The 71,669-nt window shown below is 39.3% G+C and overlaps 1 protein-coding gene and 2 long non-coding RNA genes across 4 annotated transcripts; all 3 read right to left on the bottom strand.

Annotated features, from left to right (window-relative positions):
- Positions 1-21,233: 21,233 nt before the first annotated feature.
- LOC121639922 lies at positions 21,234-21,910 on the bottom strand. The gene is made up of 2 exons (XR_006010267.1): positions 21,819-21,910; positions 21,234-21,723 (listed from the first exon to the last, which is right to left on the bottom strand). It is a non-coding gene; the product is annotated as an uncharacterized LOC121639922 (long non-coding RNA).
- A 299-nt stretch (positions 21,911-22,209) lies between these two features.
- On the bottom strand, positions 22,210-23,740 carry LOC121639924. Of its 2 annotated transcripts, none has more exons than XR_006010269.1 (3): positions 23,414-23,740; positions 23,198-23,296; positions 22,210-22,404 (listed from the first exon to the last, which is right to left on the bottom strand). It is a non-coding gene; the product is annotated as an uncharacterized LOC121639924 (long non-coding RNA). The 2 variants fall into 2 exon arrangements; XR_006010270.1 differs by having other exon boundaries at positions 23,489-23,740.
- Positions 23,741-27,068: 3,328 nt separating this feature from the next.
- On the bottom strand, positions 27,069-37,334 carry LOC121639316. Its single transcript, XM_041984477.1, has 6 exons — positions 36,145-37,334; positions 35,026-35,064; positions 34,145-34,183; positions 29,674-32,581; positions 27,314-27,969; positions 27,069-27,077 (listed from the first exon to the last, which is right to left on the bottom strand). The coding sequence occupies exons 4-6, from the start codon at positions 30,725-30,727 to the stop codon at positions 27,069-27,071; spliced, it is 1,719 nt and encodes a 572-aa protein (XP_041840411.1). The 5' UTR covers positions 30,728-32,581; positions 34,145-34,183; positions 35,026-35,064; positions 36,145-37,334.
- Positions 37,335-71,669: the final 34,335 nt, after the last annotated feature.

Genomic DNA, 71,669 nt, shown 5'->3' with positions numbered 1-71,669 from the left:
AGCAGGAATGTCCTGAACGAGCTGAACGTTTTGATACCAAAATTGTTGAAATAGCACAAAAAATGCGGAAGGAGGAAGGTGCCTAAAAACGGCGGAAGAATAATAATAATAACTAGAAAAAGCTGTTATTGCATAACAGCATGTGTGAATGCTGTCATGCTGAATGATTGAAATAAAATGCTGAAAAATGGCTGAAGATGGTTAAAAAAGGCTGAAATGTCTTTGTTGAAGAAATATTTATTAAGCTGAAGTGAAAAGTTGAAGGATTTAAAGCTCAAACTGGAGTTAAAAGGTGCTGAAAGGGTGAAAGGTTGAAGTGAAATGATTGCTGAAGATGGCTGAAAAGGGCTGAAATATGGTTGTTAAAGAAATATAAAGCTGAAATGAAGAGTTTAACAATTTAAAGCACAAATTGGTGTTTAAATGTAGTTAAAATGGTGTAAAGCTGAACTGAAATGTGCTTATGATAGTCAAACATGGCTGTAACTGGCTGAAGTGTGCTTGCTAAAGCATCAGCTGAAGTAATCATGAAGGTGAAGTAATTGGAAAAAACTAAAATGCTGAAAAGATGGCTGGAGATAGTGAAAGATAGCTGAAATGGGACTTTTGAAAAGTATTTATTAAGCTGAAGTGAGAAGTTGAAGGATGTAAAGCTCAAACTGGACTTTAAAGGTGCTGAAAGGATGAAAGGTTGAAGCGCAAACTGTGCTGCTGTCCGTGGTGCTGTCAGGAGGTGTGTGGACACCCACAACAGACTAATGAAAGCTCAAAGTGGAGTTAAAAGGTGCTGAAAGATTGCTGAAGATGGCTGAAAAATGGTTGTTGAAGAAGTATATATGAAGCTGAAATGAAGAGTTCAACCATTTAAAGCACAAATTGGTGTTTAAATGTAGTTAAAATGGTGGAAAGTTGAACTGAAATGTGCTTAAGATAGTGAAACATGGCTGAAAATGGCTGAAGTCTGCTTGCTGAAGCACCAGCCGAAGTAATCATGAAGCTGAAGTCAATAGTTAAAGGATTTACAGCTGAAAGTGAATATTAAAGGTGCTGAACTGGTTGAATGTAGAGCAAATGATTGTAAAAGGCAGAAAGAGCTGAAAAAGAGGTGAATTGGCAGCTGAAACACAGTCAATCATATAAGTGAGCAGCAAAGGACATGATGAGAGGACAGACAGAGGAGGAGAGATAGAGGAGGACATGTGGCCTCAAGGACAAGGAGGAGACAGGAGAAAGAGGACAGAGACATATGCTGGACTCATTAGGAGGACAAAACCAGGTGAGAAATCCATAATCTGGATCAATAAGACTGAATGTATGAGGTCAAAGGTCAGCTGGCTCCTAACAGCTGAGAGCAGCTCAGTGAGTTGTCATGACGACGGCCCCCACCTCAGCTGATAGGCACACAGAGTAAGAGACCAGAGCTGCACTGTTCTCATCACTCTGCGCACCTCCCGAACAATTGTTCATTAAAAGAAAACTATAAGAGTTATCCAGATAATTTTTTCACCGTGAGCGCCAGGAGGGTCTGGGGAACGCAGGGATGTAATTTATTTTACTGTAATGCGAACAGAATTTAAATGGTGATGGGTTGAAAACACAGGAGAAATGCACTTTGGGCCCAGAGTCCAGAAGGCCTTTAGAATGGAGTTCAATGGAGGGCGTAGGTAGACTTTAGAGCAGCGTAGCTCAAAATCCGTAGCTCCCAGCTCCATTATCATCCAGGGTTCATTTGTAGCCAAGAAGATTTCCTCCGTTTTGATATATAATTTGTGTCTGTACGATAAACGGTGTAGGAGTTATGAGAGTTTGTTTGAGGAGTGAAAAAAGCTGAAAAATCAGAGTGTGAAACAGATATCCAAGTTTTAGTGATTTTTAACCTGGCATATCTCATAAACCATAAAAGATATCAAAATTCTGAATAGAAGATTTATAGCCCAGTCCCTTGTGATCGATTTAAACTTTGAATGGAGTCTCTAGCCCAAAGTATGCAGGAGAAGAAAGGTTTCAAAGGAGACCATGTTTTTGGAGGCTCTGCCAAGATTCCCCATTCATTCCTATGGAAAAATGGTGGGTCGAACAACCCTCGATATCTTAAAAAGTTTAATAGATACAGACAACAGGAGTCATAGCAGACATCTACAGGCCGAGCCGATCGATTTGATGTATGAACGGAGTCTGTGGGCCGAACGCTGCGAGAGGAGTAGGCGGACGACCGATGTTCACACCCCAGAGAAGAGGGAAAAACAATTCTATCACTAGAAAAAGCTGTTATTGCATAACAGCATGTGTGAATGCTGTCATGCTGAATGATTGAAATAAAATGCTGAAAAGTGGCTGAAGATGGTTAAAAAAGGCTGAAATGTCTGTTGAATAAGAATTTATTAAGCTGAAGTGAAAAGTTGAAGGATTTAAAGCTCAAAGTGGAATTAAAAGGTGCTGAAAGGCTGAAAGGTTGAACTGAAATGTGCTTAAGTTTGCTGAAGATGGCTGAAAAGGGCTGAAATATGGTTGTTGAAGCAGTATATATAAAGCTTAAGTCAAGTGTTGGAAGGATTTAAAGCACAAGCAGGTGTTTAAATGTACTTAAAAAGGTGGAAAGCTGAACTGAAATGTGCTTAAGATAGTTCAACATGGCTGAAAAGGGCTGAATTATGGTTGTTGAAGCAGTATATATGAAGCTGAAGTCAATAGTTGGAAGGATTTAAAGCACAATCAGGTGTTTAAATGTAGTTAAAAAGGTGGAAAGCTGAACTGAAATGTGCTTAAGATAGTTCAACATGGCTGAAAAGGGCTGAATTATGGTTGTTGAAGAGGTATATATGAAGCTTAAGTCAATAGTTAGAAGGATCTAAAGCACAAGCAGGTGTTTAAATGTGGTTAAAAAGGTGGAAAGCTGAACTGAAATGTGCCTAAGACAGTTGAACATGGCTGAAAAGGGCTGAATTATGGTTGTTGAAGAGGTATATATGAAGCTTAAGTCAATAGTTGGAAGGATTTAAAGCACAAGCAGGTGTTTAAATGTAGTTAAAATGGTGGAAAGCTGAACTGAAATGTGCTGAAGATCGCTGAAGATGGCTGAAAAGGGCTGAATTATGGTTGTTGAAGAAGTATATATGAAGCTGAAGTCAGTAGTTGGAAGGATTTAAAGCACAAGCAGGTGTTTAAATGTAGTTAAAATGGTGGAAAGTTGAACTGAAATGTGCTTAAGATAGTTCAACATGGCTGAAATGGCTGAAGTCTCCTTGCTGAAGCACCAGCTGAAGTAATCATGTAGCTGAAGTCAATAGTTAAAGGATTTAAAGCTGAAAGTGAATGTTAAAGATGCTGAACTGGTTTAATGTAGAATAAATCATTGTAAAAGGCAGAAAGAGCTGAACCAGAGTTGAATTGGCAGCTGAAACACAGTCCATCATGTAAGTGAGCAGCAAAGGACATGATGAGAGGACAGACAGAGGAGGAGAGATAGGAGGAGGACATGTGGCCTGTTGTAATGAGAAGGCCAAGGAAGAGACAGGAGAAGAGGACAGAGGGACATGCCTGGACTGAATAGGAGGCCAAAACCAGGTGAGAAGTCCATGATCTGGATCAATAAAGCTGAATGAATTAGGTCAAAGGTCAGCTGGCTGCTCACAGCTGAGAGCAGTCAGTGAGTCGTCATGACAACAGCCCCCTCACTTAACTGACAAGCAGAGAGCAGAACTGCACTGTTCCAATCACTTTGCGCACCTCCCGAACAACTGCTTCATTAAAAGAAAACTATGAAAGTTATCCAAATAATTTTTTCACCGTGAGCGCCAGGAGGGTCTGGGGAACGCAGGGATGTGGTTTATTTTACTGTAATGTGAACAGAATTTAAATGGTGACAAGTTAAAAACACATGAGAAATGCATTTTCCTCTTAGAATCCAGATTTGAATGGAAGTCTATGGGAGCAAAAGTAGACTTTTCCTCGCTTGGAGAGGCATAGCTCGAGATCTGTAAATCCCAGCTCTGTCATTCTTGGTTCTCTTCGAAGCCAACTAAAATTCCTCCGTTTTGATGTATAATTTATGTCTCTACGACGAAAGTTGTAGGAGTTATGAGAATTTGTTTGGAGTAGTGGAACAGGCTGAAAGGTTAGAGTGAGACCTAGAGTGGGAGAGAGTGGAGTGAACATTCTAAAAGTTATTGATTTTTAAACTGCCATAAATCAATAACGCTGAAAGATATCAAAAAGTTGAATACAAGTTTAATAGCCCAATCCCTTGTGAGTTGTTTAAAGTTTGAATGGTGTTTCTAGCTGAAAGTATGTAGAAGTAGTAGGAGTTGAAAGAGGTGGAAGTTTTGAAGCAGTTGAAGGCTGAAGAGCTGAAATGCCATTCATTTCAATGGGAGCAAAAAATCAATAAATGATCAATAACTTGAAAAGTTGAACAGATATCAAAAAGTTGAATACAAGCAGGAATCTCCTGAACGAGCTGAACGTTTTGATACCAAAATTGTTGAAATAGGCTGAAGCTAGCTGAAGTTATAGCGTGACGAAAAAACGGCGGAAGAATAATAAGAATAATAAATAAAAACAGGAAAACTATAGTGTGAATGCTTAAAAGCATTCACACAACTAGAAAATGCTGTTATTAGCATAACAGCAAGTGTGAATGCTGTCATGCTGAATGATTGAAATAAAATGCTGAAAAGTGGCTGAAGATGGTTAAAAAAGGCTGAAATGTCTGTTGAATAAGAATTTATTAAGCTGAAGTGAAAAGTTGAAGGATTTAAAGCTCAAAGTGGAATTAAAAGGTGCTGAAAGGCTGAAAGGTTGAACTGAAATGTGCTTAAGTTTGCTGAAGATGGCTGAAAAGGGCTGAAATATGGTTGTTGAAGCAGTATATATAAAGCTTAAGTCAAGTGTTGGAAGGATTTAAAGCACAAGCAGGTGTTTAAATGTACTTAAAAAGGTGGAAAGCTGAACTGAAATGTGCTTAAGATAGTTCAACATGGCTGAAAAGGGCTAAAATATGGTTGTTGAAGAAGTATATGAAGGTGAAATGAAGAGTTCAACAATATAAAGCACAAATTGGTGTTTAAATGTAGTTAAAAAGGTGGAAAGCTGAACTTAAATGTGCTGAAGACAGTTCAACATGGCTGAAAATGGCTGAAGTCTGGGTGTTGAAGCCTCAGTTGAAGTAATCATGAAGCTGAAGTCAATAGTTAAAGTATTTAAAGCTGAATGATTGTACTGAAATGCTGAAAAGATGGCTGAAGATAGTGAAAGATAGCTGAAATGTGACTTTTGAAGAAGTATTTATTAAGCTGAAGTGAAAAGTTTAAGTATTTAAAGCTCAAAGGGGAGTTAAAAGGTGCTGAAAGGGTGAAAGGTTAAAGTGAAATGTGCTTAAGATTGCTGAAGATGGCTGAAAAGAGCTGAGATATGGTTGATGACGCAGTATATATGAAGTTGAAATGAAGAGTTCAACAATTTAAAGCACAAATTGCTGTTTAAATGTAGTTAAAATGGTGGAAAGTTGAACTGAAATGTGCTTAAGATAGTCAAACATAGCTGTAAATGGCTGAAGTCTGCTTGCTGAAGCACCAGCTGAAGTAATCATGAAGCTGAAGTCAACAGTTAAAGGATTTAAAGCTGAAAGTGAATGTTAAAGGTGCTGTACTGGTTGAATGTAGAAGAAATGATTGTAAAAGGCAGAAAGAGCTGAAACAGAGTTGAATTGGCAGCTGAACCACAGTCCATCATGTAAGTGAGCAGCAAAGGACATGATGAGAGGACAGACAGAGGAGGAGAGATAGAGGAGGACATGTGGCCTGTTGTAATGTGAAGGACAAGGAGGAGACAGGAGAAGAGGACAGAGGGACATGCCTGGACTCAATAGGAGGCCAAAACCAGGTGAGAAGTCCATGATCTGGATCAATAAAACTGAATGAATTAGGTGAAAGGTCAGCTGGCTGCTCACAGCTGAGAGCAGTCAGTGAGTCGTCATGACAACGGCCCCTCACTTAGCTGACAAGCAGAGAGCAGAGCTGCACTGTTCCAATCACTTTGCGCACCTCCTGAACAACTGTTCATTAAAAGAAAACTATAAGAGTTATCCAAATAATTTTTTCACCGTGAGCGCCAGGAGGGTCTGGGGAACGCAGGGATGTGGTTTATTTTACTGTAATGTGAACAGAATTTAAATGGTGACAAGTTAAAAACACATGAGAAATGCATTTTCCTCTTAGAATCCAGATTTTAATGGAAGTCTATGGGAGCAAAAGTAGACTTTTCCTCGCTTGGAGAGGCATAGCTAAAAATCTGTAAATCCCAGCTCTGTCATTCTTGGTTCTATTCGAAGCCAACTAAAATTCCTCCGTTTTGATGTATAATTTATGTCTCTACGACGAAAGTTGTAGGAGTTATGAGAATTTGTTTGGAGTAGTGGAACATGCTGAAAGGTTAGAGTGAGGGCTAGAGTGGGAGAGAGTGGAGTGAACATTCTAAAAGTTATTGATTTTGAAACTGCCACAAATCAATAATGCTAAAAGATATCAATAAGTTGAATACAAGTTTAATAGCCCAATCCCTTGTGAGTTGTTTAAAGTTTGAATGGTGTTTCTAGCTGAAAGTATGTAGAAGTAGTAGGAGTTGAAAGAGGTGGAAGTTTTGAAGCAGTTGAAGGCTGAAGAGCTGAAATGCCATTCATTTCAATGGGAGCAGAAAATCAATAAATGATCAATAACTTGAAAAGTTGAACAGATATCAAAAAGTTGAATACAAGCACCCCTCTCCTGAACGAGCTGAACGTTTTGATACCAAAATTGTTGAAATTGGCTGAAGCTAGCTGAAGTTATAGCGTGCCGAAAAACGGCGGAAGAATAATAATAATAAAGAAAAACAGGAAAACTATAGTGTGAATGCTTAAAAGCATTCACACAACTAGAAACAGCTGTTATTAGCATAACAGCATGTGTGAATGCTGTCATGCTGAATGATTGGAATAAAATGCTGAAAAGTGGCTGAAGATGGTTGAAAAAGGCTGAAATGTCTTTGTTGAAGAAGGATTTATTAAGCTGAAGTGAAAAGTTGAAGGACCTAAAGCTCAAAGTGGAGTGAAAAGGTGCTGAAAGGCTGAAAGGTTGAAAGGTTGACCTGAAATGTGCTTAAGATTGCTGAAGATGGCTGAAAAGGGCTGAAATATGGTTGTTGAAGAAGTGTATATGAAGCTTAAGTCAATAGTTGGAAGGAATTAAAGCTCAAACTGGTGTTTAAATGTAGTTTAAATGGTAGAAAGCTGAAGTGAAATGTGCTTAAGATAGTTCAACAAGGCTGAAAATGGATGAAGTCTGGGTGTTGAAGCATCAGCTGAAGTAATCATGAAGCTGAAGTCAAAAGTTAAAGTATTTAAAGTTCAAACAGAATATTAAAGGTGCTGAACCGGTTGAATGCAGAAGAAGTCATTGTAAAAGGCAGAAAGAGCTGAAACAGAGTTGAATTGGCAGCTTAAACACAGTCCATCATGTAAGTGAGCAGCAAAGGACATGATGGGAGGACAGACAGAGGAGGAGAGATAGAGGAGGACATGTGGCCTGTTGTAATGTGAAGGACAAGGAGGAGACAGGAGAAGAGGACAGAGGGACATGCCTGGACTCAATAGGAGGCCAAAACCAAGTGAGAAGTCCATGATCTGGATCAATAAAACTGAATGAATTAGGTGAAAGGTCAGCTGGCTGCTCACAGCTGAGAGCAGTCAGTGAGTCGTCATACAACGGCCCCTCACTTAACTGACAAGCAGAGAGCAGAGCTGCACTGTTCTCATCACTCTGCGCACCTCCCGAACAACTGTTCATTAAAAGAAAACTATAAGAGTTATCCAGAATAATTTTTACACCGTGAGTGCCAGGAGGGTCTGGGGAACGCAGGGATGTGGTTTATTTTACTGTAATGTGAACAGAATTTAAATGGTGACAAGTTAAAAACACATGAGAAATGCATTTTCCTCTTAGAATCCAGATTTGAATGGAAGTCTATGGGAGCAAAAGTAGACTTTTCCTCGCTTGGAGAGGCATAGCTCGAGATCTGTAAATCCCAGCTCTGTCATTCTTGGTTCTGCTTCGAAGCCAACTTAAATTCCTCCGTTTTGATGTATAATTTATGTCTCTACGACGAAAGTTGTAGGAGTTATGAGAATTTGTTTGGAGTAGTGGAACAGGCTGAAAGGTTAGAGTGAGACCTAGAGTGGGAGAGAGTGGAGTGAACATTCTAAAAGTTATTGATTTTTAAACTGCCATAAATCAATAACGCTAAAAGATATCAATAAGTTGAATACAAGTTTAATAGCCCAATCCCTTGTGAGTTGTTTAAAGTTTGAATGGTGTTTCTAGCTGAAAGTATGCTGAAGTTATAAGAGCTGAAAGAGCTGAAATTTTTGAAGCAGTTGAAGGCTGAACAGCTGAAGTGCCATTCATTTCAATGGGAGCTGAAGATCAATAAATGATCAATAACTTGAAAAGTTGAACAGATGTCAAAAATTTGAATAGAAGCAGGAATCTCCTGAACGAGCTGAACATTTTGATACCAAAATTGTTGAAATCGGCTGAAGCTAGCTCAAGTTATAACGTGCCGAAAAACGGCGGAAGAATAATAATAATAAAGAGAAACAGGAAAACTATAGTGTGAATGCTTGAAAGCATTCACACAACTAGAAAATGCTGTTATTGCATAACAGCAAGTGTGAATGCCTTTCATGCTGAACGATCGGACTGAAATGCTCAAAGATGGTCAAAGAAGGTTAAAAAAGGCTGAAATGTCTTTTTTGAAGAAGTATTTATCAAGCTGAAGTGAGAAGTTGAAGGATTTAAAGGTCAAAGTGGAGTTAAAAGGTGGTGAAAGGGTGAAAGGTTTAAGTGAAATGCGCTTAAGATTGCTGAAGATGGCTGAAAAGGGATGAAATATTGTTGTTGAAGAAATATATATGAAGCCCAAGTCAATAGATGGAAGGATTTAAAGCTCAAACTGGTGTTTAAATGTCGTTAAAATGGTGTAAAGTTGAAGTAAAAAGTGCTTAAGATAGTTCAACATAGCTGAAAATGGCTGAAGTCTGCTTGCTGAAGCATCAACTGAAGTAATCAGGAAGCTGAAGTCAATAGTTAAAGTATTTAAAGCTTAAACTGAATATTAAAGGCGCTGAACAGGTTGAATGTAGAGCAAATCACAGTAAAAGGCAGAAAGAGCTGAAACAGAGTTGAAGTGGCAGCTTAAACACAGTCCATCATGTAAGTGAGCAGCAAAGGACATGATGAGAGGACAGACAGAGGAGGAGAGATAGAGGAGGACATGTGGCCTGTTGTAATGAGATGGACAAGGAGGAGACAGGAGAAGAGGACAGAGGGACATGCCTGGACTCAATAGGAGGCCAAAACCAGGTGAGAAGTCCATGATCTGGATCAATAAAACTGAATGGAATTAGGGCAAAGGTCAGCTGGCTCCTAACAGCTGAGAGCAGTCAGTGAGTTGTCATGACGACGGCCCCCACCTCAGCTGATAGGCACACATAGAAGAGACCAGAGCTGCACTGTTCTCATCACTCTGCGCACCTCCCGAACAACTGTTCATTAAAAGAAAACTATAAGAGTTATCCAAATAATTTTTTCACCGTGAGCGCCAGGAGGGTCTGGGGAACGCAGGGATGTGGTTTATTTTACTGTAATGCGAACAGAATTTAAATGGTGGCAAGTTGAAAACACATGAGAAATGCACTTTGGGCCCAGAGTCCAAGAGGCCTTTAGAATGGAGTTCAATGGAGGGCGCAGGTAGACTTTAGAGCAGCGTAGCTCAAAATCCGTAGCTCCCAGCTCCATTATCATCCAGGGTTCATTTGTAGCCAAGAAGATTTCCTCCGTTTTGATATATAATTTGTGTCTGTACGATAAACGGTGTAGGAGTTATGAGAGTTTGTTTGAGGAGTGAAAAAAGCTGAAAAATCAGAGTGTGAAACAGATATCCAAGTTTTAGTGATTTTTAACCTGGCATATCTCATAAACCATAAAAGATATCAAAATTCTGAATAGAAGATTTATAGCCCAGTCCCTTGTGATCGATTTAAACTTTGAATGGAGTCTCTAGCCCAAAGTATGCAGGAGAAGAAAGGTTTCAAAGGAGACCATGTTTTTGGAGGCTCTGCCAAGATTCCCCATTCATTCCTATGGAGAAATGGTGGGTCGAACAACCCTCGATATCTTAAAAAGTTTAATAGATACAGACAACAGGAGTCATAGCAGACATCTACAGGCCGAGCCGATCGATTTGATGTATGAACGGAGTCTGTGGCCCGAACGCTGCGAGAGGAGTAGGCGGACGACCGATGTTCACACCCCAGAGAAGAGGAGAAAATCCAATTCTATCACTAGAAAAAGCTGTTATTGCATAACAGCAAGTGTGAATGCTGTCATGCTGAATGATTGAAATAAAATGCTGAAAAGTGGCTGAAGATGGTTAAAAAAGGCTGAAATGTCTTTGTTGAATAAGTATTTATTAAGCTGAAGTGAAAAGTTGAAGGATTTAAAGCTCAAAGTGGAGTTAAAGGGTGCTGAAAGTCTGAAAGGTTGAACTGAAATGTGCTTAAGATTGCTGAAGATGGTTGAAAAGAGCTGAAACATGGTTGTTGAAGAAGTATATATGAAGGTGAAATGAAGAGTTCAACAATTTAAAGCACAAATTGCTGTTTAAATGTAGTTAAAATGGTGGAAAGTTGAACTGAAATGTGCTTAAGATTACTGAAGATGGCTGAAAAGGGCTGAAATATGGTTGTTGAAGCAGTATATATGAAGCTTAAGTCAATAGTTGGAAGGATTTAAAGCACAAGCAGGTGTTTAAATGTAGTTGAAAAGGTGGAAAGCTGAACTGAAATGTGCTTAAGATCCCTGAAGATGACTGAAATATGGTTGTTGAAGAAGTATATATGAAGCTTAAGTCAGTAGTTGGAAGGATTTAAAGCTCAAACTGGTGTTTAAATGTAGTTAAAATGGTGGAAAGTTGAACTGAAATGTGCTTAAGATTACTGAAGATGGCTGAAAAGGGCTGAAATATGGTTGTTGAAGAAGTATATATGAAGCTTAAGTCAATAGTTGGAAGGATTTAAAGCACAAGCAGGTGTTTAAATGTAGTTAAAAAGGTGGAAAGCTGAACTGAAATGTGCTTAAGATCGCTGAAGATGGCTGAAATATGGTTGTTGAAGAAGTATATATGAAGCTTAAGTCAATAGTTGGAAGGATTTAAAGCACAAGCAGGTGTTTAAATGTAGTTAAAAAGGTGGAAAGCTGAACTGAAATGTGCTTAAGATCGCTGAAGATGGCTGAAAAGGGCTGAAATATGGTTGTTGAAGAAGTATATATGAAGCTTAAGTCAGTAGTTGGAAGGATTTAAAGCTCAAACTGGTGTTTAAATGTAGTTAAAATGGTGGAAAGTTTAACTTAAATGTGCTTAAGACAGTTCAACATGGCTGAAAATGGCCTGAAGTCTGCTTCCTTAAGCACCAGCTGCAGTAATCATGAAGCTGAAGTAAATAGTTAAAGGATTTACAGCTGAAAGTGAATATTAAAGGTGCTGAACTGGTTGAATGTAGAAGTAATGATTGTAAAAGGCAGAAAGAGCTGAAAAAGAGGTGAATTGGCAGCTTAAACACAGTCCATCATGTAAGTGAGCAGCAAAGGACATGATGGAAGGACAGACAGAGGAGGAGAGATAGGGGAGGACATGTGGCCTGTTGTAATGAGATGGACAAGGAGGAGACAGGAGAAGAGGACAGAGGGACATGCCTGGACTCAATAGGAGGCCAAAACCAGGTGAGAAGTCCATGATCTGGATCAATAAAACTGAATGGATTAGGGCAAAGGTCAGCTGGTTCCTAACAGCTGAGAGCAGTCAGTGAGTTGTCATGACGACGGCCCCCACCTCAGCTGATAGGCACACAGAGAAGAGACCAGAGCTGCACTGTTCTCATCACTCTGCGCACCTCCCGAACAACTGTTCATTAAAAGAAAACTATAAGAGTTATCCAGATAATTTTTTCACCGTGAGCGCCAGGAGGGTCTGGGGAACGCAGGGATGTAATTTATTTTACTGTAATGCGAACAGAATTTAAATGGTGATGGGTTGAAAACACAGGAGAAATGCACTTTGGGCCCAGAGTCCAGAAGGCCTTTAGAATGGAGTTCAATGGAGGGCGTAGGTAGACTTTAGAGCAGCGTAGCTCAAAATCCGTAGCTCCCAGCTCCATTATCATCCAGGGTTCATTTGTAGCCAAGAAGATTTCCTCCGTTTTGATATATAATTTGTGTCTGTACGATAAACGGTGTAGGAGTTATGAGAGTTTGTTTGAGGAGTGAAAAAAGCTGAAAAATCAGAGTGTGAAACAGATATCCAAGTTTTAGTGATTTTTAACCTGGCATATCTCATAAACCATAAAAGATATCAAAATTCTGAATAGAAGATTTATAGCCCAGTCCCTTGTGATCGATTTAAACTTTGAATGGAGTCTCTAGCCCAAAGTATGCAGGAGAAGAAAGGTTTCAAAGGAGACCATGTTTTTGGAGGCTCTGCCAAGATTCCCCATTCATTCCTATGGAAAAATGGTGGGTCGAACAACCCTCGATATCTTAAAAAGTTTAATAGATACAGACAACAGGAGTCATAGCAGACATCTACAGGCCGAGCCGATCGATTTGATGTATGAACGGAGTCTGTGGGCCGAACGCTGCGAGAGGAGTAGGCGGACGACCGATGTTCACACCCCAGAGAAGAGGGAAAAACAATTCTATCACTAGAAACAGCTGTTATTAGCATAACAGCATGTGTGAATGCTGTCATGCTGAATGATTGGAATAAAATGCTGAAAAGTGGCTGAAGATGGTTGAAAAAGGCTGAAATGTCTTTGTTGAAGAAGGATTTATTAAGCTGAAGTGAAAAGTTGAAGGACCTAAAGCTCAAAGTGGAGTGAAAAGGTGCTGAAAGGCTGAAAGGTTGACCTGAAATGTGCTTAAGATTGCTGAAGATGGCTGAAAAGGGCTGAAATATGGTTGTTGAAGAAGTGTATATGAAGCTTAAGTCAATAGTTGGAAGGAATTAAAGCTCAAACTGGTGTTTAAATGTAGTTTAAATGGTAGAAAGCTGAAGTGAAATGTGCTTAAGATAGTTCAACAAGGCTGAAAATGGATGAAGTCTGGGTGTTGAAGCATCAGCTGAAGTAATCATGAAGCTGAAGTCAAAAGTTAAAGTATTTAAAGTTCAAACAGAATATTAAAGGTGCTGAACCGGTTGAATGCAGAAGAAGTCATTGTAAAAGGCAGAAAGAGCTGAAACAGAGTTGAATTGGCAGCTGAACCACAGTCCATCATGTAAGTGAGCAGCAAAGGACATGATGGGAGGACAGACAGAGGAGGAGAGATAGAGGAGGACATGTGGCCTGATGTAATGAGAAGGACAAGGAGGAGACAGGAGAAGAAGACAGAGACATACGTGGAATCAATAGGAGGCCAAAACCAGGTGAAAAGTCCATAATCTGGATCAATAAAACTGAATGAATTAGGTGAAAGGTCAGCTGGCTGCTCACAGCTGAGAGCACTCAGTGAGTTGTCATGACAACGGCCCCCCACTTAACTGACAAGCAGAACTGCACTGTTCCAATCACTCTGCGCACCTCCCGAACAACTCTTGTTTAAGAGAAAACTATGAGCGTTATCCGAATAATTTTTTCACCGTGAGCGCCAGGAGGGTCTGGGGAACGCAGGGTTGTGGTTTATTTTACTGTAATGTGGACAGAATTTAAATGGTGACGAGTTAAAAACACATGAGAAATGCATTTTCCTCTTAGAATCCAGATTTGAATGGAAGTCTATGGGAGCAAAAGTAGACATTTCCTCGCTTGGAGAGGCATAGCTCGAGATCTGTAAATCCCAGCTCTGTCATTCTTGGTTCTGCTCGAAGCCAACTTAAATTCCTCCGTTTTGATGTATAATTTATGTCTCTACGATGAAAGTTGTGGGAGTTATGAGAATTTGTTTGGAGTAGTGGAACAGGCTGAAAGGTTAGAGTGGGGGCTAGAGTGGGAGAGAGTGGAATGAACATTCTAAAAGTTATTGATTTTGAAACTGCCATAAATCAATAATGCTAAAAGATATCAAAAAGTTGAATAGAAGTTTTATAGCCCAATCCCTTGTGAGTTGTTTAAAGTTTGAATGGTGTTTCTAGCTGAAAGTATGCTGAAGTTCTAAGAGCTGAAAGAGCTGAAAGTTTTGAAGGAGTTGAAGGCTGAAGTGCTGAAATCCTATTGATTTCAATGGGAGCTGAAGATCAATAAATTGATCAATAATTTGAAAAGTTGAACAGATATCAAAAAGTTGAATAGAAGCAGGAATCTCCTGAACGAGCTGAACGTTTTGATACCAAAATTGTTGAAATCGGCTGAAGCTAGCTCAAGATGTGGAACGACTAAAAACAGCGGAAGAATAATAATAATAATAATAATAAGAATAATAAAGAAAAACAGGAAAACTATAGTGTGAATGCTTAACAGCATTCACACAACTAGAAAAAGCTGTTATTGCATAACAGCATGTGTGAATGCTGTCATGCTGAATGATTGAAATAAAATGCTGAAAAATGGCTGAAGATGGTTAAAAAAGGCTGAAATGTCTTTGTTGAAGAAATATTTATTAAGCTGAAGTGAAAAGTTGAAGGATTTAAAGCTCAAACTGGAGTTAAAAGGTGCTGAAAGGGTGAAAGGTTGAAGTGAAATGATTGCTGAAGATGGCTGAAAAGGGCTGAAATATGGTTGTTAAAGAAATATAAAGCTGAAATGAAGAGTTTAACAATTTAAAGCACAAATTGGTGTTTAAATGTAGTTAAAATGGTGTAAAGCTGAACTGAAATGTGCTTATGATAGTCAAACATGGCTGTAACTGGCTGAAGTGTGCTTGCTAAAGCATCAGCTGAAGTAATCATGAAGGTGAAGTAATTGGAAAAAACTAAAATGCTGAAAAGATGGCTGGAGATAGTGAAAGATAGCTGAAATGGGACTTTTGAAAAGTATTTATTAAGCTGAAGTGAGAAGTTGAAGGATGTAAAGCTCAAACTGGACTTTAAAGGTGCTGAAAGGATGAAAGGTTGAAGCGCAAACTGTGCTGCTGTCCGTGGTGCTGTCAGGAGGTGTGTGGACACCCACAACAGACTAATGAAAGCTCAAAGTGGAGTTAAAAGGTGCTGAAAGATTGCTGAAGATGGCTGAAAAATGGTTGTTGAAGAAGTATATATGAAGCTGAAATGAAGAGTTCAACCATTTAAAGCACAAATTGGTGTTTAAATGTAGTTAAAATGGTGGAAAGTTGAACTGAAATGTGCTTAAGATAGTGAAACATGGCTGAAAATGGCTGAAGTCTGCTTGCTGAAGCACCAGCCGAAGTAATCATGAAGCTGAAGTCAATAGTTAAAGGATTTACAGCTGAAAGTGAATATTAAAGGTGCTGAACTGGTTGAATGTAGAGCAAATGATTGTAAAAGGCAGAAAGAGCTGAAAAAGAGGTGAATTGGCAGCTGAAACACAGTCAATCATATAAGTGAGCAGCAAAGGACATGATGAGAGGACAGACAGAGGAGGAGAGATAGAGGAGGACATGTGGCCTCAAGGACAAGGAGGAGACAGGAGAAAAGGACAGAGACATATGTGGACTCATTAGGAGGACAAAACCAGGTGAGAAATCCATAATCTGGATCAATAAGACTGAATGTATGAGGTCAAAGGTCAGCTGGCTCCTAACAGCTGAGAGCACTCAGTGAGTTGTCATGACGACGGCCCCCACCTCAGCTGATAGGCACACAGAGTAGAGACCAGAGCTGCACTGTTCTCATCACTCTGCGCACCTCCCGAACAATTGTTCATTAAAAGAAAACTATAAGAGTTATCCAGATAATTTTTTCACCGTGAGCGCCAGGAGGGTCTGGGGAACGCAGGGATGTAATTTATTTTACTGTAATGCGAACAGAATTTAAATGGTGATGGGTTGAAAACACAGGAGAAATGCACTTTGGGCCCAGAGTCCAGAAGGCCTTTAGAATGGAGTTCAATGGAGGGCGTAGGTAGACTTTAGAGCAGCGTAGCTCAAAATCCGTAGCTCCCAGCTCCATTATCATCCAGGGTTCATTTGTAGCCAAGAAGATTTCCTCCGTTTTGATATATAATTTGTGTCTGTACGATAAACGGTGTAGGAGTTATGAGAGTTTGTTTGAGGAGTGAAAAAAGCTGAAAAATCAGAGTGTGAAACAGATATCCAAGTTTTAGTGATTTTTAACCTGGCATATCTCATAAACCATAAAAGATATCAAAATTCTGAATAGAAGATTTATAGCCCAGTCCCTTGTGATCGATTTAAACTTTGAATGGAGTCTCTAGCCCAAAGTATGCAGGAGAAGAAAGGTTTCAAAGGAGACCATGTTTTTGGAGGCTCTGCCAAGATTCCCCATTCATTCCTATGGAAAAATGGTGGGTCGAACAACCCTCGATATCTTAAAAAGTTTAATAGATACAGACAACAGGAGTCATAGCAGACATCTACAGGCCGAGCCGATCGATTTGATGTATGAACGGAGTCTGTGGGCCGAACGCTGCGAGAGGAGTAGGCGGACGACCGATGTTCACACCCCAGAGAAGAGGGAAAAACAATTCTATCACTAGAAAAAGCTGTTATTGCATAACAGCAAGTGTGAATGCTGTCATGCTAAATGATTGAAATAAAATGCTGAAAAGTGGCTGAAGATGGTTAAAAAAGGCAGAAATTTCTTTGTTGAATAAGTATTTATTAAGCTGAAGTGAAAAGTTGAAGGATTTAAAGCTGAAAGTGGAGTTAAAGGGTGCTGAAAGTCTGAAAGGTTGAACTGAAATGTGCTTAAGATTGCTGAAGATGGTTGAAAAGAGCTGAAACATGGTTGTTGAAGAAGTATATATGAAGGTGAAATGAAGAGTTCAACAATTTAAAGCACAAATTGCTGTTTAAATGTGCTTAAAATGGTGGAAAGTTGAACTGAAATGTGCTTAAGATTACTGAAGATGGCTGAAAAGGGCTGAAATATGGTTGTTGAAGCAGTATATATGAAGCTTAAGTCAGTAGTTGGAAGGATTTAAAGCTCAAACTGGTGTTTAAATGTAGTTAAAATGGTGGAAAGTTGAACTGAAATGTGCTTAAGATTACTGAAGATGGCTGAAAAGGGCTGAAATATGGTTGTTGAAGAAGTATATATGAAGCTTAAGTCAATAGTTGGAAGGATTTAAAGCACAAGCAGGTGTTTAAATGTAGTTAAAAAGGTGGAAAGCTGAACTGAAATGTGCTTAAGATCGCTGAAGATGGCTGGAAAGGGCTGAAATATGGTTGTTGAAGAAGTATATATGAAGCTTAAGTCAGTAGTTGGAAGGATTTAAAGCTCAAACTGGTGTTTAAATGTAGTTAAAATGGTGGAAAGTTTAACTTAAATGTGCTTAAGACAGTTCATCATGGCTGAAAATGGCTGAAGTCTGCTTCCTTAAGCACCAGCTGCAGTAATCATGAAGCTGAAGTAAATAGTTAAAGGATTTACAGCTGAAAGTGAATATTAAAGGTGCTGAACTGGTTGAATGTAGAAGTAATGATTGTAAAAGGCAGAAAGAGCTGAAAAGAGGTGAATTGGCAGCTTAAACACAGTCCATCATGTAAGTGAGCCACAAAGGACATGATGAGAGGACAGACAGAGGAGGAGAGATAGGGGAGGACATGTGGCCTGTTGTAATGAGATGGACAAGGAGGAGACAGGAGAAGAGGACAGAGGGACATGCCTGGACTCAATAGGAGGCCAAAACCAGGTGAGAAGTCCATGATCTGGATCAATAAAACTGAATGGATTAGGGCAAAGGTCAGCTGGCTCCTAACAGCTGAGAGCAGTCAGTGAGTTGTCATGACGACGGCCCCCACCTCAGCTGATAGGCACACAGAGAAGAGACCAGAGCTGCACTGTTCTCATCACTCTGCGCACCTCCCGAACAACTGTTCATTAAAAGAAAACTATAAGAGTTATCCAGATAATTTTTTCACCGTGAGCGCCAGGAGGGTCTGGGGAACGCAGGGATGTAATTTATTTTACTGTAATGCGAACAGAATTTAAATGGTGGCGGGTTGAAAACACAGGAGAAATGCACTTTGGGCCCAGAGTCCAGAAGGCCTTTAGAATGGAGTTCAATGGAGGGCGTAGGTAGACTTTAGAGCAGCGTAGCTCAAAATCCGTAGCTCCCAGCTCCATTATCATTCAGGGTTCATTTGTAGCCAAGAAGATTTCCTCCGTTTTGATATATAATTTGTGTCTGTACGATAAACGGTGTAGGAGTTATGAGAGTTTGTTTGAGGAGTGAAAAAAGCTGAAAAATCAGAGTGTGAAACAGATATCCAAGTTTTAGTGATTTTTAACCTGGCATATCTCATAAACCATAAAAGATATCAAAATTCTGAATAGAAGATTTATAGCCCAGTCCCTTGTGATCGATTTAAACTTTGAATGGAGTCTCTAGCCCAAAGTATGCAGGAGAAGAAAGGTTTCAAAGGAGACCATGTTTTTGGAGGCTCTGCCAAGATTCCCCATTCATTCCTATGGAGAAATGGTGGGTCGAACAACCCTCGATATCTTAAAAAGTTTAATAGATACAGACAACAGGAGTCATAGCAGACATCTACAGGCCGAGCCGATCGATTTGATGTATGAACGGAGTCTGTGGCCCGAACGCTGCGAGAGGAGTAGGCGGACGACCGATGTTCACACCCCAGAGAAGAGGGAAAAACAATTCTATCACTAGAAAAAGCTGTTATTGCATAACAGCATGTGTGAATGCTGTCATGCTGAATGATTGAAATAAAATGCTGAAAAGATGGCTGAAGATAGTGAAAGATAGCTGAAATGTGACTTTTGAAAAGTATTTATTAAGCTGAAATTAATTGTTTAAGTATTTATAGCTCTAACTGGAATTTAAAAGGTTGAAAGGTTGAAGTCCAAAAACCGCCGCTGTCCATGGTGCTGTCAGGAGGTGTGTGAACGCTCACAACAGACAAACAGTGCTGCTGTCCATGGTGCTGAAGGAAACAACAGATCGGACAGATAGAGTGCTGAAATGTGGTTGTTAAAGATTGTTTGGATATATTTCAAATGAAGTTATACTTGAACTACATGATTCTCAGTTTTAAGGGTCTGAAGTGGTGAAAAGTGGAATAAATCATTGTAAAAAGCAAAAGAAAAGCTGACACTGGTGAGAAAATATGATGAAACGATGAAAAGTTTAACTTAAATGTGCTTAATATAGTTGAAGAGGTTTGAAGACAGGTGCAATCTGCTAGTTGACAAAGTATTTATGCAGCTGAAGTTAACACTATTAGTCTTTAAAGCTCAAAACCTGAAACCTTCTGCTGAAGTCTTAGCACAAGTAGTAATTAAGTTTAATTCAATAGGAGAATAATCTCAAACTCAGTCTGACAATATTCAAAATGTGCATTTTTATTATTCTTTCTACAAAGCAGATCAGTGGAGTTTGTATAAGTAGAAATTAGACATTTTTAATCAAGGAAGCCATAGATTACATTGAAACTCAATAACATGTAAATGTAGTAACATGAATGACAATTTGAAAAATAAATGTGGCAGAAATTAATTTTATAACAATGGAACAAATTAGACTTTTTAGATTAACCAGAGTTTGATAACATTTCAGATTGAATAAATATAACACATCAAAGTAATATCACTATTAGAAAAAAAATAGCCATTTTAACAAAGAAAGCAGAACATCTGCAATTACAGCACAGATTTTAAACATTTTCTCCAAGAAAATGTGGCAATATCCAAAGCAAATATAATTTATATTAACATTATGACTGAAACATTCACAAGTACAATACAGTTTAACAGATATATTAAAAAATGTAAATAAAATAGTAGGAGAATCTAACTAAACAAAACAAACAAACAAAAAAAAAGGAGAATTCTCCACCCTAAAGAAAGCACTGGCTTTGTTTGATAAACGTAATCATATTAAATGCCAGCAATTATATGGAATAAAACATTGGAAAATCAAAAAGCTATTAATAGCACACACTCAAACAAACATGACCCTTTGTTGGGCATTAATAGTAATAAAAAAAATCACAGTTTAAATGGATATGTGGAGCCACATCCCATCAGACTTTTCTTTTGTGCTTCGATGTGGGTACACACAGTCTTTCATAGACCCAGCCCCACTGCAGATAATGATATTATTAGTGAAATCTATGAACACATAACCTGAGTTACCCCAGGTTGAACGTAAAACTACAAGACGACTCACATCTCTGGATGTGGCCTGTGTGACCTCCTCAGTAGTTGTGGGCATTTCAGAACTACTTTGAACACCCTGAGGATCATTGTCAATATATTTGGTCACATTATATTCTTTATATGATGTTTGTCTCTAACTGGGGTCTATATTAGTCCAGGTTAAGTGTATATATGTGTTTTCTACCTACATACCAGCAGATACCCCACACTTGAGCAGGACTCACACAAACATGTTCCAGGCTTTGCTAGCTTGGCCGTCTCTTCAGCTTCAACACTGTGATGCTGTGGTGGTTAACTGAATTGTGGACCTGCTGTTAGCTGCATTTGCAGTCTTTATGGTGGAAAATGCCAAATTTTGAAATGGCATTGCAATGTCCTATTTCATTTAGGCAATTTATTATTGTTAAGGCCTAAATATTAGGCACAGACAGCATCCAAAGATTAACATATGTATGTGTGAGTCCTGCTGGATGCTTTCTACAAATAATCAGTATAATTACTGTACTGTAATAATCATTTGTAATGATAATTATAAACATATCTATTATTCTTATAATATACAATAATAGCAACTGACACAAAATACTGTAAATATGTATATACACATACACATACAGACACATATATATGTAAATATATACATCTTATATATTCCATATGAATATACGGAATATGGACAATTGTTCACACCCCAACACACTCTGAAGATAAACAGAGTGTCTTCGGGTGGGTGGGCAGTCAAAGGAACCAAAGAGGAAGCTAACAGAAAAGGGAAAGCTAAAACCTTTACAACATTATAATTTCCTTTCAGGGGATTAATTGGTTTTTAATTTAATTGAATTCACTTGGCAAATATTAACTTTTAATTTATGTTATAAATATGCTTAATTAAATAATTATTTTATTATAATTGGCAGTTATTGTGATTCTTTCATTACTATTATTACTGCAAAACTAATTCTTTAACTATAAATAATATGGAACTATACTATAAAATATAATCTTTACAAAGATGGATGGTGTGAGCTGAGTTCAGTTTTGTTTTGGTGGTGGTCCAGTGTGGTGGTGCAGACTAGACAGTCTGAGAACATGTTGTCACAGTGGAGATGTACGGTGTGATCACCATGTGATGGTTTCCTTTTCCAGAGGCTGATCATCTGCTGCCTCCATGGACCAGTTCAGTCTCTGCTGCACACAGGAAGGTTGAGTCTTACTGAGAAGGCCTTTTGCTACACAGATGAGAGGAAGTTAGTCCAGAAACGTTGACTGGTCCTCAGCAACGTTTCCCTGCAGCAACATGGCTGGTCTCTGACTCAAGAGTCAGCACAGGTTACTCTTTTTAAGAGCTGGTGTCATGCAGGCATGAACATGGAACTGGTCCTGAGGAAAAGAAATGGATAAACACATTTTGGTATTAACTCAATTCATCTAAGACCACCAGCTGAAAGCCTGCATAGCACATGATAAATATATACCTTAAATGTGCTGCAGGTCCAGTCTTCTCCTGGCCAGTGCAGTTTCACACCCAGATGCTTTGGGAGTTTTGATGACAGTATTGATGATCAGGGTCGATGGTGGACTCACAGCAGAGGACGAGCTGATAAACACAAAGCAAATGGTCTTAGACGCTGTAATCAACAACATGGATGAATATATATTAATTACAATAATAATGAATAATTTCATTACCTTTTCTTCTACTGTGAGGAACCCAGGTCACTGGCAGGAGGAGGAGGAGTCTCTTAGTTCCGTAAAGTCTTGCTTCCTCTGTTGTTGTTGTGCAGCATGGCAGCATGATGTCAATGATCTTTCTCAGGCCCAGTCAGGTGGTCAGGTGAAGCTTCACAGGTGACATTTCCTCACCTACTTGAAGAAAGACTGGGATGGCAGCATGTAGAAGACTTCTCTGTGTGGTCCAGCAGTGGTGTCTCTTGTTTGCACCAATAGTTCATGAAGATGATGTAGAAGTGTGATGGTGTAGATCTTCTGCAGATGGTTGTGCTGGATGAAGTTGTCACAGAGGACACAGGAGAACATGTCTCCTGTCTGGAGTACACACGTCTAAAAAAGAAACTTCTAAACAAAAACATCTTTTCTGCCGGTAAAAACATCCTCGTGTCAAAGGTTTGCCCATTCAGCTCTAAGTACACACAAATAGTGCAGTGAAACTGTGAATAGCTGAATAAATCAGTGATGGTTCCTTTGACTGCCCACCCCACCCCCAACCCACCATGCCCTGCACCCTGTGGGTATCAGCTGGTATATCAATACACCAGAAAGCTCATGCTTTCTGGTGTGTTGATGTAGTTATTTTGAACAGCTTTAGTCCAGCTGCTGGATGTATACAAACCAGCAGCTGTACTGCATGGTAAGCCTTCTGGATGCTGCAAACAGTTGCTGGTATATGAAAAACCAGCAACTGTGCTGCAGTTGCTGCAGTACAGCTGCGTACCATGAGGTGCAGCGGCTGGTTTGTACAAAACCAGCCGCTGCACTGCATGGGAATTCTTCTGCATCCAGAAGGCTTACCATGTTTGGCCTGTGCATTTACCAACCCAAACCCAACCCACCCAGGTAAATGCACAGGCCAAAAATCTATTTCCATAATTATTTTCTACCATTAATTCTCTATCCATAAAGGTTCTGTACCATTAATTCTCTATCCATCAAAATTCTGTACCATTATTTCTGTTTCCATAAATATTCTGTACTATTATTTCTGTTTCCATAATTTCTCTGTACCATGATTTCTCTGTATTCATGATTTATTAAATTTTTGCACACTTTTCACTGATCTGTACACCAAAATACAAAGTAAAGTGTTTTTCAAATGAACGTCGTCTTTAAAACTCACCAGACATGTTCATGGTTCACTGGTGGAAACGATGCAGAACACCGGGTTATGGTAGCTCCAGTACGTCCTCATGACACCAGAATGGAGAATCTGCTGTGGCTGGGAAATGAAAACCAGATCGAGGAGTGTGTTCTTGTCTGTGGTGGCAGATGTGATCAGCTGTGTATAACCTTTAGACTGGAACAGCTCCAAAATGGGCTTGGGAGAAGTGGGTACCTGATTCTCATTGAAGTCGCCGCAAACAATTACAGGGTGACAGTCCATCGTCTCCAGTGCATCCAGAAGGCTTACCATGTTTTCCAGGAAGCGCCTCAAACTGTAGCTGGGGGGTCTGTACACCGCTGCGATCAGTGCCTGGACTGGAGCCTCAACCTTCAGAACTACAAACTCAAGATCAGTCACATTATGCAAATACTGTTTCTCATGCACCTGAATGTGGTTTCGCACATAAACAGCAACTCCACCGCCACATCTGCTGGCCATCTGAGGAAGGTTTGTGTACGACACGTGTCTGTTACGCTTGTACAAGGTGAATCCATCCAGCTGAAGAGTGTCTGCAACAAAGGAGCCCTGCAGGTGAGATTCGGTTAGACACAGTACATCGGCCAGACACAGTTCATGATGTCTCTTGATGTCATCGATGTGAGATGGCAGTCCCTCTGTGTTGTGATGGACGACGGTCAGAGTGTCAGGCCTGCTTACGGTTTCTCTCAGAGGAAGAAGAGGCATCATGTCATCCACACTGGCTTGTCTCATGGTCTGGATGGCTGCAGTAACTTCAGGGTTGGCGTAGATTTTCTTCTCATCCAAGTCCAACAGATAGAGTCCGCTGAGAGAAGTCACCCTGCTTAGAGCCACATAAGCCATGCCTGCTTCAAAGATCTTCTTCAAGGAAACTACAGCTGCATGTGTCGTTAAGCCTTGAGTTTTATGCACGGTACAAGAAAAGGCCAGCTTTACGGGGAACTGTCTACGTACCACTCCTTTCTGTTTCACAGTATCCTCTGCTCTCTCCACGTAAACCAGATCGTCAGATCCTGCAGGTCCACTACGTCTTCCAGCTGTTTGACTGTCCATTCTCAGCCCAAGCTTTGTGATGCGTTGATTCGTCTCAGAAGTAATCACCTTCATCAGAGTACCAAAGGCACCATTCACCAATCCTTTCTGTATGTCAATGTTTCTGGTGAGCATGACACGAGCTCCTTCCGCAAGTTTCAAGGTGTCAGGTAAATCATTGCGTCCTCCTTTGCTGGGTTTGTCTTGCCGTGTCATTCTTTGTGATCGAGAATCTTTCTGGAAGTCGTCTGCATCAATAGTGATGATGTCAGAAAATAACCGAGACAGCGTTGCTGAGTTGTGATCTTCAACCAACTTATTTGTGGGGAAAATGTGCAGAACATCGGTGGAACAAAGTTCTGGTTTAGTGATGGCTTGTGTCAGCAATTCTCTGTCAGACTCAGACAGTTCCTCATCTTTCTCCTTCACTCGAATCCTGTTCAGCATTTCTGCAAAGGCAACATCATCTTTCTGACGCATGATCTCAGTCAGGGTGATCATCTGAAAATGTTCCTGCCATAGGTCAATCTCAGATGGGTCGTGCACACAGAGAGGTTTAGACTGTCGTACTGGTGGCAGCTGATAAAAATCTCCAACAGCTAGGACTGACATTCCTCCAAAAGGTCTGTTATTACCCTTGATCTGTTTCAGTCTGGCATCCACATAAGCAAAAAGCTGCTTGGAAACCATAGAAATCTCATCAATGATAATGATCTCAGCATTGTACAGTTCAGCTCTGACTTCATCCAGTTTATTGCCAAGTCCTTGAATGGGAGGTTTTAAACTGCGAGGCAAGCGAAGGAGAGAATGCAACGTTGTTCCACCAATCCCGAAAGCTGCAGTTCCCGTAAATGCAGTGAGAAAAACAGTAGGGCTCGATATGTCGGCTTCCTCTGCATGTCTCGGCAGTCTGCTCAGTATCTTTGATGCTTCTGAGTGAATGCATTTAATCAGATGTGACTTTCCTGTTCCTGCACCACCGTTTACATAGAAGAAAAATGGCTCTTGATTGACAGAACAGACACGTTTCATGCACCAGTCTCTGATTGCGTAGAACACACAGGCCTGCTTCTGGTTCAGGTTCTGATACATTTGTCTGAGAACAGTTGGATCAATGGCAGGGGCTTGTCTGATTGCACTGAGTTCTGTTGCAGCATCAGACTGAGGACAAAGGTCAGGAACATTTTCCTGCTCATTTTCATTGATTAGCTCTCTTACCAGCAGGTCTTCATCACAATCCAACCTCACAACTTCAGATTCTGGAGCGAGATTACACCATTCATCGATCACAACGTTTCTGTTCTCCCCAAACTCCTCCAGTGCTTCTTCAATGGCCTCACTGTGTTTCTCGTACTTGTCTCTGTTGTGTTTGACAATGTTCTTCACATAGACAGAATGGTTTGATCCGGGTAGCACCACCCATCCAGAAGAGTAGAAAGACTGATATGTAGGAAAGTTTCTTTTTAATTCCTGCTCTGATCTGTGAGGAAGGTACAGTCTCAGTAATCTCTCATGAAATTCTTCAGGATGCTTTTCCTTTGAACAGTGGTAATATCTGATGATAGCTGGTTTATCATTTTTACGCTGTTGAACATATCCTAGTCCATTGAGCAGTGGAAAGACATCGTCCTTTTTAGCATTTTCACTCTTGACAAATCTGCAGTTAGCAGCAAAATCAGCCAAGCACATCTCCTCATACTCTGGTCTCTCTGGTCTGGCTTTGTACTTGTCATTCAAACTTGTCATCCAGACGTCACAAGATTCTGGTGGAATTTCCTCCAAGAATGCTATGGAACGACTCATTTTACAGCAGTTTTCTTCTGTGGGAACAAAAATTGTGCTTCGTGAAGACTTTTTCATTTTTATTCCACATGCACGAGTCACACACTCCTGAGCACTGACTTCTCTTTTCTTTGAGTAAGCTTGCATGACGGCTCGCATCTCATCACACTCATTGACATGATCTCTGTCTGCGTTCTGTAACATATCTGTCAAGTAGTTTGAAAGATTTGTCTCCTGTTTTGTAATATATTTACAGAGATACTCCACACAGGAATAAGCATTGACAATATATGAAACGTCAATGTTAGCATCCCAAGCTTTCAGCAGATGTGGGTTGTAACCATTAATCCAGCAGTCTTTGGGATCACGTTTCAGGTGGACGGCAATCTTTTTGTTCATCAAATGAAGACATCCTTCATATTCTTGCAGCGTCAGGTTGCAACGAACCAGGATCTGTTGTAAAGTCAAGGAAGCAATTTCAGGTTCATTAAGCAGGTCCATGAGAGGCTTCAGTTTCTCTTTGGCAGCGTTAATGTCTCCTTCTTCATCAGGTCTCACAATCATGGTTTTTCTGCAGGGCGGCTTTGGAAAACCAAACCGACAACCAGAGTTTACACTCTTGAAACAGGTTCTTGTGTGGTTCCTACTGTGTTTCTGGAGCTCACTCACTTTCCTGTACAGTTCAGGTTGTGTGTCTGGGTCAGGCAGCTGGGCTGAGATGTATTTATCAATGAAATCACAGATAGTTTGATCATCATTCACATCAAGTTCTACAGCATCCTTTACCCAGACGAGACCATGTATGTGTGGACTTCCTCTGTGTTGGAACTCTAGTCTGTAGAAAAAATCGATAATTTCTCCCAGAGGTTGTGAAGGAGAGAGAAGCAGGTCTCTGAACAGTGCTTCAATGCGCTTATCAAACATACGCATGGATGTGACAGGGTTGGATCTGAGAATTTCACTTTTTTCTGACCAGTTTAGAGCTTCAAAATCTACGTGTTCACCTTGCTGTCTCTTTATAGCTGTTATCACTTCAGGCCATCTGAATTCAGCAGCAGAAAAAGTCAGAAAGAACGTAGGAGTTCCCAACTGTCTGATCATGGCAAAAAGGTCTTTGGAGGTTCTTTCCCAGTATGCAGGAGTTCCTCTTAGTGGGATCATGAATCTGACTGCATCTTTATTTCTCACCAGCTTCTGAACTTCTGTTCTGTCCTGTAACATGGCTGAGTTTATTTCTCTTCCATCTCTGGTTTTTGTTTTTCCTTTTCTTAACTGTACCATCATGCTGGAATTGGCCAAGTGAATTTCAGTGACAAATTGTGCAAAGAACAGATAATTAGGATCTCTAGCAAACCGCTCATCAATGTGGAAAAGTCTGGACTTGAAATATCCACTAGGTGTGACATATGTTTCTCGAGCTTCATCTATGGTGTTCTGACCCGTAGGAAATTGGCAGGGAAACGCTATGGCTTCGAGTTTTGGTGTTTTGAAAAAGCTGACTGGATCATTTCTTTCTGCTGGAGCAACACAGTAGATGCTATCGGTGTAACCGAGAATCTCATCTGATATGTCAACAGGCTGAAGACACGATTCTATAGCAAAACCTCCATTTGGCAGCTCATCTGGTTCTGCATCATCTCTGTGTTCCGCTTCAGTGTCACTCTGCATGTCCTGATCACTTTGAGGCTCATTTTCTGCATCACACAGTGCATCTTTCTCAATCATGTCAATCTCCAGCAAATCAGCTTCATCATAGTCATCCTCTCCCATGCTTACATCATCATCATCATCATCGTCTGCATCAGGAAGTGTTGGATCACAGAGTTCAGCTTCGTCTCGGATAGTAATATCCTGATACTGGGGATGGACCTGCTTCAGCTTGAGAAGTGCTTGAACAAGTTTGGACCAGGTGACAGACTGAAAGAGCTGGTGGCCTTTATAAGACAGACGTCTTTTCAGTTTTACTCGTAAAACTTGAGACTCAGAACGTAGTCTAGGTAGCATGTTAATTGTCTCATTAACTTCTGATGGAACACACACCACATTTCCACGTATGAGTCTTTGTCTGCCTTTAGGAAGAGGAATGATCTTGGCAAACGGTATGCACTTTGCTATCAGATGTCTCTCCAAGATGTTTAGATCACACAGTTCAGGTGGAATCTTACGGAGTTGAAGGTTATTTGCTGCAGAAAGTCTTGGCATGTTTCCTTTTTTAAGATGTTCATGGCATGTGTGACAAACCCACTCTTTCTTTCTCTCATTGGGCACAGAGCACTGCTCATTTATACAGGATTCATCACAAACATGTACATACTTTCCTGTCAGGCATTGTGCAACTACTTCTGGATTTTTCTTATAATTTGATCTTTTGCAAACTTTGACTTGGTTGGGAAAAGATGCTTTTTCACATGAAGAACAAACAAAGGTGGGACCTGCTTTTATGTTTGATCTGAAAACAGATATTGCTTCATTGATCAAACTGTTCTCTGGCTCACTCTGGTTCTGCTCTACGATCTGATTTATTCTGGTCTCTGGTTCAGTTTCTACATTGTGAGTTTGTCTGTTCATTCGTCTGTATTTTCTTTTTACATTCATAGCACATCTGATCTTATGCATCACTCTAAAAGAATGATTGTTATTGTATCTGTCTCTCATCAGTTGTTTCATCACTTGTTTGTGTCTGAGTCTGAATAATCTGTCATTTTCATAACGTTGGGTAATATAGGTTTTCTGACTGTCTCGAAATTCGTTACTTTGTCTGTAACGACTTCTGATATATGTTTTTTGTTTGTGTTGAAACACCTCATTTAGTCTGTAAGAATTTCTGATAAATGATCTTTGTTTCTCTCTAAATTCAGGATTATGTTTATATTGATTTCTAATGTACTGAGTTTTCTTCTGTCTAATGTTAGTGTTTTGATATCTCTTGGTAGAATAACATTTTTTCTTAGCTCTATACAGTTCATTAGAAAAATATAGTTGCCTCTCTTTCTGATTTTTATCAACTTTTTGTTGTCTCAGTTTTTCTGTAATTAATAGTCTCCTTTTCATTTTTCTTCTTTTGTGTTTAGAAAATTTTGACAATTTACAGGAAATTTGTAACAGTGCAGCATCAGAACAATCTTTACCAGGTCTGTTTATGATTTTGGAAGAAACATTTGTTTCACAATGAATGGTAGCACTAGCTGAAAATGAAGTAATGTCACTCTGTTCTGGTTCAACACACATAACAGGAGATTGTGTCACAGGTTCACTGGATCTATTCGCTACATCAGTAGAAATCTCAGTGATGGGGATCAATACTTGAGCTGTCACGGTTGATTCTTTTGAAAGACAGTCCTGTGTTGGAAAAGATCCCACCTCAGTGTCAGGTTGTTCAACAGCTTTAATGTGAGTGTTTGTATAAATGTTCTCAGACTGATCAATGGCTGTACATGTGTCTGATTCATCCACAGTTTCATGCACCAAAGTTGGTGTATCAACAGGTGTTGGTCTGCTTTCTCTGTCTGGTTCAGCATTTTCCAGGCTGGATGAGTTTTCCATGTAAAACGACAGGGGCTTGAGCTCATATTCACGATGTAATGGCATGTGAAATCTATTATAGATTAATTTGATCCGGTTGATCAGGTCAGTCAGACGTGTAAATATCAGCATTATAGCGCTCCCAATGTTGTAAATTCCTGGTGGTACTGGCAGTCCATGTTTGGTTCTTCGATGTGGGTCAAAAAAGCCGAAACGACCATCAGTAGTTCGAAAAACTGCAATCGATAACCCGCCCATGATGAGCACTGCATACTGTATATCTGAAGACAAACGGCTCAGTCCGGTCTCAAGACTCTGAAGACCACATACACCTCCAAAGTTCCCATAATAAGATGGCTGAGTCAGGTCTACGTGGTATTTAGTCTTTCGTGCTTTTACTTGTTCAGGTAATTCATCTGTAGCAAGATAGGCATTACCAGGAAACCTCTGTATGATCTGTCGGTACAGTCCATCACCTTTATCCAAAACACGTTGAAGATCTGCTCTGGTAACGTTTTCATCCTCATGGAGAAACGACAGAAACATCAAACTGTTTGCTACACATTGTTTGTTTCTAGATTTAACTCCATATCTGACTGAATCCTGACTCCTTGGAGCACACACTCGTGTCACAGATGGTTGAGGTTCCACGTTTACTCTGCGTTCATGAGATGGTCCAGCTGCATCAAGTCCTCTCTTCAGAACGTCAGCATAAGATACCCGTGGTACACTCTGGTTTACCTGGTGTTTAGAAGCATCATGCTGGGGAGTATTCATGACAGTTTTACCATCAGAAGCTGGTGGTGAAGTGGAGGAACTGGTCTGATGTCTGCTGTTTATTTGCTGAGCACTAGAAGACTCTACAACAGGCGTATTATTTCTGGGATTTCCTCTCTTTACCATGTCAGCATAAGAAATCTGTGGCTGTGTCTGATTTATCTGCTGTGTAGCTGAGACGTGTGATACACTGGGAGCATTGCTTTGTGATCCGTTCATACCTGTATTTCCATCAGAAACCAGAACTGCAGGTGGAGATCTCTCAGTGGATGGCACAGACACGTTTACCTGGTTGGTGCTCTGAGAAGTGATACCTGCTTGTTCACCTTTTCCTTCTTTCTGCTCCTTCCATCTGCGTTTCTGAGCTTGAGACTTCTGGTTACGTCTTGGCATTGTTGTTCTTCAAATCCACAAATTTAAGACAAGTAAATATTCAGGTTTTATTTTCAAACGCTTGTGCTACTTGCAATATACTGAAAGGTTTCTCTCAGTATTTATTCAAAAATTATACCAGTAAATATAATGTTTAGGCTTCACAGTCGGCTAGTATTTTATCAGTTGACCCAAAACTATTAAAACAGTTGTGTTATAAAGTTTATGGGTGTGAATAATCAACTAGGTTTTCACTTGAAAATAATCTGATATGCACCAACTCTTAAAGGGAAATGTAATCACTGCAAGAACACCCCAAAATATTTACTGTTCAAACTGTAAATTAACCAAGTTCTTTGTCCTTAAATCTTAAAAAATTATTCTGAATTAGATGAATAAGCTAGAATCTGTTAAACTAAACCGGTAACTTTTACTAGGAGAGGTTTTACAAAGAATTAATACCCAGAAATATATAGAGATCAGTTACGTCAGATGTTACACCAGATTACTTCTTTGGTTTTATGCTACTCTTAGTTTTGCCAATAGATAGAACTGTATGAATTTAATAATGTTTTAGATATGACACTAAGCTCTAGTCAGATCTGTGACTGTTTTATATCGACTTTTATGACGCAAATCTGGAACGCAGCACCAGCAGTGACAGTGGCGGGACGAAGATGGCTTCTGGTCTCTGGCTTCCTCTCCTCGTCAGTTCAGCTCAGGACAGACAGCAGACTGCTTCTCCAATGCTGGATGTGGTCTTTTATAGCAAGACGTTAACAAACCTGCAGTGAGTTCAGTGGCAGCTGCACAGGAGCTGATTCTCTGGAAATAAACACACTCCAGGAACGTCTAGTGGTTATCTTTTACTTTTATTTATATATTTTAACACAAATAAACTTTAACTGTGTGCAGCACAAATACTTACAGCTCACAAACCTTCAGTTAGTCCAGAATGAGGATCAGCAACAAACTGAGATAAATGACAGTGCTCTGGATTTTACTATAATCCAATTAGGATTTTTGTAGATTTGTCTCAACAGTGAACTATAAATTACTGTATTAAGTGCTGTATTAAAGATGTGTTACTTGGAGATCAATAAGTACAGCTGATCTCTATCAAATGAACAAAATGATATAAAGTATGGAATATCTCTGAAGTCAATCCAAATTTTCTGTGTATGTAGTAAATTTGTACAGAATATTATTTAAAATAATGTTCTTTTTCTTTGGTCCACTGAATGTTAAATGTTTGTCAGATCTGAATGTATATGATGTATAGCAATGCTTTCTAGTTAAATTAGTTGTTTCCAATTCTAAGTGCAAGGGTGCAGGATAGGACAGAACAGCGGAGAGATAGAGCGTGAGGGCGGAGATGCTCTCAGGATTAGAACAGATAGATCTCACCAGGAATTCTACACTGCTGAGAGTTTATATGCAAATATCAGAAAGTCCAAAAATAGAGTCCAATAAGACAGAAGATAAGATATCAAGTTTCTTGTAATCAATCTCCAAACAATCAATTCTTGTAAAAAGGTTCAAAAACAGGTTTCATGTGTGGTGGGCCTTGTTGCCCTAGACAGATCAGGGATAGATGGGATACAAGACAGAGGGTGGGCCTTGTTGCCCTAGATAGAGCAGGGATAGATGGGATACAAGACAGAGGGTGGGCCTTGTTGCCCTAGATAGAGCAGGGATAGATGGGATACAAGATAGAGGGTGGGCCTTGTTGCCCTAGATAGAGCAGGGATAGATGGGATACAAGATAGAGTCCAATAATTAGATAGATATGCACTAGAGTGACAGGAAAGATAGAGCGTCCAATAATGATAGAGGTAGATGGGGAGGGGAAGAGAGGTGGAGGACACAGGACACCTGAAAGACACAGAAAACATTGATTAGACATTGTTTAACTCAACTCAATGAAACACAATCTAATCTGGAGACGCTTTAACTATCTTAAATATAAAACAAAGTCTCCTTATTAAAAAAATCACTAATTTTCCTGTAAAACTGTTTGCAGTAAGATCAGAATGGGTAGTTTTTTAAAGGCAGCTTTGGTTCACTAGCATCAGGATTCTAACAAACATCTTTATATAAATGTTCTGAAAGTTGTTTTGCACTTTTTTCTGTATATATTATCTGGCAAAATCATATTTCTCATTATTTGTTTCAGTTTCAGAAAGGCCACATGAAACTAACTCCATGTGTAGGTTTATTAAGCTGTGGGTTTAGTAACAGGTCTGTAATGACTGAAGGCTGCAGATGATCAATCATCCACATTACACATAAAATATAAAATTACATCCAAGATCTTCAAATGAAGAGAAAGCTGAAAGAAAAACCAAGTTTAATAAATCTCTGTGCAGCACTACTTCCAGCGGTTTGTGTGAAAATAAGTGGCATCATGAAACGTAGAACCCACTCAGACCCTCTGACTTGTTCTACATCAGGGCTGCTGGTTCAGGCCTACGAAGGCTGCAGTCCTGCAGGTTTTCAGTGTTTCCTGCTCCAACACACCAGACTACTGACATGGATCCAACACAACAACTCAGTCAGGTGTGTTGGAGCAGGGAGACTTTAAAACCTGCAGGACTGCTGCCCTCATAGGACCAAACTGTGTAGTCCTGGTCTACATGAACCAGATCAGTCCAGAACCAAACACAGGTGATCACTGCAGATTCTAGTCTAGGTAGATCTGAACTTTCTCTGATGTCATGCAGACCAGGAAACAAGTTCACCACACAGCAACTGCAGTTTCTAGACCAGAACAATCCAGCTGTTCTGGTCCAGTCCCACCTCTGGCTGACAGGACTCACCTGCTCTCTCCTGATCCAACAGCTGATTAACTCAGATGGAGACTTCATGTTTACATGTTACTGATGACAGAGCTTAAACTGACCATCACACATCATGAATGAGCAGAGAGAAAACATCAGAACTGCAGGTGTTCTGTAACATGATGATCCATGTTTCAGCTCCTGGATGTGGTCTGAGAGGAAGAGTCAGCAGCTGCTTATTGGTCTGATTCATTTATTAAATGTAGGAACCAGGATGAAGCTGGAACACACGGATCATAATAAAGTGTCATAATTACATGAACACATGCTGCTTTCTGGCTGTGGTCATTAAATCCATTAAACGGGACCTAACAGGAAGTTCCAACTGGAAACTGTCGGCTTTATACTGGTGGACTCCGCCCACTGCTGCTGGACCAGGTCTGATCCATGTACATGTAGAACAGCTCGTCTCTCATGTCTGACTTCAGTTTAATGTTTCTAGATGTGTTTTTATTAACACGTATGTAGGAACTCACCTGGTCAGCAGGACTGATCAATAACAATATTTAACTTAAGCAGAATGAAAAGGTTTAAATGTGAAACCCTCATACATTCAGTCATGTGATGGACTCAACCTCCATCTACTATAAACACTTACCAGACACGCAGGAATCCTGAAACCCGTTCTCTCGGGAGTCTGATAAGAGAAACAGAGAAGTTAGTTCACTGCCAGAAACCATCAAAAGATCATCTGATCTCACAGCTGACTGCTTCTGCTCTGGTCTCAACAGGATGAGCTTTGATCCAGACTTTTCTGGACTTTAACTTGCTGGTAGAAGATCAATTCAGAGGCTGGAAGCTTCATGATCAAAGATAAAAATATCATGTCCTCTTTCTACAAGGTGACATCAGTCCTGCTGCTGATCTATACAGAAGTGATCAGAGGTCAGAACGAAAGCAGAGCAGCAGCAGATCAGCTGTGAAACATCTTGAATGACGACGGATGTTCCAGTTCATGGATCCAGTCTGAGAGGACCAGGTCTGCTGGTCTGGATGTTAACCAGCTGCACGTCTCAGAGGCTCCAAGTGTTTATGGTCCAGATATAAAATAACAGCTGTAGATGTTCTACATCTTCTGAACTAAAAGCTTTCCAGGAACATGTCAGGATCCTCAGAGAAACATCTGTTTACATGTGAAACATGAACATCTGTGGTGGAAGCTGCTTGGTTCTCTATAAGCTGCTGGACTAATTATTAATGTTTATAGCTCATTCCTGTAGTTTAAGAAGAAACATGAATGTGACTGAACTGAACAGACATGAGCAGATGAACACGAGACTGTATGAGCTGATGGTGGCCGACATGTCTGTGTTCCTACAATCACTGAAAGATGATAAAACTGTCCAGCTCCACTACAGATGTTCAATCCTCCACTTTACAGGAACTCATCTAAACTTTACTGACTCTCCTCTGAGGCGTCTGATACGAGTTATGTAAGAATACAGGAACATTGCGTGTTTCATACATGATCATACGTACCGCAGCAGAAGCACAGGAAGCAGCCAACAATCTCTCAGCCTGAGAAAAGAGACGACAGGTTAGTTATCAGATCCATCTGTTCTGGTTAAAATCGGTAAACAGCTGTGGAGGTAAAACAGCTTTTCAACTACTAAGATAAACTGTATTTGCTGGTCTGTAGCTGCTGGTGTGTTTGTGTTTAAAACTTTAATACTGTGTACTGTTGGGGAAACAATGACTTAACTAAAAACCCATGACAATAATCAATAATCATATTTTTCTACAAACAGCAGAAAACTGAAGTTGCACTTAAATTAACCTGAATATTTTCTTTATTTTCCATCTTGATGTCTCGTCCCTGAGAACCATAACATCACGTTTGCTGGTAAATAAAACAGGATTCATCATCTTTAAATGAGGCCAAAGTGTCTTTAGGAGCCACTGAAGCAGAATGCAGCAGCATTACAGAGACATTATTTACTGGACATGATGAGGACAGTCGTGTCTGTAATCTTCTAGAAAAAACCTGTGATGCTTTCATTAGTGTCCAGTAAAGTCAGACATTTCTTCTGTGTGATTTTAAGTAAACAAAGCAGTGAAATGATCTACTGTAGAGCTCCATCCAGCTCCTTGAATCAGTGTTTATGGCTGAAAGAGTCTCAGAGGGAGACCTCATATCTGTTAAATCCAGCCAGCAGCAGAGAACTGGACCAGTCTGATCAGGTCTGAGTTCAGGAAGCACACAGTGTGTTAACATGTAGAAACCTGAGAAGAAGAAATGTTTAAATCTGCTGCTCTACCATCACCTGGACGGAGGAGGAAGATGTCTGTATGACCGCTAGTTAAATCTCATGTCAGAAATCTAAAGCAGCTTTTAAAACAAACACCTGATGTGATGATAAAGTAAAACTGAATCATTTATCTTCCTCTTCCACCTTCATCCAGGTATATTCTGCTTCACGTCTGATCTGTTCCTGTTCAGACTGACTGAACAAACATCCTGCTCTCCTCCTAAAACTGAACCTTCCTCAGTAAAAACCTGTAATCTGTGATTGTCACTGCTTGTTTTCAGCTTGCTGTGAAACAGAAATGTCAGTCAAAGCTCATCCAGGTGTCTCATTGTGGGTCTGTCTGTGTTACCTGACAGAGTTTCCTCCAGGTGAGGAGAGTCTGGCTTCAGCAGATCACCTGGACCAGCTCAGCTCAGAGAGTCAGAGGATAAATCTTCATGTTTAAGTTTAGAAGTGAATCTACAGTTTAGGCCTGAGTCAGTCTGGCTGATCACATGATGGTGGATTTGCTGAGTCATGTCTCACTTTGTAAAGTCAACACGTGTTAGTTACTCTGATTACTGGTTACTGGGTCTGGTTACTCTGAGCTGGTAGTGATGTCAGCATTACGTCTGTTTCTATTGGCTGAGATTTTATAGGGGTTCTTTCACAGCAAACCAAATACAGGCATTAAAATCCAGGATCAGGAATTTCTCCCAGAAGAAAGATGAATTCAGGAGAACATATGTGGATAAAAAAAGAGATTTTCTGTGTGAGATCATCTTCTGCTCTCTGGAGATGGTTGGCTTTATAAAATACCTGATCAGCTTCCAGCATCCTGACCACCACACACCCTGAGTTTTCCACATCTAGACTGGTTTGTAGTTTTACTTGTGATACCAGGATGTAAAAAATTATCTTAACATACAAAATGAACAGGCTGACTGATCAGAACATATTTTTCTCTGAAGACGTCATCCAGCTTTACTCCATGAAACTGAACACTTCTTCCATCACATTTAACTCCATTCAGGCCATCAGGACCTAGTGGATTTAACAGTCCTGGTAAAACAAAGTCCACTCTTTCATTTCTAAAGTTTAACATATCAGGACAGGATCAATGTGACTTGTTTTTCATCAGATTTAATGTTTCTGTTCATTAAATAACAGCATGGTTAGAGATGTGTATTTTTTTATCTGATGGTGTATTAACTTCATTTTCAGAGCTGGTGAGGACCAGATAATTTCTCATTATGTCCTGATAAATTACACCTGTGAACTGGAAGAGTCTGGACTGTCTGCTTTACATGACTGTAAAATCCTGCTAACATGACATGAACATGTTTAAAGCTGCGGTTTCTTCTGGTTGTTTTAGAGTCAGGAACCTCAGAAACACTAAATCTCTTCTGATGCTGGTTTTATAGCTGCAGCTACTACAATATGTATTAATAAATAGTTTACTGGTGATTATTAAGTCATTTCTCAGTCTGAATTTATTTTAATTTTTTCCTAAACCATGTGACAACAACCAGTGAAAACCACTGCTTTAAATCAGTTTGTACTTACCAAACAGTCGATAAACAGCAGAAGTTTAACTCGCTAGTCTGAGAAAAACAGAGAAACAGTTTATTATCTGAGCGGAGAGAAGTCAGTCTGCCAGAACTCCAGCACACACACACACACACACACACAATACTGATGATACCACATTTCCATTTTATTTTGTGGTAAAATCCTCAATGCAGCTAATTTCTAAAACACCAGATAATGAGCAGGTCCTCTCAGGACATTTTTAATGATACAGTCCAGTTCAGTTTAAATATAGTATCCAGTTCAAACTGTTCTGCTGTATGAAGAGTCCAGTTTAACTGTACCAGTTTCACTTAAACAAGTTCTTACAGAATAATAACCTGACCATAAATAATAATAATTTAAAAAAAAAGTCACTCAAGCAGTCATTTCATTTCTATGTAGAGTAGTATGTTAAAAGTCATGTGGACATAAAATCAGTGATAAATACAAGGAATTAATTTTCCACCAGGTCAATCTGATGTATGTCTCACCTTTATTCTGGTTTCAGTAAAAATCCTTATACCCGTCCATGGAACCAGAGAAAAAAAATCTAATCTCTCCTTTTGGTCCCTATCAGCTTAACAGTTAACTCAGCTACAACATTAAAAACTTTTAAGCTGTGCATATTAAACCTTTTAAGTGAGAATGACAGTTTTTTGACTGATTAGTCCATCCAGACAGGCTAGCATTAGCAGTTAGCTGTATATGAATCCCTCAGACAAAACACACCTAATTATCTACAGCTCAGGTTTAACAGACAGCTAGCAGTTAGCATAATGCTAATCGCTACCTTACTGTACAAGCCTAGTTACTATAAGTGGGATAATAACGGGTTTCGTTGCTTTCTCCCTTGCTGCCATTAGCCAGGTCATTTAACTTCGTCACTGTGGTTAAAGGATAAATAAATCTGGTGGCCCATTGGTTTGTTTGAATTCGTTTGAAGTTTAACAAAAGCTAAAGACATTTTTATGGTGTTAAAATTAGCCGTTAGCAGCCGTTAGCGTTAGCAACGCGAACGGTTAGCTAGCTTCAGACTGTTAAAATATACTTGTTCATATGGCTAATTTCGATTATTCTTTGGCTGATTTTGCATCGTTTACCATTCAAAAACAACCCTGGACATGTTAGAAGATGCTTAAACGTGTTTACAGTTCGTAAATGAATCATTTAACCGAGGGACAATAGATATTAATCTCCGCTAGCGTGACGAAGCAAAATGGATGTACTTCCGGTCCGTTTCGATTAATACAGTTAAAATAGTAATTAATTTCGGTCGTTCTTGGACTGATTTTACTTCGCTTACAGTTCATCAACATCTCAGGACATGTCTGGGGACGTTTACAGCTGTTTATAGTTCAAATATTAATAATTTAATCCAGAGACAAATGCCGTGTACTCACCGTCTGACGAAGCCAGCAAAAGAGGAAGAGAGAGCGTAGCGCGAGGGCCTAGAAACGCTGTGGTGAGTTCACGTGAAGTCAGGAATTCCAGTGCTTAATTGAAAACAGTGTAAAATATAAATAAGTTAAGTTCTCAAACATATCAGCCCGCTAACTATCAATGTTTTCTATGTAATATAGACAGATTTATTACAATTACAACTGTAATTAAGATGATTACAGTGTGATAGTAAAGCCATTGTAAGGTGCCTGAACACCCTTCAGTCCTTGATTTTCTCTTTAAAACTAAACATTTCACATGTTAATAGTTGCATCAGTGAATAAGAAAATGGATTTTTCAACTGTTGTGTTAATAATTAAATGGTTTTTCACAGAAAACCTCTGTATATTATTCATGTGTGGATATTGTTATGGTACATAAGTCAGCCATTACTCTATCACAACTGATAATGCTTTGCCTTTCAGGATTTCCATGAATTAATTTTATCAGTTGAAGCCATGAAAGATGATGGCTGGTTAACAACTACAACATAGTGGTAGCTGGCTTTGCTTAGCTTTGCAGCTAAAGAGGAACTCCATGAATCAGACTAAATTTAACTAAATTACTATGTAAGATGTCCAAAACATTTTTTTTTAAGGAAAGAACAGACTTCAATAATTCTAAAGTTCTAGTGAAATCTGATAAAGGTGCCAAAACACTCTAAAGTAATTTTATAAATCAATCACTGTAAGAAAGTAGACAGATAATTGGTGTTTAGGTCAGAGACTGTGCTGAATGGGCTTATTGAAAGCTAAGAAGAAGAAGAAGAACTTTGGTCTATAGTTTGTGAAATGTGTGTGTTAGGGCCAAAGAGAAGTAACTGAAAAGTTTAGCTGAAGCTGAAGTCAATAGTTAAAATATTTAAAGCTTAAACCTAATATTATTAAAATATTATATAGAAAAAGCTGAACTGAACGATCGAACTGAAATGCTGAAAAGTGGCTGAAGATGGTTAAAAAGGCTGAAATGTCTTTGTTGAATAAGTATGTATTAAGCTGAAGTGAAAAGTTGAAGGATTTAATTAAAGCTCAAAGTGGAGTTAAAAGGTGCTGAAAGGCTGAAAGGTTGAACTGGAATGTGCTTAAGATTGCTGAAGATGGCTGAAAAGGGCTGAAATATGGTTGTTGAAGAAGTATATATGAAGCTTAAGTCAGTAGTTGGAAGGATTTAAAGCACAAGCAGGTGTTTAAATGTAGTTAAAAAGGTGGAAAGCTGAACTGAAATGTGCTTAAGATCGCTGAAGATGGCTGAAAATGGCTGAAATATGGTTGTTGAAGAAGTATATATGAAGCTTAAGTCAGTAGTTGGAAGGATTTAAAGCTCAAACTGGTGTTTAAATGTAGTTAAAATGGTGGAAAGTTGAACTGAAATGTGCTTAAGATTACTCAAGATGGCTGAAAATGGCTGAAATATGGTTGTTGAAGAAGTATATATGAAGCTTAAGTCAGTAGTTGGAAGGATTTAAAGCTCAAACAGGTGTTTAAATGTAATTAAAATGGTGGAAAGTTGAACTGAAATGTGCTTAAGATAGTTCAACATGGCTGAAAAGGGCTGAATTATGGTTGTTGAAGCAGTTTATATGAAGCTTAAGTCAGTAGTTGGAAGGATTTAAAGCTCAAGCAGGTGTTTAAATGTAGTTAAAATGGTGGAAAGTTGAACTGAAATGTGCTTAAGATAGTTCAACATGGCTGAAAAGGGCTGAATTATGGTTGTTGAAGAAGTATATATGAAGATGAAGTCAATAGTTGGAAGGATTTAAAGCACAAGCAGGTGTTTAAATGTAGTTAAAATGGTGGAAAGTTGAACTGAAATGTGCTTAAGATAGTTTAACATGGCTGAAAATGGCTGAAGTCTGCTTGCTGAAGCACCAGCTGAAGTAATCATGTAGCTGAAGTCAATAGTTAAAGGATTTAAAGCTGAAAGTGAATGTTAAAGGTGCTGAACTGGTTGAATGTAGAAGAAATTATTGTAAAAGGCAGAAAGAGCTGAAACAGAGTTGAATTGGCAGCTGAAACACAGTCCATCATGTAAGTGAGCAGCAAAGGACATGATGAAAGGACAGAGGAGGACATGTGGCCTGTTGTCATGAGAAGGAGAAGGAGGAGACAGGAGAGGGGGACAGAGAGACATACCTGGACTTATTAGGATGACCAATCCAGGTGAAAAGTCCATCATCTGGATCAATAGGACTGAATGAATTAGGTGAAAGGTCAGCTGCCTGCTCACAGCTGAGAGCACTCAGTGAGTCGTCATGACAACGGCCCCTCACTTAACTGACAAGCAGAGAGCAGAACTGCACTTGCGCACCTCCTGAACAACTGTTCATTAAAAGAAAACTATGAGAGTTATCCAAATAATTTTTTTGCCGTGAGCGCCAGGAGGGTCTGGGGAACGCAGGGATGTGGTTTATTTTACTGTAATGTGAACAGAATTTAAATGGTGACAAGTTAAAAACACATGAGAAATGCATTTTCCTCTTAGAATCCAGATTTGAATGGAAGTCTATGGGAGCAAAAGTAGACTTTTCCTCGCTTGGAGAGGCATAGCTCGAGATCTGTAAATCCCAGCTCTGTCATTCTTGGTTCTGCTCGAAGCCAACTTAAATTCCTCCGTTTTGATGTATAATTTATGTCTCTACAATGAAAGGTGTGGGAGTTATGAGAATTTGTTTGGAGTAGTGGAACAGGCTGAAAGGTTAGAGTGGGGGCTAGAGTGGGAGAGAGTGGAATGAACATTCTAAAAGTTATTGATTTTTAAACTGCCACAAATCAATAACGCTGAAAGATATCAAAAAGTTGAATACAAGTTTAATAGCCCAATCCCTTGTGAGTTGTTTAAAGTTTGAATGGTGTTTCTAGCTGAAAGTATGTAGAAGTAGTAGGAGTTGAAAGAGGTGGAAGTTTTGAAGCAGTTGAAGGCTGAAGAGCTGAAATGCCATTCATTTCAATGGGAGCAGAAAATCAATAAATGATCAATAACTTGAAAAGTTGAACAGATATCAAAAAGTTGAATACAAGCACCCCTCTCCTGAACGAGCTGAACGTTTTGATACCAAAATTGTTGAAATTGGCTGAAGCTAGCTGAAGTTATAGCGTGCCGAAAAACGGCGGAAGAATAATAATAATAAAGAAAAACAGGAAAACTATTGTGTGAATGCTTAAAAGCATTCACACAACTAGAAAAAGCTGTTATTGCATAACAGCATGTGTGAATGCTGTCATGCTGAATGATTGAAATAAAATGCTGAAAAGTGGCTGAAGATGGTTAAAAAAGGCTGAAATGTCTTTGTTGAATAAGAATTTATTAAGCTGAAGTGAAAAGTTGAAGGATTTAAAGCTCAAAGTGGAATTAAAAGGTGCTGAAAGGCTGAAAGGTTGAACTGAAATGTGCTTAAGATTGCTGAAGATGGTTGAAAAGAGCTGAAACATGGTTGTTGAAGAAGTATATATATGAAGGTGAAATGAAGAGTTCAACAATTTAAAGCACAAATTGCTGTTTAAATGTAGTTAAAATGGTGGAAAGTTGAACTGAAATGTGCTTAAGATTACTGAAGATGGCTGAAAAGGGCTGAAATATGGTTGTTGAAGAAGTATATATGAAGCTTAAGTCAATAGTTGGAAGGATTTAAAGCACAAGCAGGTGTTTAAATGTAGTTAAAAAGGTGGAAAGCTGAACTGAAATGTGCTTAAGATCGCTGAAGATGGCTGAAAAGGGCTGAAATATGGTTGTTGAAGAAGTATATATGAAGCTTAAGTCAGTAGTTGGAAGGATTTAAAGCTCAAACTGGTGTTTAAATGTAGTTAAAATGGTGGAAAGTTTAACTTAAATGTGCTTAAGACAGTTCAACATGGCTGAAAATGGCTGAAGTCTGCTTCCTTAAGCACCAGCTGCAGTAATCATGAAGCTGAAGTAAACAGTTAAAGGATTTACAGCTGAAAGTGAATATTAAAGGTGCTGAACTGGTTGAATGTAGAAGTAATGATTGTAAAAGGCAGAAAGAGCTGAAAAAGAGGTGAATTGGCAGCTTAAACACAGTCCATCATGTAAGTGAGCAGCAAAAGACATGATGAGAGGACAGACAGAGGAGGAGAGATAGGGGAGGACATGTGGCCTGTTGTAATGAGATGCACAAGGAGGAGACAGGAGAAGAGGACAGAGGGACATGCCTGGACTCAATAGGAGGCCAAAACCAGGTGAGAAGTCCATGATCTGGATCAATAAAACTGAATGGATTAGGGCAAAGGTCAGCTGGTTCCTAACAGCTGAGAGCAGTCAGTGAGTTGTCATGACGACGGCCCCCACCTCAGCTGATAGGCACACAGAGAAGAGACCAGAGCTGCACTGTTCTCATCACTCTGCGCACCTCCCGAACAATTGTTCATTAAAAGAAAACTATAAGAGTTATCCAGATAATTTTTTCACCGTGAGCGCCAGGAGGGTCTGGGGAACGCAGGGATGTAATTTATTTTACTGTAATGCGAACAGAATTTAAATGGTGATGAAAAAGAGGTGAATTGGCAGCTGAAACACAGTCAATCATATAAGTGAGCAGCAAAGGACATGATGAGAGGACAGACAGAGGAGGAGAGATAGAGGAGGACATGTGGCCTCAAGGACAAGGAGGAGACAGGAGAAGAGGACAGAGACATATGTGGACTCATTAGGAGGACAAAACCAGGTGAGAAATCCATAATCTGGATCAATAAGACTGAATGTATGAGGTCAAAGGTCAGCTGGCTCCTAACAGCTGAGAGCACTCAGTGAGTTGTCATGACGACGGCCCCCACCTCAGCTGATAGGCACACAGAGAAGAGACCAGAGCTGCACTGTTCTCATCACTCTGCGCACCTCCCGAACAACTGTTCATTAAAAGAAAACTATAAGAGTTGTCCAGATAATTTTTACACCGTGAGTGCCAGGAGGGTCTGGGGAAAGCAGGGATGTAATTTATTCATCCCTACTTTGAACAGAATTTAAATGGTGGCGAGTTAAAAACAGAGGAGAAATGCACTTTGACCCAGAATCCTGCCTCTGATTTGAATGGAAGGGTATAGGAGCAAAAGTTGACTTTTCCTCGCTTGGAGAGGCCTAGCTCCAAATCTATAAGTCCCAGCTCTGTCGTGCTTGGTTCTGTTCGAAGCCAACTTAAATTCCTCCGTTTTGATGTATAATTTATGTCTCTACGATGAAAATTGTAGGAGTTATGAGAATTTGTTTGGAGTAGCGGAACAGGCTGAAAAGCTAGAGGGCGCTAGAGTGACAAGAGATTTTGTTGAAAATCAAGATTTTGATGATTTTTAAACTTCCATAAATCCAAAACCGTAAAACATATCGGCAAAAAAAGTCATTTTTAAATAGCCCAATCCATTGTGAGTTGTTTAAAGTTTGAATGGTGTTTCTAGCTGAAAGTATGTAAAAGTAGTAGGAGTTGAAAGAAGCGGAAGTTTTTGAATGAGCTGAAACGTTTTCCATTGATTTCAATGGCAAAATATTTTTGTTTAAAGTTAAATATTTTAAAAAGTATAAAAGTTATAAATACCAAAAGTCAGAGCAGGAATGTCCTGAACGAGCTGAACGTTTTGATACCAAAATTGTTGAAATAGCACAAAAAATGCGGAAGGAGGAAGGTGCCTAAAAACGGCGGAAGAATAATAATAATAACTAGAAAAAGCTGTTATTGCATAACAGCATGTGTGAATGCTGTCATGCTGAATGATTGAAATAAAATGCTGAAAAATGGCTGAAGATGGTTAAAAAAGGCTGAAATGTCTTTGTAGAAGAAATATTTATTAAGCTGAAGTGAAAAGTTGAAGGATTTAAAGCTCAAACTGGAGTTAAAAGGTGCTGAAAGGGTGAAAGGTTGAAGTGAAATGATTGCTGAAGATGGCTGAAGATGGCTGAAAAGGGCTGAAATATGGTTGTTGAAGAAATATAAAGCTGAAATGAAGAGTTTAACAATTTAAAGCACAAATTGGTGTTTAAATGTAGTTAAAATGGTGTAAAGCTGAACTGAAATGTGCTTATGATAGTCAAACATGGCTGTAACTGGCTGAAGTCTGCTTGCTAAAGCATCAGCTGAAGTAATCATGAAGGTGAAGTAATTGGAAAAAACTAAAATGCTGAAAAGATGGCTGGAGATAGTGAAAGATAGCTGAAATGGGACTTTTGAAAAGTATTTATTAAGCTGAAGTGAGAAGTTGAAGGATGTAAAGCTCAAACTGGACTTTAAAGGTGCTGAAAGGGTGAAAGGTTGAAGCGCAAACTGTGCTGCTGTCCGTGGTGCTGTCAGGAGGTGTGTGGACACCCACAACAGACTAATAATTTTCCTGTCCATGGTGCTGAAGGAAACAACAGATCGGACAGACAGAGTGCTTGAAATGTGGTTGTTAAAGATTGTTTTGATATATTTCAAATGAAGTTATAAACCATTCCTCACCCAATTGTCACTCTTTTCAATACATTTGAAAAAGCAATTTTAAGCTCAAACAGGTATTTAAATGTGTACTTTTAAAATGGTGGAAAGCTGAACTGAAATGTGCTTAAGATAGTTCAACATGGCTGAAAAGGGCTGAATTATGGTTGTTGAAGAAGTATATATGAAGCTTAAGTCAATAGTTGGAAGGATTTAAAGCACAAGCAGGTGTTTAAATGTAGTTAAAAAGGTGGAAAGCTGAACTGAAATGTGGTTAAGATAGTTCAACATGGCTGAAAATGGCTGAATTATGGTTGTTGAAGAGGTATATATGAAGCTGAAGTCAATAGTTGTTTAAATGTAGTTAAAATGGTGGAAAGTTGAAGTAAAATGTGGTTAAGATAGTTCAACATGGCTGAAAATGGCTGAAGTCTGGGTGTTGAAGCCTCAGCTGAAGTAATCATGAAGCTGAAGCTAAATAGTTAAAGTATTTAAAGCTGAATGATTGTACTGAAATGCTGAAAAGATGGCTGAAGATAGTGAAAGATAGCTGAAATGTGACTTTTGAAAAAGTATTTATTAAGCTGAAGTGAAAAGTTGAAGGATTGAAAGCTCAAAGTGGAGTTAAAAGGTGCTGAAAGATTGCTGAAGATGGCTGAAAAATGGTTGTTGAAGAAGTATATATGAAGCTGAAATGAAGAGTTCAATCATTTAAAGCACAAATTGGTGTTTAAATGTAGTTAAAATGGTGGAAAGTTGAACTGAAATGTGCTTAAGATAGTGAAACATGGCTGAAAATGGCTGAAGTCTGCTTGCTGAAGCACCAGCCGAAGTAATCATGAAGCTGAAGTCAATAGTTAAAGGATTTACAGCTGAAAGTGAATATTAAAGGTGCTGAACTGGTTGAATGTAGAGCAAATGATTGTAAAAGGCAGAAAGAGCTGAAAAAGAGGTGAATTGGCAGCTGAAACACAGTCAATCATATAAGTGAGCAGCAAAGGACATGATGAGAGGACAGACAAGAGGAGGAGAGATAGAGGAGGACATGTGGCCTCAAGGACAAGGAGGAGACAGGAGAAGAGGACAGAGACATATGTGGACTCATTAGGAGGACAAAACCAGGTGAGAAATCCATAATCTGGATCAATAAGACTGAATGTATGAGGTCAAAGGTCAGCTGGCTCCTAACAGCTGAGAGCACTCAGTGAGTTGTCATGACAACAGCCCCTCACTTAACTGACAGGCACAGACTGGGAAAAGAGCAGAGCAGAACTGCCGAATCACTCTGCGCACCTCTCGAACTCCTCGCTCCTGACAGAAAACTTTAGGAGATATCCAAATAATTCTTTCACCGTGAGCGCCAGGAGGGTCTGAGGAAGGCAGGGATGTAATTTATTCATCCCTACTTTGAACAGAATTTAAATGGTGGCGAGTTAAAAACAGAGGAGAAATGCACTTTGACCCAGAATCCTGCCTCTGATTTGAATGGAAGGGTATAGGAGCAAAAGTTGACTTTTGCTCGCTTGGAGAGGCGTAACTCAAAATCTATAAGTCCCAGCTCTGTCGTGCTTGGTTCTATTCGAAGCCAACTTAAATTCCTCCGTTTTGATGTATAATGTATGTCTCTACGATGAAAATTGTAGGAGTTATGAGAATTTGTTTGAGTGGCGGAACAGGCTGAAAAGCTAGAGGGCGCTAGAGTGACAAGAGATTTTGTTGAAAATCAAGATTTTGATGATTTTTAAACTTCCATAAATCCAAAACCGTAAAACATATCGGCAAAAAAAGTCATTTTTAAATAGCCCAATCCATTGTGAGTTGTTTAAAGTTTGAATGGTGTTTCTAGCTGAAAGTATGTAAAAGTAGTAGGAGTTGAAAGAAGCGGAAGTTTTTGAATGAGCTGAAACGTTTTCCATTGATTTCAATGGCAAAATATTTTTGTTTAAAGTTAAATATTTTAAAAAGTATAAAAGTTATAAATACCAAAAGTCAGAGCAGGAATGTCCTGAACGAGCTGAACGTTTTGATACCAAAATTGTTGAAATAGCACAAAAAATGCGGAAGGAGGAAGGTGCCCAAAAACGGCGGAAGAATAATAATAATAATAAAGAAAAACAGGAAAACTATAGTGTGAATGCTTAACAGCATTCACACAACTAGAAAAAGCTGTTATTGCATAACAGCAAGTGTGAATGCTGTCATGCTGAATGATTGAAATAAAATGCTGAAAAGTGGCTGAAGATGGTTAAAAAAGGCTGAAATGTCTTTGTTGAATAAGTATTTATTAAGCTGAAGTGAAAAGTTGAAGGATTTAAAGCTCAAAGTGGAGTTAAAGGGTGCTGAAAGTCTGAAAGGTTGAACTGAAATGTGCTTAAGATTGCTGAAGATGGTTGAAAAGAGCTGAAACATGGTTGTTGAAGAAGTATATATGAAGGTGAAATGAAGAGTTCAACAATTTAAAGCACAAATTGCTGTTTAAATGTAGTTAAAATGGTGGAAAGTTGAACTGAAATGTGCTTAAGATTACTGAAGATGGCTGAAAAGGGCTGAAATATGGTTGTTGAAGCAGTATATATGAAGCTTAAGTCAATAGTTGGAAGGATTTAAAGCACAAGCAGGTGTTTAAATGTAGTTAAAAAGGTGGAAAGCTGAACTGAAATGTGCTTAAGATCGCTGAAGATGGCTGAAATATGGTTGTTGAAGAAGTATATATGAAGCTTAAGTCAGTAGTTGGAAGGATTTAAAGCTCAAACTGGTGTTTAAATGTAGTTAAAATGGTGGAAAATCTAACTGAAATGTGCTTAAGATTACTGAAGATGGCTGAAAAGGGCTGAAATATGGTTGTTGAAGAAGTATATATGAAGCTTAAGTCAATAGTTGGAAGGATTTAAAGCACAAGCAGGTGTTTAAATGTAGTTAAAAAGGTGGAAAGCTGAACTGAAATGTGCTTAAGATCGCTGAAGATGGCTGAAATATGGTTGTTGAAGAAGTATATATGAAGCTTAAGTCAGTAGTTGGAAGGATTTAAAGCTCAAACTGGTGTTTAAATGTAGTTAAAATGGTGGAAAATCTAACTGAAATGTGCTTAAGATTACTGAAGATGGCTGAAAAGGGCTGAAATATGGTTGTTGAAGAAGTATATATGAAGCTTAAGTCAGTAGTTGGAAGGATTTAAAGCTCAAACTGGTGTTTAAATGTAGTTAAAATGGTGGAAAGTTTAACTTAAATGTGCTTAAGACAGTTCAACATGGCAGAAAATGGCCGAAGTCTGCTTCCTTAAGCACCAGCTGCAGTAATCATGAAGCTGAAGTAAATAGTTAAAGGATTTACAGCTGAAAGTGAATATTAAAGGTGCTGAACTGGTTGAATGTAGAAGTAATGATTGTAAAAGGCAGAAAGAGCTGAAAAAGAGGTGAATTGGCAGCTTAAACACAGTCCATCATGTAAATGAGCAGCAAAAGACATGATGAGAGGACAGACAGAGGAGGAGAGATAGAGGAGGACATGTGGCCTGTTGTAATGAGATGGACAAGGAGGAGACAGGAGAAGAGGACAGAGGGACATGCCTGGACTCAATAGGAGGCCAAAACCAGGTGAGAAGTCCATGATCTGGATCAATAAAACTGAATGGATTAGGGCAAAGGTCAGCTGGCTCCTAACAGCTGAGAGCAGTCAGTGAGTTGTCATGACGACGGCCCCCACCTCAGCTGATAGGCACACAGAGAAGAGACCAGAGCTGCACTGTTCTCATCACTCTGCGCACCTCCCGAACAACTGTTCATTAAAAGAAAACTATAAGAGTTATCCAGATAATTTTGTCACCGTGAGCGCCAGGAGGGTCTGGGGAACGCAGGGATGTAATTTATTTTACTGTAATGCGAACAGAATTTAAATGGTGGCGGGTTGAAAACACAGGAGAAATGCACTTTGGGCCCAGAGTCCAGAAGGCCTTTAGAATGGAGTTCAATGGAGGGCGTAGGTAGACTTTAGAGCAGCGTAGCTCAAAATCCGTAGCTCCCAGCTCCATTATCATCCAGGGTTCATTTGTAGCCAAGAAGATTTCCTCCGTTTTGATATATAATTTGTGTCTGTACGATAAACGGTGTAGGAGTTATGAGAGTTTGTTTGAGGAGTGAAAAAAGCTGAAAAATCAGAGTGTGAAACAGATATCCAAGTTTTAGTGATTTTTAACCTGGCATATCTCATAAACCATAAAAGATATCAAAATTCTGAATAGAAGATTTATAGCCCAGTCCCTTGTGATCGATTTAAACTTTGAATGGAGTCTCTAGCCCAAAGTATGCAGGAGAAGAAAGGTTTCAAAGGAGACCATGTTTTTGGAGGCTCTGCCAAGATTCCCCATTCATTCCTATGGAAAAATGGTGGGTCGAACAACCCTCGATATCTTAAAAAGTTTAATAGATACAGACAACAGGAGTCATAGCAGACATCTACAGGCCGAGCCGATCAATTTGATGTATGAACGGAGTCTGTGGGCCGAACGCTGCGAGAGGAGTAGGCGGACGACCGATGTTCACACCCCAGAGAAGAGGGAAAAACAATTCTATCACTAGAAAAAGCTGTTATTGCATAACAGCATGTGTGAATGCTGTCATGCTGAATGATTGAAATAAAATGCTGAAAAATGGCTGAAGATGGTTAAAAAAGGCTGAAATGTCTTTATTGAAGAAATATTTATTAAGCTGAAATGAAAAGTTGAAGGATTTAAAGCTCAAACTGGAGTTAAAAGGTGCTGAAAGGGTGAAAGGTTGAAGTGAAATTATTGCTGAAGATGGCTGAAAAGGGCTGAAATATGGTTGTTGAAGAAATATAAAACTGAAATGAAGAGTTTAACAATTTAAAGCACAAATAGTTGTTTAAATGTAGTTAAAATGGTGGAAAGTTGAAGTAAAATGTGGTTAAGATAGTTCAACATGGCTGAAAATGGCTGAAGTCTGGGTGTTGAAGAAGTATATATGAAGCTTAAGTCAATAGTTGGAAGGATTTAAAGCACAAGCAGGTGTTTAAATGTAGTTAAAAAGGTGGAAAGCTGAACTGAAATGTGCTTAAGATCGCTGAAGATGGCTGAAAAGGGCTGAAATATGGTTGTTGAAGAAGTATATATGAAGCTTAAGTCAGTAGTTGGAAGGATTTAAAGCTCAAACTGGTGTTTAAATGTAGTTAAAATGGTGGAAAGTTTAACTTAAATGTGCTTAAGACAGTTCAACATGGCTGAAAATGGCTGAAGTCTGCTTCCTTAAGCACCAGCTGCAGTAATCATGAAGCTGAAGTAAATAGTTAAAGGATTTACAGCTGAAAGTGAATATTAAAGGTGCTGAACTGGTTGAATGTAGAAGTAATGATTGTAAAAGGCAGAAAGAGCTGAAAAAGAGGTGAATTGGCAGCTTAAACACAGTCCATCATGTAAGTGAGCAGCAAAAGACATGATGAGAGGACAGACAGAGGAGGAGAGATAGGGGAGGACATGTGGCCTGTTGTAATGAGATGGACAAGGAGGAGACAGGAGAAGAGGACAGAGGGACATGCCTGGACTCAATAGGAGGCCAAAACCAGGTGAGAAGTCCATGATCTGGATCAATAAAACTGAATGGATTAGGGCAAAGGTCAGCTGGCTCCTAACAGCTGAGAGCAGTCAGTGAGTTGTCATGACGACGGCCCCCACCTCAGCTGATAGGCACACATAGAAGAGACCAGAGCTGCACTGTTCTCATCACTCTGCGCACCTCCCGAACAACTGTTCATTAAAAGAAAACTATAAGAGTTATCCAGATAATTTTTTCACCGTGAGCGCCAGGAGGGTCTGGGGAACGCAGGGATGTAATTTATTTTACTGTAATGCGAACAGAATTTAAATGGTGATGGGTTGAAAACACAGGAGAAATGCACTTTGGGCCCAGAGTCCAGAAGGCCTTTAGAATGGAGTTCAATGGAGGGCGTAGGTAGACTTTAGAGCAGCGTAGCTCAAAATCCGTAGCTCCCAGCTCCATTATCATCCAGGGTTCATTTGTAGCCAAGAAGATTTCCTCCGTTTTGATATATAATTTGTGTCTGTACGATAAACGGTGTAGGAGTTATGAGAGTTTGTTTGAGGAGTGAAAAAAGCTGAAAAATCAGAGTGTGAAACAGATATCCAAGTTTTAGTGATTTTTAACCTGGCATATCTCATAAACCATAAAAGATATCAAAATTCTGAATAGAAGATTTATAGCCCAGTCCCTTGTGATCGATTTAAACTTTGAATGGAGTCTCTAGCCCAAAGTATGCAGGAGAAGAAAGGTTTCAAAGGAGACCATGTTTTTGGAGGCTCTGCCAAGATTCCCCATTCATTCCTATGGAAAAATGGTGGGTCGAACAACCCTCGATATCTTAAAAAGTTTAATAGATACAGACAACAGGAGTCATAGCAGACATCTACAGGCCGAGCCGATCGATTTGATGTATGAACGGAGTCTGTGGCCCGAACGCTGCGAGAGGAGTAGGCGGACGACCGATGTTCACACCCCAGAGAAGAGGGAAAAACAATTCTATCACTAGAAAATGCTGTTATTAGCATAACAGCAAGTGTGAATGCCTTTCATGCTGAACGATCGGACTGAAATGCTCAAAGATGGTCAAAGAAGGTTAAAAAAGGCTGAAATGTCTTTTTTGAAGAAGTATTTATCAAGCTGAAGTGAGAAGTTGAAGGATTTAAAGGTCAAAGTGGAGTTAAAAGGTGGTGAAAGGGTGAAAGGTTTAAGTGAAATGCGCTTAAGATTGCTGAAGATGGCTGAAAAGGGATGAAATATCGTTGTTGAAGAAATATATATGAAGCCCAAGTCAATAGATGGAAGGATTTAAAGCTCAAACTGGTGTTTAAATGTCGTTAAAATGGTGTAAAGTTGAAGTAAAAAGTGCTTAAGATAGTTCAACATAGCTGAAAATGGCTGAAGTCTGCTTGCTGAAGCATCAACTGAAGTAATCAGGAAGCTGAAGTCAATAGTTAAAGTATTTAAAGCTTAAACTGAATATTAAAGGCGCTGAACAGGTTGAATGTAGAGCAAATCACAGTAAAAGGCAGAAAGAGCTGAAACAGAGTTGAAGTGGCAGCTTAAACACAGTCCATCATGTAAGTGAGCAGCAAAGGACATGATGAAAGGACAGACAGAGGAGGAGAGATCGAGGAGTACATGTGGCCTGTTGTCATGAGAAGGACAAGGAGGAGACAGGAGAAGAGGACAGAAACATATGTGGAATCATTAGGAGGACAAAACCAGGTGAGAAGTCCATAATCTGGATCAATAAAACTGAATGAATTAGGTGGAAAGTCAGCTGGCTCCTAACAGCTGAGAGCAGTCAGTGAGTTGTCATGACAACAGCCCCCACCTCAGCTGCACACAGCACACAAAGAAGAGACCAGAGCTGCACTGTTGTAATCACTCTGCGCACCTCCCGAACAACTGTACATTAAAAGAAAACCACAAGAGTTATCCAAATAATTTTTTCACCGTGAGCGCCAGGAGGGTCTGGGGAACGCAGGGATGTGGTTTATTTCACTATAATGCGAACAGAATTTAAATGGTGACGAGATGAAAACACATGAGAAATGCACTTTGGGCCCACAGTCCAGGAGGCCTTTAGAATGGAGTACAATGGAGGGCGCAGGTCGACTTTAGAGCAGCGTAGCTGAAAATCCGTAGCTCCCAGCTCCATTATCATCCAGGGTTCATTTGTAGCCAAGAAGATTTCCTCCGTTTTGATATATAATTTGTGTCTGTACGATAAAAGGTGTAGGAGTTATGAGAGTTTGTTTGAGGAGTGAAAAAAGCTGAAAAATCAGAGTGTGAGACAAATCCCATAGTTTTAGTGATTTTTAACCTGGCATATCTCATAAACCATAAAAGATATCAAAATTCTGAATAGAAGATTTATAGCCCAGTCCCTTGTGATCAATTTAAACTTTGAATGGAGTCTCTAGCCCAAAGTATGCAGGAGAAGAAAGGTTTCAAAGGAGACCATGTTTTTGGAGGCTCTGCCAAGATTCCCCATTCATTCCTATGGAGAAATGGTGGGTCGAACAACCCTCGATATCTTAAAAAGTTTAATAGATACAGACAACAGGAGTCATAGCAGACATCTACAGGCCGAGCCGATCGATTTGATGTATGAACGGAGTCTGTGGCCCGAACGCTGCGAGAGGAGTAGGCGGACGACCGATGTTCACACCCCAGAGAAGAGGGAAAAACAATTCTATCACTAGAAAATGCTGTTATTAGCATAACAGCAAGTGTGAATGCTGTCATGCTGAATGATTGAAATAAAATGCTGAAAAGTGGCTGAAGATGGTTAAAAAAGGCTGAAATGTCTGTTGAATAAGAATTTATTAAGCTGAAGTGAAAAGTTGAAGGATTTAAAGCTCAAAGTGGAATTAAAAGGTGCTGAAAGGCTGAAAGGTTGAACTGAAATGTGCTTAAGTTTGCTGAAGATGGCTGAAAAGGGCTGAAATATGGTTGTTGAAGCAGTATATATAAAGCTTAAGTCAAGTGTTGGAAGGATTTAAAGCACAAGCAGGTGTTTAAATGTACTTAAAAAGGTGGAAAGCTGAACTGAAATGTGCTTAAGATAGTTCAACATGGCTGAAAAGGGCTAAAATATGGTTGTTGAAGAAGTATATGAAGGTGAAATGAAGAGTTCAACAATATAAAGCACAAATTGGTGTTTAAATGTAGTTAAAAAGGTGGAAAGCTGAACTTAAATGTGCTGAAGACAGTTCAACATGGCTGAAAATGGCTGAAGTCTGGGTGTTGAAGCCTCAGTTGAAGTAATCATGAAGCTGAAGTCAATAGTTAAAGTATTTAAAGCTGAATGATTGTACTGAAATGCTGAAAAGATGGCTGAAGATAGTGAAAGATAGCTGAAATGTGACTTTTGAAGAAGTATTTATTAAGCTGAAGTGAAAAGTTTAAGTATTTAAAGCTCAAAGGGGAGTTAAAAGGTGCTGAAAGGGTGAAAGGTTAAAGTGAAATGTGCTTAAGATTGCTGAAGATGGCTGAAAAGAGCTGAGATATGGTTGATGACGCAGTATATATGAAGTTGAAATGAAGAGTTCAACAATTTAAAGCACAAATTGCTGTTTAAATGTAGTTAAAATGGTGGAAAGTTGAACTGAAATGTGCTTAAGATAGTCAAACATAGCTGTAAATGGCTGAAGTCTGCTTGCTGAAGCACCAGCTGAAGTAATCATGAAGCTGAAGTCAACAGTTAAAGGATTTAAAGCTGAAAGTGAATGTTAAAGGTGCTGTACTGGTTGAATGTAGAAGAAATGATTGTAAAAGGCAGAAAGAGCTGAAACAGAGTTGAATTGGCAGCTGAACCACAGTCCATCATGTAAGTGAGCAGCAAAGGACATGATGAGAGGACAGACAGAGGAGGAGAGATAGAGGAGGACATGTGGCCTGTTGTAATGTGAAGGACAAGGAGGAGACAGGAGAAGAGGACAGAGGGACATGCCTGGACTCAATAGGAGGCCAAAACCAGGTGAGAAGTCCATGATCTGGATCAATAAAACTGAATGAATTAGGTGAAAGGTCAGCTGGCTGCTCACAGCTGAGAGCAGTCAGTGAGTCGTCATGACAACGGCCCCTCACTTAGCTGACAAGCAGAGAGCAGAGCTGCACTGTTCCAATCACTTTGCGCACCTCCTGAACAACTGTTCATTAAAAGAAAACTATAAGAGTTATCCAAATAATTTTTTCACCGTGAGCGCCAGGAGGGTCTGGGGAACGCAGGGATGTGGTTTATTTTACTGTAATGTGAACAGAATTTAAATGGTGACAAGTTAAAAACACATGAGAAATGCATTTTCCTCTTAGAATCCAGATTTTAATGGAAGTCTATGGGAGCAAAAGTAGACTTTTCCTCGCTTGGAGAGGCATAGCTAAAAATCTGTAAATCCCAGCTCTGTCATTCTTGGTTCTGTTCGAAGCCAACTAAAATTCCTCCGTTTTGATGTATAATTTATGTCTCTACGACGAAAGTTGTAGGAGTTATGAGAATTTGTTTGGAGTAGTGGAACATGCTGAAAGGTTAGAGTGAGGGCTAGAGTGGGAGAGAGTGGAGTGAACATTCTAAAAGTTATTGATTTTGAAACTGCCACAAATCAATAATGCTAAAAGATATCAATAAGTTGAATACAAGTTTAATAGCCCAATCCCTTGTGAGTTGTTTAAAGTTTGAATGGTGTTTCTAGCTGAAAGTATGTAGAAGTAGTAGGAGTTGAAAGAGGTGGAAGTTTTGAAGCAGTTGAAGGCTGAAGAGCTGAAATGCCATTCATTTCAATGGGAGCAGAAAATCAATAAATGATCAATAACTTGAAAAGTTGAACAGATATCAAAAAGTTGAATACAAGCACCCCTCTCCTGAACGAGCTGAACGTTTTGATACCAAAATTGTTGAAATTGGCTGAAGCTAGCTGAAGTTATAGCGTGCCGAAAAACGGCGGAAGAATAATAATAATAAAGAAAAACAGGAAAACTATAGTGTGAATGCTTAAAAGCATTCACACAACTAGAAAAAGCTGTTATTGCATAACAGCATGTGTGAATGCTGTCATGCTGAATGATTGAAATAAAATGCTGAAAAGTGGCTGAAAAGTGGCTGAAGATGGTTAAAAAAGGCTGAAATATGGTTGTTGAAGAAGTATATATGAAGCTGAAATGAAGAGTTCAACAATTAAAAGCACAAGCAGGTGTTTAAATGTAGTTAAAATGGTGGAAAGTTGAACTGAAATGTGCTGAAATGCTGAAAATATGGCTGAAAAGTGGCTGAAGATGGTTAAAAAAGGCTGAAATGTCTTTGTTGAATAAGTATTTATTAAGCTGAAGTGAAAAGTTGAAGGATTTAAAGGTCAAACTTGAGTTAAAAGGTGCTGAAAGGTTGAACTGAAATGAGCTTAAGATTGCTGAAGATGGCTGAAAAGGGCTGAAATATGGTTGTTGAAGAAGTATATATGAAGCTGAAATGAAGAGTTGAACAATTTAAAGCACAAGCAGGTGTTTAAATTTAGTTAAAAGGGTGGAAAGCTGAACTGAAATGTGCTTAAGACAGTTCAACATGGCTGAAAATGGCTAAAGTCTGCTTCCTTAAGCACCAGCTGAAGTAATCATGAAGCTGAAGTCAATAGTTAAAGGATTTACAGCTGAAAGTGAATATTAAAGGTGCTGAACTGGTTGAATATAGAACAAATGATTGTAAAAGGCAGAAAGAGCTGAAACAGAGCTGAATTGGCAGCATAACCACAGTCCATCATGTAAGTGAGCAGCAAAGGACATGATGAGAGGACAGACAGAGGAGGAGAGATAGAGGAGGACATGTGGCCTGTTGTCATGAGAAGGAGAAGGAGGAGACAGGAGAGGGGGACAGAGAGACATACCTGGACTTATTAGGATGACCAATCCAGGTGAAAAGTCCATCATCTGGATCAATAGGACTGAATGAATTAGGTGAAAGGTCAGCTGCCTGCTCACAGCTGAGAGCAGTCAGTGAGTCGTCATGACAACGGCCCCTCACTTAACTGACAAGCAGAGAGCAGAGCTGCACTGTTCCGATCACTTTGCACACCTCCCGAACAACTTTTGTTTAAGAGAAAACTATGAGCGTTATCCGAATAATTTTTTCACCGTGAGCGCCAGGAGGGTCTGGGGAACGCAGGGTTGTGGTTTATTTTACTGTAATGTGGACAGAATTTAAATGGTGACGAGTTAAAAACACATGAGAAATGCATTTTCCTCTTAGAATCCAGATTTTAATGGAAGTCTATGGGAGCACAAGTAGACTTTTCCTCGCTTGGAGAGGCATAGCTCGAGATCTGTAAATCCCAGCTCTGTCATTCTTGGTTCTCTTCGAAGCCAACTAAAATTCCTCCGTTTTGATGTATAATTTATGTCTCTACGATGAAAGTTGTAGGAGTTATGAGAATTTGTTTGGAGTAGTGGAACAGGCTGAAAGGTTAGAGTGAGGGCTAGAGTGGGAGAGAGTGGAATGAACATTCTAAAAGTTATTGATTTTGAAACTGCCATAAATCAATAATGCTAAAAGATATCAAAAAGTTGAATAGAAGTTTTATAGCCCAATCCCTTGTGAGTTGTTTAAAGTTTGAATGGTGTTTCTAGCTGAAAGTATGCTGAAGTTATAAGAGCTGAAAGAGGTGAAAGTTTTGAAGCAGTTGAAGGCTGAAGAGCTGAAATGCCATTCATTTCAATGGGAGCTGAAAATCAATAAATGATCAATAACTTGAAAAGTTGAACAGATATCAAAAAGTTGAATAGAAGCAGGAATCTCCTGAACGAGCTGAACGTTTTGATACCAAAATTGTTGAAATCGGCTGAAGCTAGCTCAAGTTATAACGTGCCGAAAAACGGCGGAAGAATAATAAGAATAATAAATAAAAACAGGAAAACTATAGTGTGAATGCTTGAAAGCATTCACACAACTAGAAAAAGCTGTTATTGCATAACAGCATGTGTGAATGCTGTCATGCTGAATGATTGAAATAAAATGCTGAAAAATGGCTGAAGATGGTTAAAAAAGGCTGAAATGTCTTGTTGAATAAGAATTTATTAAGCTGAAGTGAAAAGTTGAAGGATTTAAAGCTCAAAGTGGAGTTAAAAGGTGCTGAAAGGCTGAAAGGTTGAAGTGAAATGATTGCTGAAGATGGCTGAAAAGGGCTGAATTATGGTTGTTGAAGAGGTATATATGAAGCTTAAGTCAATAGTTGGAAGGATCTAAAGCACAAGCAGGTGTTTAAATGTAGTTAAAAAGGTGGAAAGCTGAACTGAAATGTGCCTAAGACAGTTGAACATGGCTGAAAAGGGCTGAATTATGGTTGTTGAAGCAGTATATATGAAGCTTAAGTCAATAGTTGGAAGGATTTAAAGCACAAGCAGGTGTTTAAATGTAGTTAAAATGGTGGAAAGCTGAACTGAAATGTGCTTAAGATCGCTGAAGATGGCTGAAAAGGGCTGAATTATGGTTGTTGAAGAAGTATATATGAAGCTGAAGTCAGTAGTTGGAAGGATTTAAAGCACAAGCAGGTGTTTAAATGTAGTTAAAATGGTGGAAAGTTGAACTGAAATGTGCTTAAGATAGTTCAACATGGCTGAAATGGCTGAAGTCTCCTTGCTGAAGCACCAGCTGAAGTAATCATGTAGCTGAAGTCAACAGTTAAAGGATTTAAAGCTGAAAGTGAATGTTAAAGATGCTGAACTGGTTTAATGTAGAATAAATCATTGTAAAAGGCAGAAAGAGCTGAACCAGAGTTGAATTGGCAGCTGAAACACAGTCCATCATGTAAGTGAGCAGCAAAGGACATGATGAGAGGACAGACAGAGGAGAGATAGAGGAGGACATGTGGCCTGTTGTAATGAGAAGGACAAGGAAGAGACAGGAGAAGAGGACAGAGGGACATGCCTGGACTGAATAGGAGGCCAAAACCAGGTGAGAAGTCCATGATCTGGATCAATAAAGCTGAATGAATTAGGTCAAAGGTCAGCGTGCTGCTCACAGCTGAGAGCAGTCAGTGAGTTGTCATGACGACGGCCCCTCACTTAACTGACAAGCAGAGAGCAGAACTGCACTGTTCCAATCACTTTGTGCACCTCCCGAACAACTGTTCATTAAAAGAAAACTCTAAGAGTTATCCAAATAATTTTTTCACCGTGAGTGCCAGGAGGGTCTGGGGAACGCAGCGATGTGGTTTATTTTACTGTAATGTGAACAGAATTTAAATGGTGACAAGTTAAAAACACATGAGAAATGCATTTTCCTCTTAGAATCCAGATTTGAATGGAAGTCTATGGGAGCAAAAGTAGACTTTTCCTCGCTTAGAGAGGCATAGCTCGAGATCTGTAAATCCCAGCTCTGTCATTCTTGGTTCTCTTCGAAGCCAACTTAAATTCCTCCGTTTTGATGTATAATTTATGTCTCTACGACGAAAGTTGTAGGAGTTATGAGAATTTGTTTGGAGTAGTGGAACAGGCTGAAAGGTTAGAGTGAGGGCTAGAGTGGGAGAGAGTGGAGTGAACATTCTAAAAGTTATTGATTTTTAAACTGCCATAAATCAATAACGCTAAAAGATATCAAAAAGTTGAATAGAAGTTTAATAGCCCAATCCCTTGTGAGTTGTTTAAAGTTTGAATGGTGTTTCTAGCTGAAAGTATGCTGAAGTTCTAAGAGCTGAAAGAGGTGAAAGTTTTGAAGGAGTTGAAGGCTGAAGAGCTGAAATCCTATTGATTTCAATGGGAGCTGAAGATCAATAAATGATCAATAACTTGAAAAGTTGAACAGATATCAAAAAGTTGAATAGAAGCAGGAATCTCCTGAACGAGCTGAACGTTTTGATACCAAAATTGTTGAAATCGGCTGAAGCTAGCTCAAGATGTTGAACGACGAAAAAACGGCGGAAGAATAATAATAATAGAAAATAATAATAAAAACAGGAAAACTATAGTGTGAATGCTTAAAAGCATTCACACAACTAGAAAAAGCTGTTATTGCATAACAGCAAGTGTGAATGCTGTCATGCTGAATGATTGAAATAAAATGCTGAAAAGTGGCTGAAGATGGTTAAAAAAGGCTGAAATGTCTTTGTTGAATAAGTATTTATTAAGCTGAAGTGAAAAGTTGAAGGATTTAAAGCTCAAAGTGGAGTTAAAGGGTGCTGAAAGTCTGAAAGGTTGAACTGAAATGTGCTTAAGATTGCTGAAGATGGTTGAAAAGAGCTGAAACATGGTTGTTGAAGAAGTATATATGAAGGTGAAATGGAGAGTTCAACAATTTAAAGCAGAAATTGCTGTTTAAATGTAGTTAAAATGGTGGAAAGTTGAACTGAAATGTGCTTAAGATTACTGAAGATGGCTGAAAAGGGCTGAAATATGGTTGTTGAAGAAGTATATATGAAGCTTAAGTCAATAGTTGGAAGGATTTAAAGCACAAGCAGGTGTTTAAATGTAGTTAAAAAGGTGGAAAGCTGAACTGAAATGTGCTTAAGATCGCTGAAGATGGCTGAAAAGGGCTGAAATATGGTTGTTGAAGAAGTATATATGAAGCTTAAGTCAGTAGTTGGAAGGATTTAAAGCTCAAACTGGTGTTTAAATGTAGTTAAAATGGTGGAAAGTTTAACTTAAATGTGCTTAAGACAGTTCAACATGGCTGAAAATGGCCGAAGTCTGCTTCCTTAAGCACCAGCTGCAGTAATCATGAAGCTGAAGTAAATAGTTAAAGGATTTACAGCTGAAAGTGAATATTAAAGGTGCTGAACTGGTTGAATGTAGAAGTAATGATTGTAAAAGGCAGAAAGAGCTGAAAAAGAGGTGAATTGGCAGCTTAAACACAGTCCATCATGTAAATGAGCAGCAAAAGACATGATGAGAGGACAGACAGAGGAGGAGAGATAGAGGAGGACATGTGGCCTGTTGTAATGAGATGGACAAGGAGGAGACAGGAGAAGAGGACAGAGGGACATGCCTGGACTCAATAGGAGGCCAAAACCAGGTGAGAAGTCCATGATCTGGATCAATAAAACTGAATGGATTAGGGCAAAGGTCAGCTGGCTCCTAACAGCTGAGAGCAGTCAGTGAGTTGTCATGACGACGGCCCCCACCTCAGCTGATAGGCACACAGAGAAGAGACCAGAGCTGCACTGTTCTCATCACTCTGCGCACCTCCCGAACAACTGTTCATTAAAAGAAAACTATAAGAGTTATCCAGATAATTTTTTCACCGTGAGCGCCAGGAGGGTCTGGGGAACGCAGGGATGTAATTTATTTTACTGTAATGCGAACAGAATTTAAATGGTGGCGGGTTGAAAACACAGGAGAAATGCACTTTGGGCCCAGAGTCCAGAAGGCCTTTAGAATGGAGTTCAATGGAGGGCGTAGGTAGACTTTAGAGCAGCGTAGCTCAAAATCCGTAGCTCCCAGCTCCATTATCATCCAGGGTTCATTTGTAGCCAAGAAGATTTCCTCCGTTTTGATATATAATTTGTGTCTGTACGATAAACGGTGTAGGAGTTATGAGAGTTTGTTTGAGGAGTGAAAAAAGCAGAAAAATCAGAGTGTGAAACAGATATCCAAGTTTTAGTGATTTTTAACCTGGCATATCTCATAAACCATAAAAGATATCAAAATTCTGAATAGAAGATTTATAGCCCAGTCCCTTGTGATCGATTTAAACTTTGAATGGAGTCTCTAGCCCAAAGTATGCAGGAGAAGAAAGGTTTCAAAGGAGACCATGTTTTTGGAGGCTCTGCCAAGATTCCCCATTCATTCCTATGGAAAAATGGTGGGTCGAACAACCCTCGATATCTTAAAAAGTTTAATAGATACAGACAACAGGAGTCATAGCAGACATCTACAGGCCGAGCCGATCGATTTGATGTATGAACGGAGTCTGTGGGCCGAACGCTGCGAGAGGAGTAGGCGGACGACCGATGTTCACACCCCAGAGAAGAGGGAAAAACAATTCTATCACTAGAAAAAGCTGTTATTGCATAACAGCATGTGTGAATGCTGTCATGCTGAATGATTGAAATAAAATGCTGAAAAGTGGCTGAAGATGGTTAAAAAAGGCTGAAATGTCTTTGTTGAATAAGTATTTATTAAGCTGAAGTGAAAAGTTGAAGGATTTAAAGCTCAAACTGGAGTTAAAAGGTGCTGAACGGGTGAAAGGTTGAAGTGAAATGATTGCTGAAGATGGCTGAAAAGGGCTGAAATATGGTTGTTGAAGAAATATAAAACTGAAATGAAGAGTTTAACAATTTAAAGCACAAATAGTTGTTTAAATGTAGTTAAAATGGTGGAAAGTTGAAGTAAAATGTGGTTAAGATAGTTCAACATGGCTGAAAATGGCTGAAGTCTGGGTGTTGAAGCCTCAGCTGAAGTAATCATGAAGCTGAAGCTAAATAGTTAAAGTATTTAAAGCTGAATGATTGTACTGAAATGCTGAAAAGATGGCTGAAGATAGTGAAAGATAGCTGAAATGTGACTTTTGAAAAAGTATTTATTAAGCTGAAGTGAAAAGTTGAAGGATTGAAAGCTCAAAGTGGAGATAAAAGGTGCTGAAAGATTGCTGAAGATGGCTGAAAAATGGTTGTTGAAGAAGTATATATGAAGCTAAAATGAAGAATTCAACCATTTAAAGCACAAATTGGTGTTTAAATGTAGTTAAAATGGTGGAAAGTTGAACTGAAATGTGCTTAAGATAGTCAAACATGGCTGAAAATGGCTGAAGTCTGCTTGCTGAAGCACCAGCCGAAGTAATCATGAAGCTGAAGTCAATAGTTAAAGGATTTACAGCTGAAAGTGAATATTAAAGGTGCTGAACTGGTTGAATGTAGAGCAAATGATTGTAAAAGGCAGAAAGAGCTGAAAAAGAGGTGAACTGGCAGCTGAAACACAGTCAATCATATAAGTGAGCAGCAAAGGACATGATGAGAGGACAGACAGAGGAGGAGAGATAGAGGAGGACATGTGGCCTCAAGGACAAGGAGGAGACAGGAGAAGAGGACAGAGACATATGTGGACTCATTAGGAGGACAAAACCAGGTGAGAAATCCATAATCTGGATCAATAAGACTGAATGTATGAGGTCAAAGGTCAGCTGGCTCCTAACAGCTGAGAGCACTCAGTGAGTTGTCATGACAACAGCCCCTCACTTAACTGACAGGCACAGACTGGGAAAAGAGCAGAGCAGAACTGCCGAATCACTCTGCGCACCTCTCGAACTCCTCGCTCCTGACAGAAAACTTTAGGAGATATCCAAATAATTCTTTCACCGTGAGCGCCAGGAGGGTCTGAGGAAGGCAGGGATGTAATTTATTCATCCCTACTTTGAACAGAATTTAAATGGTGGCGAGTTAAAAACAGAGGAGAAATGCACTTTGACCCAGAATCCTGCCTCTGATTTGAATGGAAGGGTATAGGAGCAAAAGTTGACTTTTGCTCGCTTGGAGAGGCGTAACTCAAAATCTATAAGTCCCAGCTCTGTCGTGCTTGGTTCTATTCGAAGCCAACTTAAATTCCTCCGTTTTGATGTATAATGTATGTCTCTACGATGAAAATTGTAGGAGTTATGAGAATTTGTTTGAGTGGCGGAACAGGCTGAAAAGCTAGAGGGCGCTAGAGTGACAAGAGATTTTGTTGAAAATCAAGATTTTGATGATTTTTAAACTTCCATAAATCCAAAACCGTAAAACATATCGGCAAAAAAAGTCATTTTTAAATAGCCCAATCCATTGTGAGTTGTTTAAAGTTTGAATGGTGTTTCTAGCTGAAAGTATGTAAAAGTAGTAGGAGTTGAAAGAAGCAGATGTTTTTGAATGAGCTGAAACGTTTTCCATTGATTTCAATGGCAAAATATTTTTTGTTTAAAGTTAAATATTTTAAAAAGTATAAAAGTTATAAATACCAAAAGTCAAAGCATAAATGTCCTGAACGAGCTGAACGTTTTGATACCAAAATTGTTGAAATAGCCCAAAAAATGCGGAAGGAGAAAGGTGCCGAAAAATGCGGTATAATAATAATAATAATAATAATAAAGAGAAACAGGAAAACTATAGTGTGAATGCTTAACAGCATTCACACAACTAGAAAAAGCTGTTATTGCATAACAGCAAGTGTGAATGCTGTCATGCTGAATGATTGGAATAAAATGCTGAAAAGTGGCTGAAGATGGTTAAAAAAGGCTGAAATGTCTTTGTTGAATAAGTATTTATTAAGCTGAAGTGAAAAGTTGAAGGATTTAAAGCTCAAAGTGGAGTTAAAGGGTGCTGAAAGTCTGAAAGGTTGAACTGAAATGTGCTTAAGATTGCTGAAGATGGTTGAAAAGAGCTGAAACATGGTTGTTGAAGAAGTATATATGAAGGTGAAATGAAGAGTTCAACAATTTAAAGCACAAATTGCTGTTTAAATGTAGTTAAAATGGTGGAAAGTTGAACTGAAATGTGCTTAAGATTACTGAAGATGGCTGAAAAGGGCTGAAATATGGTTGTTGAAGCAGTATATATGAAGCTTAAGTCAATAGTTGGAAGGATTTAAAGCACAAGCAGGTGTTTAAATGTAGTTAAAAAGGTGGAAAGCTGAACTGAAATGTGCTTAAGATCGCTGAAGATGGCTGAAATATGGTTGTTGAAGAAGTATATATGAAGCTTAAGTCAGTAGTTGGAAGGATTTAAAGCTCAAACTGGTGTTTAAATGTAGTTAAAATGGTGGAAAGTTGAACTGAAATGTGCTTAAGATTACTGAAGATGGCTGAAATATGGTTGTTGAAGAAGTATATATGAAGCTTAAGTCAATAGTTGGAAGGATTTAAAGCACAAGCAGGTGTTTAAATGTAGTTAAAAAGGTGGAAAGCTGAACTGAAATGTGCTTAAGATCGCTGAAGATGGCTGAAAAGGGCTGAAATATGGTTGTTGAAGAAGTATATATGAAGCTTAAGTCAGTAGTTGGAAGGATTTAAAGCTCAAACTGGTGTTTAAATGTAGTTAAAATGGTGGAAAGTTTAACTTAAATGTGCTTAAGACAGTTCAACATGGCTGAAAATGGCCGAAGTCTGCTTCCTTAAGCACCAGCTGCAGTAATCATGAAGCTGAAGTAAATAGTTAAAGGATTTACAGCTGAAAGTGAATATTAAAGGTGCTGAACTGGTTGAATGTAGAAGTAATGATTGTAAAAGGCAGAAAGAGCTGAAAAAGAGGTGAATTGGCAGCTTAAACACAGTCCATCATGTAAGTGAGCAGCAAAAGACATGATGAGAGGACAGACAGAGGAGGAGAGATAGAGGAGGACATGTGGCCTGTTGTAATGAGATGGACAAGGAGGAGACAGGAGAAGAGGACAGAGGGACATGCCTGGACTCAATAGGAGGCCAAAACCAGGTGAGAAGTCCATGATCTGGATCAATAAAACTGAATGGATTAGGGCAAAGGTCAGCTGGCTCCTAACAGCTGAGAGCAGTCAGTGAGTTGTCATGACGACGGCCCCCACCTCAGCTGATAGGCACACAGAGAAGAGACCAGAGCTGCACTGTTCTCATCACTCTGCGCACCTCCCGAACAACTGTTCATTAAAAGAAAACTATAAGAGTTATCCAGATAATTTTGTCACCGTGAGCGCCAGGAGGGTCTGGGGAACGCAGGGATGTAATTTATTTTACTGTAATGCGAACAGAATTTAAATGGTGGCGGGTTGAAAACACAGGAGAAATGCACTTTGGGCCCAGAGTCCAGAAGGCCTTTAGAATGGAGTTCAATGGAGGGCGTAGGTAGACTTTAGAGCAGCGTAGCTCAAAATCCGTAGCTCCCAGCTCCATTATCATCCAGGGTTCATTTGTAGCCAAGAAGATTTCCTCCGTTTTGATATATAATTTGTGTCTGTACGATAAACGGTGTAGGAGTTATGAGAGTTTGTTTGAGGAGTGAAAAAAGCTGAAAAATCAGAGTGTGAAACAGATATCCAAGTTTTAGTGATTTTTAACCTGGCATATCTCATAAACCAGAAAAGATATCAAAATTCTGAATAGAAGATTTATAGCCCAGTCCCTTGTGATCGATTTAAACTTTGAATGGAGTCTCTAGCCCAAAGTATGCAGGAGAAGAAAGGTTTCAAAGGAGACCATGTTTTTGGAGGCTCTGCCAAGATTCCCCATTCATTCCTATGGAAAAATGGTGGGTCGAACAACCCTCGATATCTTAAAAAGTTTAATAGATACAGACAACAGGAGTCATAGCAGACATCTACAGGCCGAGCCGATCGATTTGATGTATGAACGGAGTCTGTGGGCCGAACGCTGCGAGAGGAGTAGGCGGACGACCGATGTTCACACCCCAGAGAAGAGGGAAAAACAATTCTATCACTAGAAAAAGCTGTTATTGCATAACAGCATGTGTGAATGCTGTCATGCTGAATGATTGAAATAAAATGCTGAAAAGTGGCTGAAGATGGTTAAAAAAGGCTGAAATGTCTTTGTTGAAGAAATATTTATTAAGCTGAAGTGAAAAGTTGAAGGATTTAAAGCTCAAACTGGAGTTAAAAGGTGCTGAAAGGGTGAAAGGTTGAAGTGAAATGATTGCTGAAGATGGCTGAAAAGGGCTGAATTATGGTTGTTGAAGAGGTATATATGAAGCTTAAGTCAATAGTTGGAAGGATCTAAAGCACAAGCAGGTGTTTAAATGTAGTTAAAAAGGTGGAAAGCTGAACTGAAATGTGCCTAAGACAGTTGAACATGGCTGAAAAGGGCTGAATTATGGTTGTTGAAGAGGTATATATGAAGCTTAAGTCAATAGTTGGAAGGATTTAAAGCACAAGCAGGTGTTTAAATGTAGTTAAAATGGTGGAAAGCTGAACTGAAATGTGCTTAAGATCGCTGAAGATGGCTGAAAAGGGCTGAATTATGGTTGTTGAAGAAGTATATATGAAGCTGAAGTCAGTAGTTGGAAGGATTTAAAGCACAAGCAGGTGTTTAAATGTAGTTAAAATGGTGGAAAGTTGAACTGAAATGTGCTTAAGATAGTTCAACATGGCTGAAATGGCTGAAGTCTCCTTGCTGAAGCACCAGCTGAAGTAATCATGTAGCTGAAGTCAACAGTTAAAGGATTTAAAGCTGAAAGTGAATGTTAAAGATGCTGAACTGGTTTAATGTAGAATAAATCATTGTAAAAGGCAGAAAGAGCTGAACCAGAGTTGAATTGGCAGCTGAAACACAGTCCATCATGTAAGTGAGCAGCAAAGGACATGATGAGAGGACAGACAGAGGAGAGATAGAGGAGGACATGTGGCCTGTTGTAATGAGAAGGACAAGGAAGAGACAGGAGAAGAGGACAGAGGGACATGCCTGGACTTATTAGGAGGCCAAAACCAGGTGAGAAGTCCATGATCTGGATCAATAAAGCTGAATGAATTAGGTCAAAGGTCAGCGTGCTGCTCACAGCTGAGAGCAGTCAGTGAGTTGTCATGACGACGGCCCCTCACTTAACTGACAAGCAGAGAGCAGAACTGCACTGTTCCAATCACTTTGTGCACCTCCCGAACAACTGTTCATTAAAAGAAAACTCTAAGAGTTATCCAAATAATTTTTTCACCGTGAGTGCCAGGAGGGTCTGGGGAACGCAGGGATGTGGTTTATTTTACTGTAATGTGAACAGAATTTAAATGGTGACAAGTTAAAAACACATGAGAAATGCATTTTCCTCTTAGAATCCAGATTTGAATGGAAGTCTATGGGAGCAAAAGTAGACTTTTCCTCGCTTAGAGAGGCATAGCTCGAGATCTGTAAATCCCAGCTCTGTCATTCTTGGTTCTCTTCGAAGCCAACTTAAATTCCTCCGTTTTGATGTATAATTTATGTCTCTACGACGAAAGTTGTAGGAGTTATGAGAATTTGTTTGGAGTAGTGGAACAGGCTGAAAGGTTAGAGTGAGGGCTAGAGTGGGAGAGAGTGGAGTGAACATTCTAAAAGTTATTGATTTTTAAACTGCCATAAATCAATAACGCTAAAAGATATCAAAAAGTTGAATAGAAGTTTAATAGCCCAATCCCTTGTGAGTTGTTTAAAGTTTGAATGGTGTTTCTAGCTGAAAGTATGCTGAAGTTCTAAGAGCTGAAAGAGGTGAAAGTTTTGAAGGAGTTGAAGGCTGAAGAGCTGAAATCCTATTGATTTCAATGGGAGCTGAAGATCAATAAATGATCAATAACTTGAAAAGTTGAACAGATATCAAAAAGTTGAATAGAAGCAGGAATCTCCTGAACGAGCTGAACGTTTTGATACCAAAATTGTTGAAATCGGCTGAAGCTAGCTCAAGATGTTGAACGACGAAAAAACGGCGGAAGAATAATAATAATAGAAAATAATAATAAAAACAGGAAAACTATAGTGTGAATGCTTAAAAGCATTCACACAACTAGAAAAAGCTGTTATTGCATAACAGCATGTGTGAATGCTGTCATGCTGAATGATTGAAATAAAATGCTGAAAAATGGCTGAAGATGGTTAAAAAAGGCTGAAATGTCTTTATTGAAGAAATATTTATTAAGCTGAAATGAAAAGTTGAAGGATTTAAAGCTCAAACTGGAGTTAAAAGGTGCTGAAAGGGTGAAAGGTTGAAGTGAAATGTGCTTAAGATTGCTGAAGATGGCTGAAGTGTGCTTGCTAAAGCATCAGCTGAAGTAATCATGAAGCTGAAGTCATTAGTTAAAGTATTTAAAGCTTAATTCAAACTGGAGTTAAAAGGTGCTAAAAGGCTGAAAGGTTGAACTGAAATGTGCTTAAGATTGCTGAAGATGGCTGAAAAGGGCTAAAATATGGTTGTTGAAGAAGTATATATGAAGCTTAAGTCAATAGTTGGAAGGATTTAAAGCACAAGCAGGTGTTTAAATGTAGTTAAAAAGGTGGAAAGCTGAACTGAAATGTGCTTAAGATCGCTGAAGATGGCTGAAAAGGGCTGAAATATGGTTGTTGAAGAAGTATATATGAAGCTTAAGTCAGTAGTTGGAAGGATTTAAAGCTCAAACTGGTGTTTAAATGTAGTTAAAATGGTGGAAAGTTTAACTTAAATGTGCTTAAGACAGTTCAACATGGCTGAAAATGGCCGAAGTCTGCTTCCTTAAGCACCAGCTGCAGTAATCATGAAGCTGAAGTAAATAGTTAAAGGATTTACAGCTGAAAGTGAATATTAAAGGTGCTGAACTGGTTGAATGTAGAAGTAATGATTGTAAAAGGCAGAAAGAGCTGAAAAAGAGGTGAATTGGCAGCTTAAACACAGTCCATCATGTAAAGTGAGCAGCAAAAGACATGATGAGAGGACAGACAGAGGAGGAGAGATAGGGGAGGACATGTGGCCTGTTGTAATGAGATGGACAAGGAGGAGACAGGAGAAGAGGACAGAGGGACATGCCTGGACTCAATAGGAGGCCAAAACCAGGTGAGAAGTCCATGATCTGGATCAATAAAACTGAATGGATTAGGGCAAAGGTCAGCTGGCTCCTAACAGCTGAGAGCAGTCAGTGAGTTGTCATGACGACGGCCCCCACCTCAGCTGATAGGCACACATAGAAGAGACCAGAGCTGCACTGTTCTCATCACTCTGCGCACCTCCCGAACAACTGTTCATTAAAAGAAAACTATAAGAGTTATCCAGATCATTTTTTCACCGTGAGCGCCAGGAGGGTCTGGGGAACGCAGGGATGTAATTTATTTTACTGTAATGCGAACAGAATTTAAATGGTGGATGGGTTGAAAACACAGGAGAAATGCACTTTGGGCCCAGAGTCCAGAAGGCCTTTAGAATGGAGTTCAATGGAGGGCGTAGGTAGACTTTAGAGCAGCGTAGCTCAAAATCCGTAGCTCCCAGCTCCATTATCATCCAGGGTTCATTTGTAGCCAAGAAGATTTCCTCCGTTTTGATATATAATTTGTGTCTGTACGATAAACGGTGTAGGAGTTATGAGAGTTTGTTTGAGGAGTGAAAAAAGCTGAAAAATCAGAGTGTGAAACAGATATCCAAGTTTTAGTGATTTTTAACCTGGCATATCTCATAAACCAGAAAAGATATCAAAATTCTGAATAGAAGATTTATAGCCCAGTCCCTTGTGATCGATTTAAACTTTGAATGGAGTCTCTAGCCCAAAGTATGCAGGAGAAGAAAGGTTTCAAAGGAGACCATGTTTTTGGAGGCTCTGCCAAGATTCCCCATTCATTCCTATGGAAAAATGGTGGGTCGAACAACCCTCGATATCTTAAAAAGTTTAATAGATACAGACAACAGGAGTCATAGCAGACATCTACAGGCCGAGCCGATCGATTTGATGTATGAACGGAGTCTGTGGGCCGAACGCTGCGAGAGGAGTAGGCGGACGACCGATGTTCACACCCCAGAGAAGAGGGAAAAACAATTCTATCACTAGAAAAAGCTGTTATTAGCATAACAGCAAGTGTGAATGCTGTCATGCTGAATGATTGAAATAAAATGCTGAAAAGTGGCTGAAGATGGTTAAAAAAGGCTGAAATGTCTGTTGAATAAGAATTTATTAAGCTGAAGTGAAAAGTTGAAGGATTTAAAGCTCAAAGTGGAATTAAAAGGTGCTGAAAGGCTGAAAGGTTGAACTGAAATGTGCTTAAGTTTGCTGAAGATGGCTGAAAAGGGCTGAAATATGGTTGTTGAAGCAGTATATATAAAGCTTAAGTCAAGTGTTGGAAGGATTTAAAGCACAAGCAGGTGTTTAAATGTACTTAAAAAGGTGGAAAGCTGAACTGAAATGTGCTTAAGATAGTTCAACATGGCTGAAAAGGGCTAAAATATGGTTGTTGAAGAAGTATATGAAGGTGAAATGAAGAGTTCAACAATATAAAGCACAAATTGGTGTTTAAATGTAGTTAAAAAGGTGGAAAGCTGAACTTAAATGTGCTGAAGACAGTTCAACATGGCTGAAAATGGCTGAAGTCTGGGTGTTGAAGCCTCAGTTGAAGTAATCATGAAGCTGAAGTCAATAGTTAAAGTATTTAAAGCTGAATGATTGTACTGAAATGCTGAAAAGATGGCTGAAGATAGTGAAAGATAGCTGAAATGTGACTTTTGAAGAAGTATTTATTAAGCTGAAGTGAAAAGTTTAAGTATTTAAAGCTCAAAGGGGAGTTAAAAGGTGCTGAAAGGGTGAAAGGTTAAAGTGAAATGTGCTTAAGATTGCTGAAGATGGCTGAAAAGAGCTGAGATATGGTTGATGACGCAGTATATATGAAGTTGAAATGAAGAGTTCAACAATTTAAAGCACAAATTGCTGTTTAAATGTAGTTAAAATGGTGGAAAGTTGAACTGAAATGTGCTTAAGATAGTCAAACATAGCTGTAAATGGCTGAAGTCTGCTTGCTGAAGCACCAGCTGAAGTAATCATGAAGCTGAAGTCAACAGTTAAAGGATTTAAAGCTGAAAGTGAATGTTAAAGGTGCTGTACTGGTTGAATGTAGAAGAAATGATTGTAAAAGGCAGAAAGAGCTGAAACAGAGTTGAATTGGCAGCTGAACCACAGTCCATCATGTAAGTGAGCAGCAAAGGACATGATGAGAGGACAGACAGAGGAGGAGAGATAGAGGAGGACATGTGGCCTGTTGTAATGTGAAGGACAAGGAGGAGACAGGAGAAGAGGACAGAGGGACATGCCTGGACTCAATAGGAGGCCAAAACCAGGTGAGAAGTCCATGATCTGGATCAATAAAACTGAATGAATTAGGTGAAAGGTCAGCTGGCTGCTCACAGCTGAGAGCAGTCAGTGAGTCGTCATGACAACGGCCCCTCACTTAGCTGACAAGCAGAGAGCAGAGCTGCACTGTTCCAATCACTTTGCGCACCTCCCGAACAACTGTTCATTAAAAGAAAACTATAAGAGTTATCCAAATAATTTTTTCACCGTGAGCGCCAGGAGGGTCTGGGG

Source organism: Melanotaenia boesemani, chromosome 5 (genome assembly GCF_017639745.1).
Source record: "Melanotaenia boesemani isolate fMelBoe1 chromosome 5, fMelBoe1.pri, whole genome shotgun sequence".
Taxonomy (NCBI): Eukaryota; Metazoa; Chordata; class Actinopteri; order Atheriniformes; family Melanotaeniidae; genus Melanotaenia; species Melanotaenia boesemani.
The sequence above is the reverse complement of the archived record's forward strand: the minus strand, read 5'-3'. Positions and strand labels throughout refer to the sequence as shown.

What these genes read in the sequence shown, in the direction of transcription:
- LOC121639316 (XM_041984477.1), bottom strand. Translation starts at nt 30,727, where the DNA reads ATGCCAAGACGTAACCAGAAGTCTCAAGCTCAGAAACGCAGATGGAAG. An exon ending in TATAATGCTGATATTTACAC is followed by an intron (nt 27,970 to 29,673) that starts GTCTGACTGACC and finishes TGTCTTATAAAG; the next exon opens with GCCACCAGCTCTTTCAGTCT.